The sequence below is a fragment of the Sinocyclocheilus grahami genome, unplaced genomic scaffold (genome assembly GCF_001515645.1).
Source record: "Sinocyclocheilus grahami isolate Dianchi unplaced genomic scaffold, SAMN03320097.WGS_v1.1 scaffold183.1, whole genome shotgun sequence".
Taxonomy (NCBI): domain Eukaryota; kingdom Metazoa; phylum Chordata; class Actinopteri; order Cypriniformes; family Cyprinidae; genus Sinocyclocheilus; species Sinocyclocheilus grahami.
Window position 1 is genome coordinate 272,612 of NW_015505362.1, and position 63,052 is coordinate 335,663.

Sequence of the window (63,052 nt, forward strand, 5' to 3'; positions counted from 1 at the left end):
GGGGGCTTGAGAACAGCGCGGCCGGCGGATTCGACGAAGGAGCATCCGGAGAGCTTGCGGCAAACCCCATGTGACGACCCCGGGCTGGACTCCGCTTCGTCCACGGTGAAAGACGATCCGGCAATCGACAGCGCGAAGTTGATGTATTTCCTCAGCGACCAGCACGGGTCAGCTCCAGGCATGAGGAAGCGATATCGTCCTCTTTTGGAAGGCCAAACAAAGTAGTTTCGCTTTCACAACGAGAAACAGCGTCACACACGGTGGGCTAGAGTGAGCAGAGGCCGGAGGCCTAGAGTAAGAGGCGGGTGGGCTTGAGAACAGCGCGGCCGGCGGATTCGACGAAGGAGCATCCGGAGAGCTTGCGGCAAACCCCATGTGACGACCCCGGGCTGGACTCCGCTTCGTCCACGGTGAAAGACGATCCGGCAATCGACAGCGCGAAGTTGATGTATTTCCTCAGCGACCAGCACGGGTCAGCTCCAGGCATGAGGAAGCGATATCGTCCTCTTTTGGAAGGCCAAACAAAGTAGTTTCGCTTTCACAACGAAACACACAGCGTCTTTACGACATGGCGGAGGAAACAACAATACTACAGCGAGAATAAAAGTTACGCCTTCTTTCTTTGCGTGAACATTTGGGCGGTGTTATGCAAATCTTCCCACATCGTGACATAGACATGTGGGGGCGTGTTAGAATGAGCCGTTTTAGATAGGCGTGGCTGACTCTTAACTTTTATAAAGAATATCTCTTTGGATTTGAGACTTTAGTCTTTGCAACTTTACAGATCTTCTTTATAAACTAAGAGCTTGTATCACTCCAAAGAGAAAGGACAAATTGAAATCGCATCATATGACCCCTTTAAATCAGCATAAAACAGTACAAAACCTGCCATGTAGTATTTAATACTACACAATAATAATAATAATAAATAGCATTAAGGTAATAACAATATTTTTTTTTAAATTAATTAATAAATGAAAGGTTTCATTTTTTGCATAATGGTAATAAATTGAGGGATTTTTCTGCATTATGGTAATGAGAGCATAAAACAGTACAAAACCTGCCATGTAGTATTTAATACTACACAATAATAATAATAATAAATAGCATTAAGGTAATAACAATAATTTTTTTTAATTAATTAATAAATGAAAGGTTTCATTTTTTGCATAATGGTAATAAATTGAGGGATTTTTCTGCATTATGGTAATGAGAAATTCATTTTTTAGCATTATGGTAATGAGGATTTAGGGTAAAAAATAACTAAAATGTCATGAAAAGGAGAAGCACATATGCATACAATGTTAATATTCAGAGATAATGTAGTCAAGCAATCATTATGGCAAAAAGTGATCAGAATTATTTTGATGTAACTGGTTGACCGTATATTATCAAGCCTGTTACATGACTACTTATCAGACAAAAAAATAAATAAATAAAGGGAATTCATTATTTGATGGTGTTTGCATGAATTATTTAACCATTTTGTGACATAATTAGTGTGCGTTTGTGTACTTATATATACATATATAATACATAAATATGTGTGTGAGTGTGTGTGCATGTGTGTGTATACACATACAGACAGATCATGCATGTTTGTTAACTTATACAAATATGGATATTAGCATGAATAAATAATGAGTATGTGTGTCTCAGGCTGGTACTGTAAATTACAGCTCTAAGAGATGAACAGACAGAAAAGACACTGCTTGTGTACAGCACATCTCCATGGTAACAGAGATGGGCAGCAATTCCTTGTGCGCTTCCATAGTTACATGCCACATATGAAGAAAAACGACTTTCTCTCTGTAACACACACACACACACACACACACACACACACACAACAGCACTGGCTTCAGTCAGCTTAAAAGACTCACTTTAACCGTTGAGTTATAAATCAATTTTCTTTATTTAAATCAGTGGTCTGGCAGTACAAAACAAAAACCAAAAAGCAGAAAACAAACAAACAAACAAAATGACCACAATACCCAAACTTGGCACTGGAAGAATGCGTGAGTGAATATATACAGTTTGTTCCATGTGTGAGTGTGTGCAAACACAGAAACATCACTGATCCAGCTACCAAACGGCTGTCACGAGTACAAACACTACAATTATTAGCATCATTAACAATACCATCATTATTATGTCATTCATATTACAAACAGGCAGTAAACCGTTACATCACGGGTGCCTACAGTCTGGGAATGAAGCGCATGACCCAGAAACACCCGTCGGGCGTCAGCGAGGCCCTTTGTTCCCAGACTGTTAGATGCAACTCGACTAGGACATGAAACCAACAGCAAAGAAAAAACATGAATGTAAAGCCATAAAAAAAGTAGCAAAGAGAACAATCGTGAGACTCAAGCGCCATTGCGACTCACTGGAACACTAAATGAATGAGCTGATGAAAAGGATGCAGGGTCATTGCAATGGAATGAGCGACGCGCTAAGTGAAGTGATGGATGATGCACATGTATGAGCAACGACTAAACACACTGCTGATGTTTTAAGGCCGATTCTCCGTGTGTGAATCTCAACCAATCACACCAAAATCAAAAAGAAAAGCAATCAGAATTACATTTGATCCTCCTCTTTTAGTATCATAAAGCTTTTTGCATTGCGACATTACTTTCGTAACAAATTAAACAGTCATCTTCAATATTCTCATTACCACAACACAACCCTGGACATTTGACTTCCTCTTATCCTACAGGATGGTGAATCTAATTATATTCTCATTACTGTCGTTTTTAGAGTATTACAATACAAATACTCAATGATTTACTTTTAAATTTAAATCTGCATAAAAGAACAAAACCGAACCAATTTTAAAAAGCATTATATTAATGACAATACATTAGTTATTCGATGATGAAAAGGTTTCTTTTTTGCATTATGGAAATAAAAATGAGGGATTTTTCTGCATTATGGTAATGTAAATGATTTTTTTAGCATTGCGGTAATGAGAATTTAGAAACAATAGTGCTGAAATGTCATGAAAATAATGTTACAATACAAAAAAAAAAAGGTAGCGTTTCTTTAAAAGAAAACGGCTTGTTACTTTCTTTTGATTTTGCAGTGTAAACGTGACCCACACACATTTCAGCTAGATGCGGAAACTAGGTTTCCTCGATTCTACGTGAAACATGCAGCAGAACGTTATCACTTCCCTTTCAAATGCAGTCTGATATACATAGTTTTTTTTTTTACGAAGGTCCCTTAAACTGATCCTGGAACTGCAGGCGGAATGACATGAACAGAGAGTCGATCCGTAAAGACTTACAAATACCAATTTTCACGACTAAAATGAGACTCTGCTCATCACGAGTGCATTCAAAGCATCCTCAGCGACATTATTTGACAAAAACACGCTCTTCAGATGTTCTGTTAAATGCTATTTGGAGAAGTTGGTCCCGGTCGCTACTGCATTTGTTCTCTCTCTATTTTCAGGGCATCCAATAATGGAGTGCGCAGATGCTGAGATTAAAGCCAGAGAAAGACATCACGGGAAGTTAAAGAAAGAAAGTAGACGTTTCAGCAAAAGCAATCTGCCTTTAAAAGTACATCTTTGTGTTTGATACTATTGGCCACGATTATATTCTTCTTCTTTTTTTATTAGCAAATTGGCTGCAGCGATTTTTATTCTTACTACAAAAACAATTTTATTACCAAAGAAGGTTTTTTTTTCTTAAAAATACATTTTTTTTTTTGTTTTGTCTCTCTACTTACACAACATCCTCCTGTTTCTTACTCTTTTTTTTAGGGTCAATGTGAAGTCATAAGACGGACAGGTCATGATATGGTGATACAAGGGATCGTTTGAGGATTAATTTTGGCCGCATAAACGATTTCATTCAATTTTTGTCTCGTGCTGTGCAGCGGTGATATGAATCTTTACATTTGGAATGTCGTACAAACATTAAGCACTCTTTTTACTGACAATATTATAGTAATCATTTATTATCAACATGTCTAATATTTCAAAGATTTAAACATTTAAGTTATTTTCTATATTTTAAAAAAAATATTACATGATGCTTTGTAAAACACAGTCTGAGACAAACAATAGACAAAAATAAGATAATATTTGGCACGATATATCTAACAGATAAAGAAATATGTAATGCATAATATTTTAAATTACAGTTATATATACACACAAACACATACACAAATATATATATTAACAGATAAAGATACAAATATAAAGATAATAATAATGATATTAAGGTCAAACTATAATGACAATATATAATAAATATATGTCATAAGTAATATTTACAATTTTTATAATATATAAATATAATATATTGTAAGAGATAAAGATATAAAAATAAAGATAATAATTATAATATTATTATTAAAAGTTTTAGCATTATTAAAATATTATAACATTTATAATTATACAACTATAATGTACAATAATTATATATATATATATATATATATATTGTTTAGTATTTTAAACAATTTAAAATGTTTTTTTAAATCTATTTTTTAAAAGATATTACACAATTTGTATGCAAAAAAGGAGACAAAAACTGATAAAATAGTATTAAATCATTTGACAATATATAACAGATAAAGGTATAATGTGTAAAGTATACATTTAATTTTTATTTTACATTATAGAACATATGTGGCCCTCTCTGTGAAATACAGGTTAAAGTCTCAAAATCTAATTATGAGATAAGCATCAAAGTTTGATTTCAACCATTCATTTCACTATGATTTCAATCTTTGACAAGGTCTTACTCAGTCAAATATTAAAGATATCAGTGTTACATTTTCACAGAATGTTCTTTACCTTAATGACGGATGATTTTATGTAGAAAACAGTAAATCACCAAAAAAAATGACTTTAGCTGCGCTTTCACAGCCAGGGTCACATATAAACATTATATATCATAACAGATAAAGATAGAAATATAAATGTATAATAATATGCATTATATAATACAACATACTCTTCTATATTAATATTGGATGTGCAATAGGAACAGAATCTTTTCATTCTTTTTTTTTTATTCTGAATAGAATTCATTTGTAAGTCGCTTTGGATAAAAGCATCTGCTAAATGACTATGTAAATAGGAATATTTAAACTGACCTGGTATCGATGTCAGCGGCATGGATGGTGTTGAAGAGCAGTTCAGCCACACCCACTCCCTCCACGTTAATGAGGTGAGGCTGGAACAGAGCCTCCGGAGCCTCGAACCGCTCGCCGCCCACTTTAATCACCCGACCATCCGGCAGCTACAAACCCAGTGAGAAAGAGTGTGAACACACCACTGACGCTCTCAAAGAGTTACATTTACACAACACTCTGCTGCCCTCTGGTGGCAAGAACAAGGCTGCTGTCTGGAGGCTCATTGGGGGATCCAGTCTAGCTTTTAAAGGTGGTATGATAGCTTTAAATGCTGACTAGTTTTGGGAACAGAGCTTATGGGTTAATGAAGCTCCATCGGGCTGAACTCACCGTGTAGGACTCCACCAGCACGGTGGTCTCCAGCGCAAGCTTCTGCTCCTGCTCGATGTTATAGCCCACGTAACACAGGTTCTCCTTCATCATCCTCACTGTCTCGAAGTCCGCTGAGTGATTGAAGGCATAACCTCTCAACAACAACAGCTGGAGAGAGACGAAGAGCGTTAAGATTCAGTCTGGACATTTGTCCGTGGAAACTACATCAAAAACAATTATTTTCTATTTCTAATTGAAATAAAGTTCAAATATTACATAAACTTAAATCTAAATGATAATTAGAAGTGTTGCATTGACAACTAACTGAAATAAGCTCATAAAACTCAACTTAAAATAGAAATAAACTAATAGAAATAATAAAAGCATATAACAAAATTGTTCAAATGAAATTTTTTTTTACTTAAGATTAAAATGAAAGCAGAAAATGAAAAAGCTAATCTCACACACACAAACATATATGATATGATAAAAAGAACTATAATGGTATATAAATGATACTAAAATAACAATGGTTGACTCTGCATAAATACTTTTTCTGATAGAAGTGTTACACTTTAACACTGAAAAACAAAACATACTTCACCTTTAAGTAAAATGAGAAATGTGCAAAAAAAAGTTTATATTTGATCTATGCTAGAAAGACAACCTTGCTGATTGGCATGTTGAGCCGTTTGCTTTCTCAGTCAGGACTGAAAATCGATTCAAATATGTGACGATTCAAATCGGTTGAGATGCTAAACAAATCGCGATTCATTTAGGGGCAGGAGTTTATATGAATGTATGTCTGAGGGGAACTTACTGTCTTTAGAAAAGTTTAGATGGTATTTTTTTTCTTTTCATCTTGCCTCTGTATAATGCATATTAAAGTTCATAAGCGCAGCGCTGCTTTGTTTACAGCGGAAACCAGGAAATGCTTTAAGCGCCACCTGCTGGCAGAGAGTGAATCTGCATCTCATTCAGCTCATCTGCTGTTTCGGTTTCATGCAGATATTTTTAAGTATAGTTTCACAAAACTGAAGTCAAACCATTCTGTTTTCGCTTCAAATTTAGAACATTATACAATCTAATGTAGCTTAAAACTGCTCATGTTGCATGTATGCAGCATCTGTGTATGGATCATGATTAAAATGCAGTGGTTGCCTCTAATTTCAAAAGGAAAGAGCACAGACAAAGCCTTAGTTTGTTTATATGAAGAGATTTCTTTTATTTGTGTTACTTGTTTATTTGATTTGGGGCTTGTTTTAAAATTTCAATTTAGTTTTGTTATTTACATTATATTTAAATGTTGTCATTTAGCAGACGCTTTTACCCAAAGCGACTTACAAATGAGGACAATAGAAGCAATCAAAACTAACAAAAGAGCAATAATATGCAAGTGCTATATTAGTATATTATTATAGTGTTATATTTCAATTTGACAAAGAAATGTGCAGCATTTTGTCCAAGCAATAATAAAAGGACACATTTAATTTATAATTTGTCTTAAACCTCATTTTGTTAAAAAGAAATCGTGAGTTGAGTGAATCGTTACATCCCTACTGATATTGTAATATTTACACTAGATGCATTAGCATTGCATTAGAAATGCTCAGTTGGACTGAAGCGATTCAGATTCAGACAAAAATGTGCATGTAAACGGTCAACAGCTGAGACAGAGCATCTACAGGACTGTACCTTGATGAGGTAGCGTGTAATGTCGCGTCCGGCGATGTCCAGACGCCGCGTGAGATGAGGAAGAGAAAAACCTTCATACACTGGACAGATATGAGTGACACCGTCTCCAGAGTCCACCACCACACCCGTCAGCAGACCTGCACACAAACATCAGCTCGTCACGTCTAGCACCGAGTTCTTGTTTGTTTTTATTATATAATATTGTATATCATTATATATTTATTATTGTTAATTTAATTTTATATTTATTATTTTATTATATATATATATATATTCTTTTTAAATGTATATATTTTCTCATCAATAAAGGTTTCCTTACCTTGAGCGTACAGAGTGAGCACGGCCTGGATGGCGATATAAACGCCTGAGAACTGATAGGTCTCAAACATCACCTACAGGGAGACAATAGGGTCAAAAATCACAAACACAAACCTCACTGAGGATTTCTCACAGATGTTATTCAACAAACTGGCGCTCAAACCTCGATGATCTTCTCTCGGTTCTTGGTGGGGTTCATGGGCGGCTCTGTGAGCAGGATCTTGCAGTTCTGGGAGTCGATGTTGAGCTTCTCGGGGCCGAAAGTATAGTCCCACAGGTGCTTCATATCGTCCCAGTTCCTCACGATCCCGTTCTCCATCGGGTAGTTCACCTCCAGCATGGAGCGCAGCTCGCTCGCCTCGTCGCCCACCATCAGGTCCTACAGGTCACACAGGAGAGGTCAAAGGTCAGGACGCTCAATGGTAACTCATTTCGAGCTGAACGGAAGCTGTCCAGGTTGAGAGAAATTAAATGTGTTGAATGGAGCTGGAGACAACTGGGAGAAAAAAACTGCACCAGATTTTCTAAATAAAAGTCAATGTTTTTTATGAAGCACACTGATGAGTTTACTCATGAATCTGACAGCAAAGACATTAAAAGCACTGCAATACAGTCATTAAAAGTGAGTAAACGGGTCACACCGGCTGTAACTACAGAGAAAGCTGTTGAATGAAAACACAACCAGGGTTCCCATCAGTGTTGTAAATGTAAACTAAAATTGTAAATTGAAATAAAGCTGAAATAAAACAAAAAGATAGATAATAGAAGAAAAATGTAAGAAACTTACATGAAAATCACAAATCTTGCATCGGCAACTGAAATTTCCGTACTAAAATTACTTAAAATGTAATAAAATAAAAGATGATATTACAAAAGCAAACTAATAGAAAAAAAAAACAGAACAGAAATTACAAAAGCACATAAAGTTACTCAAATGTCATCTAAAATTAAAATAAAAACCGAAAGCATAAAAATAAAATTGAATTCAAAATATTAATAATACTATAAATTAAAAAAAAAAAAAATACTAAAACAAGACTGGCTCCCATATTTAAAAAAAAAATCATAATTAAATATTATTATAGAAATTTTCAGGTGTTAAAAACACACTTCTAATCTGACATTTCCTGGCTTTCTAGGACCATGAACCCTGTATATCCTATTTGGACACAGCACACGCATTCTGGGTAATGTCAAACACTGACACATACAAGCAAGATCATTTCATCAGGGTTAGTGAGAGAACGAGATTTATAATTAGTTTGAACATTAATACAATAATCATCTCCTCTGCATCTCCTGAGAGGGTTTGGAGAGAGAATCGCTACAGGTTAGACTCACAACCCACACACACACACACACACACACACACACTTACCATTCTCCTATAATCCTACAGTAACTCAATACAGTAACAGAGGAGAGAAAGACAAATACAGAGGGAACAGGCGATGAGCAATGAGAGCAAATGTTAGCGCACTGATTCTTGAAGTAAAGGACCAAACTTGTCCTACATACAAAAGTACTATTTACGAAAAAAAAAAAATCATTAAAATAAAAATGCTTAATGTAAATCTAAAGGAAATCAGTATATGTGGGGAATTATTCTTTTTTTTAAATAATTGTATTAAAATGATTTTAAATGCATCAATTAAATTAGTTAACATTAATTCTCTTAATTTGTTGTCTTGTCAATCAGTTGTTTGAAAAAATATTTCTTAGTACTTGATCTGTTGTAACCACTGTAACACACCAGTAGGTTTTTGTTCATTTTTAAGAAAGTATTTTATTCTGTGCTCAATTTATTGATATATTAATAAATATCAGCTGGACTACATGCTATGATGTCTCATTTGCCTAAGAACAGAAATTCTTTTCAGAAAACAAAGTGTACTGTTTACACAACATTTAGTAAATGTCCATTTTTATAAAAACCTGTTCACCTGCACAGTCTTTTGACAATAATAAATACATATCTCAATATTTCGTTTTTTCTTCTGAAGTGACAACAAAGATGAATATTTCAGTCAGAGGAACCTGTAAACCCTCTCATAGCAGCTCCACCCCCAGTTAAAACCACTCTGCAGGAAGTTCAAGTCAAGCAGGAAGTTACTCAAGTTGCTGTTTATGTCCCGTTACCAAATATGACCATCATAGTGTTTCTTTGAAATCCTTAGAATGACAATTTACAACCTCTGATACAAAATCTACTGAACGACCTACATAGGTAGCATTTCAAAGCATCATTATAATGCAGGTTCATCTAATTAAAAATGAACTGTTTAGTTACTTGTTGTGAGGGTTGCATTTCAACACAGATGCAGCTGTAGGGTGTATAAAGTAAGGCAGCTCACTGGGTGATTGGGACAGAGCCCAAGTCATGGTGTCATTGTAGGGAAAGATTTAGGGTGCAGTTCAGCGAGGAACCTTTACCTTGATCTCGATGTTTCCCACTTTGGCTGTGGAGCGGATGATCGGTCTCCCCACCAGAGCCGGGAATATGTGCTCTGGGAAATTAGAGCCAGCATATCCACACTTCACAAACTGAATGACAGACAGACAGAGAATTATGAAAAAAATTCAATGTTGCTTTGGCTACTAACAGAAATAAATATGTTGAAGTACTAAAATGACCAAAACTGAAATACAAATAAATAAAAAAACTAAACAATAAAATTACAAAAGCACATAAACTTCGCAAAACTAAAAGAAAAAGAAAAAAATGAAAATATTAAAATAAAAGCTCAAATATTAAAGGGGTCATATGATGCGATTTCAAGTTTTCCCGTTACATTTCCGGCGAGTGCTTGCGGTATTCGGCCAATCACAATGCACTGGGTCAGCTGGCCAATCAGAGCAGACTGCGCTTGTCGGAAGGAGGGACTTTGTAGAAAGCGAAGTGTTTGAGAGAGGCGAGGCACAGAGGACCTACAATAATGTACAGTATTTGAAAAATAATGTGTTTTTTGAACATTAAAAGCATGTCAACATATTCTGTTACACCAAATAATGATCTTTAAAAAAGCCCTATGACCCCTTTAAGATAGAAAGTTAGAACACTAGTTATTAAAAACATGTACTAAAGTTACTAAAACGGAAAAAATGAAAGAAATAAAGACAGAAAGTTAGATCACTAGCTATTAAATGTAAAAAAAGAAAAAAAGGATTTAGATGCTTTTGGAAATTGAACAGGAAGGGCCCGAGATTAGTGTGCACTTCATAACAAACAACGCGCTTAACCGGCTGTCATGCATAAATATAAAACGACACAGCAGAATAAATGCACTGATATATCTCAATACATCTACACTAATGTTCAGTTTAAAATAAACACATTATTTTCTGTGTGTTTTGGAAGGGTAATTGTAATAATATAAATAAGTAGGCAATTTTGTGTACATTTAATACGGAATGTAAGCACATATTATGACAATGCCATGCATTTTTGATCAGTTCCCACAGAGTTCTGGACATTTATCACAGCGACATGGTGTTTTCTGAACATGTATTATGCTAATACCATGGTACCACGGGATATGTACCACAACATGAAGTTTGAAGTTCCTTGCTGTACCATTTCATTAGCCTTTATCCCCAGAGAGAGAGAGAATGATGAAGGAATGTGTGTCTATGGTTTGTCACTTCCTCTCTCGGCCAGATGTGAGACTACAAACTCGGAAGTGAGTTTGAGATCATCATAACCTTTCCTTTTACTGACAGAAAAACACATGCATCGTTGATATAAATGTGCATAAACATCTAATTTCATAAATAATGCGTGCTCATTCTGCGACCTCGTTAAAATATCAATATGTGTGAATGTCCATTGTGTCAATACATATACAAAGCTTCCACAAAACACCCCCATGCAAACCCATTTATAATCAGTCCCGATCTATGATTTCCGTGCATGCGAGCAGAGTTTTTCCACATCACGGGTCGTGTGTAAATCACAAATAATCAGTGTAAAATAAGGTGCTATCAGATCACTTCCTGTTCCGCTGCATCTTTCTCCTGCAAGCCGTCATTAAATCACACACAGCCGCGAAATAAAGCATCAGGCGGGCCGGAGCGAGCCGTATGAGCTCCGCAGTCACACTCACCCCGGTCCCGTTGTCACACACCACCACTTTCCTGCCTTGACTGTCCATGTTTCTCCAGACTCGGTGAATCCGCCCTGATCTCAGCTCCTGCTGTCTTCGGCCAGGCGGAAGTCAGCGCCCTGCCCTTCACACCTCTTCAAAATAAAAGTCCGCGACTAAACCCTATAGACAGGTACAAAATAAGAGCTTTTTACTCCATTTGTGACCCTGGACCACAAAACCAGTCATAAGCGTAATTTTTTTTTAAAATTGAGATTTATGCATTATCTGAAAGCTAAATAAATAAGCTTTCCATTGATGTAGGGTTTGTTAGGATAGGACGATATTTGGCTGAGATACAACTATTTGGACAAATCGGTGCGAAAAAAAATTTTTTATTGAGAAAACCGCGTTTAGTAATGCATATAACTAATCAAAAATAAGTTGATATATTTATGGTATGAAATTTACAAAATATCTTCATGGAACGTGATCTTTCTTTACTTAATATCCTAATGATATTTGGCAAAATCAATCATTTTGACCCATACACTGTATTGTTGGCTATTGCTACAAATATACCCGTGCTACCTATGACTGGTTTTGTGCTCCAGGGTCACATATATCTCACTAATTTCATCATATTTGTTCTATTTTTGACACACTTTTGTTAAAAAACAAACAAACTCAAAAGCAAATATGACAGTAGCGTTCCTGCTCAATGGTACCAAGATGCACTCAAATATCAGGTCAAAAACTGTTGTTTTAAAAATACTTAGTTATTTTAATGTCATATACTCAGTGAGGACAATTGCGGCATTATAACCAATTTACTTCTCTCTTACATTTACTTGATCATTTCCATCTTCCAATTCCGAAAAAAGAAAACAATAAACAAAAGTCCACATGATCTCTTGTCCACTGGTCCCATGTCCAGGAAAGAGTCCAAAGACAAAAGATACACAATGAAAAATCTACAATTATTCAAAAAACGATTGTTCAAACAGTGACAGCAGTTCAGCTTCATCCGGTGCATCTTCAGAACGATGATCAAAAATACAAGTTGTAAAAATAAAATTAACATCTTAAATAAGATTGAACAGTAACAGCTAATTTTGTTGACCTGAACAAGCAAAAGCAAATCAGACATCAAATATTCAGACAGCTTCCAGCATCAGACTAAATGCCGCACAACTTCTGGAGCTCGAGGAGGTACTACGGCTGTGATTCCCTGTAAAAAATACAATTAAATAAGAGAAAGCTGTAAACTGGTGACAAATGAAGCACAATGATTTAAAACAAAACTACACCCAGTTCAAGCACACAAGCTGAGAGATTTTCAATTTACACAACTTAGAAACCCAGCCATATCATACAGCAACAAGGAGGTTTACTCATTGTCATAACAACCCACAATCCCTCCAGCTCTGTTATAGAGCAGACTCAGAAAACAAACAAATTTAGAGCACCCTGTACCTTCTTAAAGACAGAGACACAACAGCAGGATCATGTGTTCAGTGTATGAGACAAAATGTTAGTGTGTATGCGTTATATACATGTTAAAGGAATACTTCAACCAAAAATGAAAATTTGCTCAGCAATGGATCCTCTGCAGTGAATGGGTGCCGTCAGAATGAGAGTCCAAACAGCTGATAAAAACATCACAATAATCCACACCACTCCAGTCCATCAATTAACATTCTGTGAAATGAAAAGCTGCATGACGAGGCAAATTTGTCACTGGAGGAAGCTAAAAAATGATGGATTATGGGCTCATATCTTGGCCAGAAGCAACAGTCTAAAGTTAAAATACCTTAGTAATGGATTTGTTTCTTACAAACACACAGCTTTTTACTTCACAAGATGTTAACTGATGGACTGGAGTGGTGTAGATTATCAGTTTTTATCAGCTGTTTGGACTCTCATTCTGACGGCACCCATTCACTGCAGAGGATCCATTGCTGAGCAAGTGATGCTAAATTTCTCCAAATCTGTTCAAATGAAGTTAAAGCTAAATTTTCCTTTTTGGGTGAGCTATTCCTTTGATGTGGCTAAATCAGCAGAATAAAATGCAATGATAGAAAATGCTTCGCATCCATTCATGAACAAATGTCACATCGATGGAGAAGTTTACCAAAGTAGTGCAGATGTCACCCCAAAATTATATTATGCATTAAGAAAGCTAACCTTATTTTTAGAATTATTAAATTTTTCACATTGATAATTAAGCATATTTCCTCTCAAAATTCTCATTAATGTAATGCAAAAACATGCTCATACTGTAATGCAACAATCAAAAGCAACAATTTTTAAATTACAAATGAGATCAATTAAAGGCAGTGCAAAAACACATTACAATTCAAATAATATAGCTTTTTTACATTACGGCATGGAGAACAAAAGGTTTTTGGCATTATGTTAATGATAAATTGGAGGAAAATGTGCTTAACTGTCATGAAAATAACATCACAACAAAGTTCTAAAAATATGCAATGTTTTCTTTATGCAAAACATAATTTCTTAGTTTTCCTTTGGTTTTGGGGTGAAACATGACTCGCAAAGGTTTTCTTGAGAATCTCAGTGCCAGGTTTGCTTTATATTCTGCAGTGCACAGACGTGAGGAACAGCAGTTTTATGAAGTTGGGTGCAGCATCACTGGTGTCGGGTCTGTGTTACATGCGATACGCTCCTTACAGGAGCACAAACTCATCTGTGCTTCCTCTCTTATTGTTCCTGCTCATTCTGTTGCATGAGAAAATGTTTGCAGGACTGTCCATGGACCCCCCGCTCTGCCCCTCCAGTCCATAGTTCTGTCCCCTGCCCTCTACAAATGTAAAGATGGGATACTTCTCTTTAGAGGATGACAAAGCCTGAAAAAGAACAAAAAATAATATCCATATTTGAAAAAATATATAATAGTACTTATTTCAGCTTCTTGATATTTATGCATTCATTCCGAAATGGCTTCACAAAAGTATCAAAAATTAAAATTGCGCCATTAATTCGCTAATTGTATATATTCAGTGAACAAAGACAAATTTCAAATGTTTTATTCCAAGAAACATATATCTTATTGATTCAAACAAGACACTCACTTCACTGACCGCTGAGCACAAAGACTCAAAGTCTCTCTTAGTCTGCGCGTAGAATCCGATGGTGCAGCTGGGATCCATACGACTAAAGTTCATCTTCCTAGGCGAGTTACAGTGAAAAGACTACGAGAGAAAAGACCGATGCAGCTTCAGTTCCTCACACATGGTCAAAACTTCAAAATGAAAATGTCTTCTGATGCAAATGTAATGTTGCTTTCCATCTCACCTCCAGAGAGAAGCTGCCTTGGGTGACGTCCACCACTGGCTGACAGTAGTGTGGGTCTAGATACAATAGCTGCTCGTCTGGAAGACAGAGAGCTGCCAATCAGACAGCAGACAGGAACGCAGTAACATATCAAAACATAGTTCTTAATTAGTGCTGTCAAACCATTAATCGCATCCAAAAATAAAAGTTTTGTTTACATAATATATGTGTGTGTGCCGTGCATATTTATTATGTATATATAAAAACACACACATGCATGTATATATTTAAGAAAAATCTGTTATGTTTCATCACTTACGATATTTATATATGTGACCCTGGAGCACAAAACCAGTCTTAAGTCACTGGGGTATATTTGTAGCAATAGCCAAAAATACATTGTATGGGTCAAAATTATTGATTTTTCTTTTATGCCAAAAATCATTAGTATATTAAGTAAAGATCATGTTCCATGAAGATATTTTGTAAATTTCCTACTGTATTTTATTTGTAATATGCATGGCTAAGGACTTCATTTGGACAACTGTAAAGGCGATTTTCTCAATATTTAGATTTTTTTGCACCCTCAGATTCCAGGTTTTCAAATAGTTGTATCTCGGCCAAATATTGTCATATCCTAACAAACCATACATCAATGGAAAGCTTATTATTCAGCTTTCAGATGATGTATACATCTCAATTTCGAAAAATGGACCCTTATGACTGGTTTTGTGGTCCAGGGTCACACATAATATCAATTATATTAATATAAATATATACATGGAAATATTTTCAATATATATACTGTGTATCTATATATATATAATAAATATACACAGTATACACACATATATTATGCAAACAAAAACTTTTATTTTGGATGCGATTAATCGTTTGACAGCACTATTCTTAATAGACACGTACCTTGAAAGCCAATAAAAAACAGGGAATGCTTGGGTTTTCCTCCAATAATTCCTATACAGCATTTTAACTTGAGAATGTTCTAGGAAAAGAGAGGTTAGTATAAATAAAATATAAATGTAATATATTATATGTACTTAATATGTCTGTGTGTCTCATCATGAATTTTGTGATGATTGTCACAAAAATAATTGTGATTCACAATTTTTTTTACGTTTTGATCATGCCAATTGCAATGTAAAGCCGAATACATTACTTTTATATTTCTTTTACTTGGAATCATATAGTAAAATAGGGCCATATGATTTACTTTAATGCTGTGAAAATTAATAATTTATATCATTATTATAATATAATGTAATATATAAATGTTGTTTCTTTTTTACATAAATATACAGTGGGTACGGAAAGTATTCAGACCCCCTTAAATTTTTCACTCTTTGCTGAATGATGATGAAACATTTTCCAACATATTTTGACATTTTAGGTTCACAAAAGTTTTTGAACCATTAAAGTAGACACTTGTATATAATATGCTTTTTATGTATATAAAATCACTTTAGTAAATTTATTTTGATGCAGACACCAAAATGGGTGTCCAATATATAACAATGACATTATTACAATATTAATAAAAATATAATATAATATCTGTTTTGGCCAGTTTGCAAAGTGATCTATATATTTAAATTAAGTTTTTCCCCCCACACGGGTGTTAGTGTATTTGTACCTTAACACACTCAATGTAGGAGGGGTTTAGCGATTCTCCTCCCAGCCGTACCGGCACTAGAATGATGACTGACTTCCAGCTCTCGGACAGCTCCTGTGTTAGCGGCGACTCACACAACTTCATGACATCTCCTTTATACACTGCAGCACACACAGAAGCAGAAGCATGAGCTAAACATCACTTACAGACATGTACAGGAAACAATTTCAGTTTCACTAACTGATTTGATTTAAAACGATCGCATGACGCACAACCCACAAGACTGAACATGAAGCCTCACCCGTGCAGTCCTGTGCCACGTATACAGCCAGGTTGTGAAACTCCGTGGTTTTAGCCACTGCTTTTCTGGTGGAAAAAAAGACATTAAATCACAAAAGGTCAAAAGTTCAGTTATTCAAAAGAAGCTTTTAAATCTAAATATGATAAGATTCATTTTCTCTCCTCTAACCTCAGCATATGTGCCACTACGGACGGGCCGTACCAGTCCCCCGCTCTCTTTCCCGACTCCTTTCCTAGCTCTACCAGCTGGTGGACGCCAAAAGGAGCTGAGGGATGGTCACCAAACCAAGACACCACCTTTCGGTGCAAAGCCTCCAGCTGAGGCTCATGGCTGGCTGCAGGACATCGGGCCGGGGTCTGCCTGTGACCCTCACTGCTGCCAGAGCTCGGGTCTCTCTGGGAAATGGGGCTGGTCCAGGAAGAACTGAAGGACGGAAGAGACATGCCAGCCGGACGGGAGGGCGAGCGAGGCTTTAGCACCTCAAAATCAACGTCTGTCAGCGGATGACAATCCACCCACCTCCAGTCTGAGATACAGAGAGCAGAAGACAGCATGAGTCTACAGAAGTGAATCACACTACTGTGTAAAACTTTGGGGTCAGTGAATTTTTTTTAAAGATTAATAAATAATTATATTCAGCAAGCATACATTAAACGGATTAAAAGTGACAGTAAAGGCATTTATAATGTTTCATCAATATCAAACGAATGCTGTTCTTTTGAACTGTCGAATCCTCAAAGAATCACTGATAATAATCAGCAGTTTCTTGAGCAGCAAAACAACATATTAGAGTGATTTCTGAAGGATCATGTGACACTGAAGACTGAAGTAATGATGCTGAAAATTCAGCTTTTTGATCACAGCAATAAATTACATTATATAACACATTAAAAACAGTTTTTTAATATTATTATATTTAACAATATTACGGTTTTGACTGTATTTTTGAACAAATAAATGCAACATAGGAGAGCAAAATAGACTTCTTTCAAAAACATAAAAAAATCTTACAGACTCCAAACGTTTGAACAATAGTATATATATATTAAAGCGCTAATGGATTATATTACTTAACTAAGGGTTTCTGCAAGTTTTATAAAGTTGGATTTAAGACTTTTTAAAGGCCTTCTTAAGACCAAGTAAAGACAATTTAAGGAATAAAGTGAAGGAAACACGTCAATATGTTCACTAAATGTAAATGTCTAGGGAGAAAGATGATGAGTTGTATTAGCAACACTTAAAAGTTTCCAAATGCAACTTCCTCCCAATCTCCATTAAGTCATTGATTATTAAATCAAGATAAATTTACCTGAGACGCAAAATGATAAAAGTCTTGTTTTCTAAAGAAAAAGATAAAAATAAAGTGAGTTTATGATAAAGCCAGAACAAATATCTGCCAATGGGCTCAGAAAAATCAACTTAGGTCAAAGCTTAATTCAAAACCCATTGACCTATATTTGTTATCTATAGTATAAAATCAAAAGTGTAAAGTCTTAATTTCTCAGTAAACAAGACTTCATATCTTTATTTTGCTACTTCAGTAAATGTTTCCTGATTTAAGGATGTTTAGGTATTTGTACTGGAAAACGAGACAAAAATACTGAAGAAGAAGTGCATGCAATATTTATATGCCACGACTTTATGAATTTAAGGCTTTTTGCTCTGATTTAAGACATTTTTAAGGCCCTAATTTGTGGAAGGGTGAATTAAGACTTTTTAAGACCCACAGAAAGCCTTTTAACTACCATTGTTTATTGTGACTATTTATATTTAATAAAAGTAATTGGTTTTTCAGTAAGGATTTAGGTACAAATAAAGAAATGGGACAGTAGATCAGACCTGGAGGCATGAGGTGCTGCAGTAACCCCTGCGCCAGCAGCATCTGTCCGCTGCGCAGCATGCAGCCCCAACCGCAGTCTGTGGTCAGGCTGGATCCCTCCAGCTGAGGAAACTCCCTCCTGTAGGTGAGCCACACGCACGACACGAACGCCTGCCGGAAACGATCCACCTCATCTGGGAATGAGGCGCGAAAGAAGACAACCTTCAACATTTGTCTATGATTTATTCTCTAGTTTAAAATGCAGAGACTAAAAGTGAGGCATTCAAAGATTAAAGGGATAGTTCACCCAAAAATGAAAATTCTGTCATTAATTACTCACCCTCATATCGTTCCAAACCCGCAAGACCTTTGTTCATCTTCAGAACACAAATTAAGATATTTTTGTGATGCATTCCGAGAGCTCTCTGAGCCTCCATAGACAGCAAGGATTCTTACACGATCAAGGCTCAGAAACGTAGCAAGGACATCGTTAAAATAATCCATGTGACATCAGTGGTTCAACCGTAATAGTATAAAGCTACGAGAATACTTTGTGTGCAAAGAAAACAAAAATAACGACTTTATTCAACAATTCGTCTTTTCCACTTCACCTCATAGCGCCATTTTGGAGAGTATCACATATGCGGATACACTGTTTACATTCAGATTAAAGCATAAACAATGTAAACAATTGTTTACGTATGTGATACTCTCCAAAATGGCACTATAGCTGTCTATGGAGGGTCAGAGAGCTCTCGGAATTCATCAAAAATATCTTAATTTGTGTTCCGAAGATGAACGAAGGTCTTACAGGTTTAGAACGACATGAGGGTGAGTAATTAATGACAGAATTTTCACTTTGGATGAACTATCCCTTTAAGTTGACTCAACCAATGGCGGCTAACAGGCAGATCACATGACTCACCTTCACTATTGAACAGATAGGACTGACCCAGGAGGATCAGAGGGGAGGTCTTGTTGAAGGTAGTTTTAGATTTAACGGTCCAGCCTGGGAAAATGAAGAGAGGAACAGTCAGTGATATTTGTTGTGGTCATTTTTGAACATGTGCTTCTACATCTGACTTCAAAAATAGCCCGGGAAAAAAGGAACTAACTGTTTGTGTCATTATTTGTGTCAGTCATACAAACCAGTTTGCAAACCATAACAAATGCATGAAAACGAACCATATTTGACGTTGTTCCATGCGGACATGAACTTGGCTTTCAGGCGATCCACTTCATCGGGCTCTCCAGAGCCTTCTCGGAGCCCATCAGGCGCTGAGCCGTGGCCGTTGTGGCGTCTGGACTGCGCTGAGGGCCTGTCCTCATGAGCACCGCCGCCCACTATGTACTGAACGGCACTGGGAGACACCGAGTTCATGGTTCAGGCTGAATACCGCAGCATTACAGAAGAACTTCAGCCTGAAACAGAGAGACAGAAAGAGAGCTTCCTTCATTTCTTGGTAAAACAGCTGTGCTATGACAACACGCTGTGATTCTCAGAACTCAAACCCTTCCTCAGTCCAAAAAAAGCACACGAAGCTGCAAAAATGTCTCATTCTGAATATGAAATCAGATTTCTGATATCAGGAAGACTGAAGCGTTAACATGTGAAGTTATATTGAGAAAACAGGTTAGATACTAGAGATGCTTAAAATTCTGCTACCATATTAGTTATTATTGGAGGTTTTTAAATTTATTGATATCAGTCGACAATGGATATTTATTTGTGCATGCTCATTTCTTCATTTAGATGACCTTTGTCATCATCTAACACTCACTTAAAGGTAATATTTAAAAACATTAATTTAATAACACAACAACAACAATAAAAATTGAATTAATATACATTTTATTTATTTGGACATTTTAAAGTATTGAAGCCTAAATTAACTTGTAGCTTAATTTTTAAAAAAAATTTTTTATTGTATCATGGCAATACAATGGTATTCTCTGATGTATAATTGAGTGCAATGTACAGGATCCCCACACCTTTTGATCAACAATTTTTCTAGGACTAGTAATTTCCAGTCATTCAAATTACTGGATAAGGATTTTTATGATCATTGTAGAGACTGATTCAAACAAAGCAATTTATAAATTATTTAAGAGCTTATCACAATCGAATAGATAAAGGTTTGGGGTGGGTTGTGGTTTTTGCTCACAAAAATACTGTAAAAACAGTGATATTGTAAAGTATTATCACAATTTCAAACGACTCTTGTCTATTTGAATATTTTTTTAAATGTAATTTATTTCTGTAATGGCAAAGCTGAATTTGGTGCTCAAGAAACATTTCTAAATGTCATCAATTTGATATTTTGTCGAAACAGAATTTTTTTTTCAGGATTCTTTGATGAAGAGAAGATTCAAAAGAACAGCGTTTATATGAAATTGAAATATTTTGTAACATTGTAAATGTCTTTACAGTCACTTTAGATCAATTTAATTTGTTCTTGCTGAATAAAAGTATCAATTTCTTAAAGGGGTCATATGATGCTGCTAAAAAGAACATTATTTTGTGTATTTGGTGTAATGAAATGTGTTTATGCAGTTTAAGGTTCAAAAAACATTATTTTCCACATACTGTACATTATTGTTTCTCCTCTATGCCCCGCCTTTCTGAAACGCGTCGATTTTTACAAAGCTCATCGGTCTGAAAAGCGAGGTGTGCTGTGATTGGCCAGCTATCCAGTGCGTTGTGATTGGCCGAATACCTCAAGCGTGTGATGGAAATGTTACGCCCCTCACATACTGTTGAATTGAAATTGCATCATATGACCCCTTTAAAAAAAAAAAAAATAAAATAAATAAATAAATAAAAATATATATATATTAATTTACACGAACAAACATTACCAACATGAATATTCAAATCAATACCATAACAGAGTTACGGTACTTTCTGTAGAAACATCACAGAAGTCACACAACTTTAATTACTCACTGTAATGTGACTTTATAATACACACCTTTCAATCTCGAAAACATTCCACCTGTGTGTTACGCGAACAAACAAGCTGTGTGTGAGAAACCAGCCTGTCACATGAGCCCTGACTGAGGGGACAGGTGTGGCGGCTGAGGGCCACAAGAGTTCAAGCACACATTACAGTGGAAATATTCAGACTTCCCATTTCCTTATTCTCTCAAGGAAGTTTGAGCTTACAGTCTAACGAAGGGAAATGAGACCAGTTTACGATGAGGCGACATCATTTCCCAATAATGCAAAAGCTGAAAAATGTTCACTTCATTCTTGCACACCAGACTGCTCGGGGACAGTGGACACAAGTTAATTTTAGACCATGTGACCACTGAGAGCTCAGCAGAACACCCAGGTCATCACAATGGCTTCATTCAGAATAGCGTACTACAATACTACATTTATACCAGATTAATGGCATGATAATGGCATGAATTTTCTGTTTGCACAAAATACTCATTTCATGTGTCAAAATGTGTTTCCCACAATGCAGTGCGTTCCTGTCACGTCCTACTATGAACAACAATCGACTTTGACTGCCAAAATGTAAGAAATTTTACACAAAATCGGAGGGGGAAAACAGTACTTTAGCACCTTTTATTTACAAAATAATAACTAGACTGCACTCACTCAATTCAACATGCCATTGTAGAAGAGACTATTAAGTAGGCTATATACTGTACATATTGCCAATAATGCAATACGAAGTACACTAGTATGTCATTTTGAACACAGCCTAGGAGGAAACCCCGTTTTTGTGGTTAAATGTGAAATAATGTCATTGTAAATAAGTCATTCATGTCTGAACGGAGCAATCGCCTACTTTTAGTCATGATACAGCTTTTAATGCCCTAAAAAAATACACAATTCCCTGCGAATCGTTATAAGGCAGCCTGATTCTGTGGGTTGTGTGAAATATTTTAGTATGTAGTGTGAAGACAGATATCATGTTTCCAGACACTGACTCTAGTGCACTTCAAAAGTCATTTTAACCAGCTAGAGGCGTTACCTTCATGTTAGACCCGGCATGTTTAATGTTCCGGATATTTTCCTACTTCTCCTATAAATAGCGATGTCCAGTGTCGAGCTGCTCTGGATGTCTGGCAAGGACGACCGCTGTGTGAAACCGAGCTCAGGCCTCTTCAGGCGCCGTTATCGTGGCGAGGATCGATTACAAATGTAGTCATGAGTTTCTGCGTCTTTACAATCTTGCGCGGCTCTCAAACTGTCCGCTGAGACGAATAGTGTATAAAACAGCGAAAGATTAAACCGTATGCAACCACTTCCTGTTGTCATTGCGGATACACACCCTCGACCCGCCCACCGAGCGACGTGATTGGTCAGGTTTGACCGTTGCCGTTTGATGATTGGACGATCTACACGCACGAGAAACTGTAGTCAATTAATTATTACTTATTTTATTTATTTATTTAATTTGTCAAATATGTACATACAAGACGAATATAAATTAAAACAATAGTCTGGGGCATCAAAAGGAAAGAAAATATTTTGGTATTTATTTGGTTAGTCAGATTTTACATTGATGAGGGGGGAAAAAAATGTCCACACGTTGCAGTTTTTAAAGGAACACTCCACTATTTTTGAAAATAGGCTCATTTTCCAACTCCCCTAGAGTTAAACAGTTGAGTTTTACCGTTTTCGAATCCATTCAGCCGATCTCCGGGTCTGGCGGTAGCACTTTTAGCTGTAGCTTAGCATAGATCATTGAATCTGATTAGACCGTTAGCATCTCGCTCAAAAATGACCACAAAGAGTTTCTATATTTTTCCTATTTAAAACGTGACTCTTCTGTAGTTACATTGTGTACTAAGACCGACGGAAAATGAAAAGTTGCGATTTTGTAGGCCGATATGGCTAGGAACTATACTCTCATTCCGGCGTAATAATCAAGGAACTTTGCTGCCGTACCATGGGTGCAGCAGGCGCAATAATATTATGCAGCGCCTGAAAATAGGCTTATTGGAAGTTACCTAGCTGGGGACTATTTACAGGCGCTGCGTGATATCATTGAATCAGAAAATCGCAACTTTTCATTTTCCGTCGGTCTTAGTACACGATGTAACTACAGAAGAGGCAAGTTTTAAATAGGAAAAATATCGAAACTCTTTGGTCATTTTTGAGCGAGATGCTAACGGTCTAATCAGATTCAATGATCTATGCTAAGCTACAGCTAAAAGTGCTACCGCCAGACCCGGAGATCGGCTGAATGGATTCGAAAACGGTAAAACTCAACTGTTTTAACTCTAGGGGATTGGAAAATTAGCCTATTTTCAAAAATAGTGGAGTGTTTCTTTTTAAGTTGGTAGAAAAAGTTGTGTCAGACATTCACAATTACTTGTAGAAACCAGTAAAAAGTCATGGTAGTGTTATGCTTTGTTTGCAATTGAGTAAATTCTGCTTGCAGAGCACTAAAAGCATCATTATTGTGATCATGATTACAGTATTCAGCTAGTTTTTGTATTTACAAAAGGTAAGTTTGAGTACTGTTAACTAATAATCCATAAATGTGATAAGAGAGGTCAAAAGCTGTGACCAAAAGTCTATAACAATGCTGACTTGACCAAGAATCTAGCAATACTTTAGCAAACAGACGAAAAATAAAAACCCTAGCAACTCAAACGGACGAAGTTCAACATTCACAGTTTGTCTTGATAGACTTTCCAGTTCGAGTTATTAAGCAAATAAAAGCAGCATGTAATTTTAAACAATATCTCTTTATTAATTGACTACACACACTGCACCTCAGTTAATGGATCGATTGACATTTGCTGTAAATAAAAGTGATGTACAGAGCCAAATAAATAGAATAAATGAACAAATTCATGTCCAAACTGCCACATAACAGGTGATACAAGACTGAGATACTCTTCATTTCTCCTATATGTAGGATGTTCACATTAGAACAGAATATCTTTATGTCTTTATTTACCTCTATGCACAGTATTGTACAGAATTTTGGACAGTTTGATAAAACAACAAAGAACGTATAAAAAAATTACATGAAATAAAGTGCATTCTCAAAAAATCACATTTTATAGGAAATTACATTAAAAAACAGAAATATTCGCAAATATGGCCACATAAACACAAACACATAAGAATATATTCGGATACATACGAGTGGACAGCATATTTTTAATATGTGTGGATTCTTGTTTTTCAGTTCACACTGCAGTGTAAATCAAACCATTCAGAATCGAATAAGACAAAGGGCTTTACAGTACAGATTAAGTGAACATTATAAAACATTAGTCTCGTATTCGATCAGCTATAACAGTCACATGATATAAAGTGGAAACATTCAGGCCAGTGAAGTGTTAGTTGCCTTTAACCACAACTGAGAGTTCATGCACGGGAAAGGGCCGAATATGACGAGAATGGTGTGTTACAAACATAGCATCAGATACATTAACACATTCACCCAAAATCTTTACATTATTTTGTGCATATGTTGTCGTCACTTCTCCATTTCACTGATACATCCAAATAACTCTCTGATATATTGGTTCTGTATACTACAATAAATAAATGTTTTTAATAGATATAAAAAAATCTCACTAACACTGGAGCCAGATATGAAACAGCAAAAGATATTTCAGATGACAGAGCTGCTTGAGAGATAAACAGCGTCAGAATACATTTACGGAAGGAATAATAGATATCTAAATGACTATCCAAAGGCATCATCATGCTACAGTAAATCAATACCTCTGTACGGTACTATGAAATACAAATAAATAAAGCACTCTTGGTCTTGTCACTGATTGCAATATAGGGTGTAAAATAGTGACAGTGTTCCTGTTAGCCATCAGACGGCAGCATAACTCCATCTATTCCTGCCACGCTTCAAATCAGTCATCATGATGTATATTTGTATTATATTTAGCGATATGCTCATATGCATATTTATGCAATATGCTTATACACAGAATTAATAAATAAATAAATTTAAATGAAACAAAAAATGTTCACAAAATAATGTGTCAAAATCTGACAAATGACTGAAAATGTCTAAGATGTGCAGTTTTGTGAGTCTTTTGAAAGCACAAACCTTTGCAGTCCGTTTTTTTAATTTGCTTACATAATTATGAAATTGATAATACTGAGACAAATACAATTTATACTACTTAGTTTATTACTGTTTTATACCATTTCTTTACTATGTTTTACTACTAATACCATAGATAAACTATGGTTACTGTAGTAAACCACTGTTCATCTTCACAACCGTTTCCTAGTGATGTTTCACTGGAAATGGCAAAAGAACAAACGCTGCAAAAAAGCATCAGTCGCATCCCTACAAACATTTGTTTTGCATATGCTTAAGTGAAAACAGAGTTACTTTAGAACAAATGTTAGTGACATTTTCATTGCATGTTAGTGAACAACATTCAGATCACACAGAGAAACGCCAACAGACGGCAGGCTACACCAGCTCCAAGTTGCCATGACAACAGTGACATTAACTGATGCTTGAGTAACTATAGTATATATTTACCATACAATCCTCCTTCACTTTCCAACAATCATCTTAAATGTGCTGATCCAACAATCTCTGTAATCAAGACCTGTGTTACGACGATGCTCATGAAGGATGCCATCTAAAATTGTTGATATGCATTTAGCACTTAAATCCATAAGGTTTTTAGTTTATGATCTCACATTTTAATAGTCACTTCTCCACTGCAAAGATGCAAAGATGTTCAAAACCTTAACCACTTCTCTCATATTACTGATTTTCAAAATGCATTAGCATTCATTTCAATACACGGATACTTTTAAATAGCTGTCAATGCTCGCTTTGCAGCCAGATGGTGTAGTTATGACATCTACCAGCAGGGGATAACCGGGGCATGCTAACCAGTCAAACCTTGACCCCTTACTATTGCAAACCCCCATGGTTGAAGAACTATTATTCAGGTAGCGAACATGAGACTTGAGCGCTAGAGTCACAGTGAGGTCAACGATCACTTTTAAAGAGAATTCAGTAGCACAGAAGAGAGTAAAGATGCACCAGCCCGTGTCAAGAGCTGTGGATAGCACTGACCTACTTGTGAGTATGATTCAAATTTGCCTGTAAACTTATTTACAGAGACACTGTAAGGCTAGAAACATACTCTTGGCAATTATGCAAACATAGAGGCGCCTGCTTGCCAATGCATACTAAGGAACTGTCTTCTTCTATGGTAAGACCAACGGTTGTCTTGGAGGAACAACATTGTCTTTTTAGTTTAGTTAGTTTGATTTGAGAATTAATAGCAAAGTTGATTGTATTGATTTAACAAGTTTTAGACTTTCCCCATTCAAAAGTGGATACCGAATGCACCAGTTTGCCATAAAGGGCCTAAGATATTTACCCCAGAAGGCAGCGATCAACAAAATCGACAAAATGTCAACAGTTTCGACAGTCTTAATTCAGTATGATGAGAGATTTGGTTAAGAGGGAATTTGAATGAATCTATGGTTTAGCCAGCATCCTCCTCATGGCTTTATTTTTGGCATTTTTATGCCTTTTATTTCGATAGGACAGGAAGTGGGAGAGAGAGGGGGGGGGGGTTGGGAAAGGTCCGCGAGCTGGGATTCAAACGCAGGACCCCCGAAGCGCAATGGCTATACATGTCAGCGTGCTGCCCACAAGGCTATTTGTGCCGACATTCTCCTTATGGCTAAGGCAGTATGTACTATCTATTAATGGATATGCTAAACCTGATTAGAAACTCCTGAATCATGTAATAAGCCAAAACAAATACAGCAATTGAAGCAATGTGTCCTTGATTACATTCTGTCTCTGCCAAAAACTTGATAAGCTGTTACCTTGAGCAAATTCTTTTCAGGTTTTGTGTTTAAGGAAATTATGTGGTTGGTCACCTTAGAAAATGTAGGAACATTGTTTTGGTGTTCACAGTATTCAGCATTGTTTGATCTGTTAAAGCACTTTGCACTTGTCGATTTTTCACCTTGTTGAACAAGCACCACGAAACATGCACCCATTCACCTCCTCGCACACACAAACACCCAACACGCATTCTAATATAATACATCTATACTCTTTTTCTGATGCAGCTCTGCGTGTACAATAGATAACAGCCTGTAAAATAACCTTGGAGTTGTTGTCCTTTGTTCAGTGTAATATGATTTAGTCTTTTTTTTTTCACTGGCTGGAATGTCCCTAAATTTCTAAGTGCTCAAAAACATTGAATTCCGCTAAACCCTCAATAAAGGCAATTATTTTTTCAACTAGCACACGATCAAGAGCCATTCTTAGGAGTAATGACAGTCTTCACCTGCGGGGAGGTGCTAGTAGGACTCTGACCATCTGCTTTGGAAATTGGTCTACTCTCAGAAGCAGGATCAGGTCTTCCTTGAGCACATGCCTGGGTGACCTCTAACGATTTGGTGATATCTTTGGCCTTGGGCCCCTCCTGAGTTCCACCTTTAACAGGCCCTATAGATTTCCCTGTGCTTGTCAACTGTGCAGCCGAACCAGATTTCTCACCAGGAGATTGAAGTTGAGTTTTGGGCAGATCAGGAGGCACTCCAGTTGGAGAAGGAGTGGAGGATGGAGAGTGTTCCTCAACAACCTCCAAGAGACATTTGTCCTCCCAACCCAATGTTCCCCGGTAGCAGCTGACCGGAGCTAAGCCCTTATCCTGCCTAAGTTTTCCCAAAGCAGAGCACTGCGCCTGGGGTGGGTGAGATGGGACAATCCCTTTGGATGGAGCAGTCCTCGCCCTGACATCTAAAGTTCTGGTATGGGAATCTAAGACGCTCTTTTTGAGACCCTCTCCGTCACCTGGTCCCTTACTTGCTTTGGTTACCTCTGTGCTTGTTGTCTTCCCAGGAGCACTGCATGGCATACTTGGCATGACTGAAGCTGAAGTCTTCCCAAAATCTAGTTTTACCTCTTTCTTCCCAGTATCCTTTCCCCTTTCCTTCTCCGACAAGTCTTTGCTGATAACACCTGATACACTTGCAGAGCATGAAGGTTTACTGGTTCCTATTGCCTGGCTTTGGGCAACTTTTGTAAGACTTCCTTGGTCATCCTTTCCCGCTTCCTTGACGAAACTTGGATCTGTTGTTTTGGCAGATGGGGAAGATGCTGTAGTCAGGGGTGATGGAATGGAGGTGCCTACACAAGGCGTGGACTCTGATGCTACCGGAGAAGACTTGGTCAATGGAGGCTGCCAAGTCTGAGGCTTGGCTAGGCAACTTTCCTGTAGAGTGGAAGGAGGCCGCTGAGATGCTTCAACACTTGGAGATTTCTTACTTCCAGGTGGAATAATGCCACCAGGAGGGAGTGTTTCTTTGACCACCCCTGGTTTAGGCTCACTAGGATGACTTGGTTCACCAATCCTCTCCTTGTCTCGATCCCTTTCTCTTCCAGCAAGCAAAGCATCTCTACTCAAAGGTGACTCCTGCCTGCCTAGCTTCCTTACTGGCTTCAGAACAGGCAGTGATGGGGTCGGTTGAGTGGGTGAAGGAGAAGTTGTTGGGGCAGATGCCAGATTCTCACCCTCAATTTCCACCAAGCTCTGGAGGCCAAGCTCACAGTGGAAACCATCCTTACGATAATCCGAATGTATGACCTCCAAACTGTGTTTCCTCATCACCCCGATCCCACCTTTCTTCTCGGATGAAGATGAAAGCGGTGACCCGAGTTTCTCTGCTGACTGCACTCTTTTGAGTAGTGGTGATCTGGGTGGCTCGGCACTCTTGGGTCTAGGCCTTATGATTGGTGGAGATGAATGTAGTTTGGCAGGAAAGGTTTGGGTGGTGTTGGAGCTTCCGACTGTGTGCCCAGGCAAAGGAGGTGGCGAGGACTGAGTTGGGGATGGTGTATGAGCCAATGGAGACAAAGGAATGTTGCCCGCTGACTTGCAGCGGGCTGAACGGTATTGGCGGTGTAGTTTGGGGGAAAGTCCGTGCAGGGAGCTGGGTCTCATATGCTGGGTTGTTGCGGGGGAATTTGGGGTACTGGAGGCAGGAGAACTGCTCTGGGAGGAGGCACCTGGGTCAAGAATATCAATAAATGTGTCCATTAAACTTTTTAATTGTTGGTTTTACCTTTTATATCACAAAATATGCTTTGATCTACTCACCAAGGTAGGATGACTCAGGGGTTGAGCGGTAGCTCTGGGTAGGGGAGTGACCGGACAGGCTGTGTGTCGGAGAGCCAGGAAGACTATCGCTGGATGACAGGGATCGGTTCAGAGATGACAGCAGGTTGGATTGCTTAGTTATTTTGCTTAGTTATTTTGCGGAACAAAGACCCACGCCTCTTACTGTGAATGATCATGGAAGAAAAAGAGAGAAACAGATGGGGTAAGAAAAAATATATTCTTTATAAGAACAGTCTTCACAACTGGAGGCACATTGTACCTTTCCTGTCCCTCTTTGACCGTCCTCTTACTGCGTCTAGCCATCTTGGCCTTGTAACTGGACTTGCGTGCTGGTCCCACTTTTATGGACGTGTTCTCAAAAGGTGTTGTGGTCACAGTCACCTTGTTTCCACTCTGAACAAAGAAAAAGCAAAGAAACACATAGGACTGTTTGAAGATTTATCATCTCAGATCATGTGGATTCCTGAGGAGAGGTGTGTTATTTCTTCTCTATGCGGTAAATCTTACAGTACAATTTTTGCCTTGCTGAATAGAACATCTTACGTCTCACCTTAAGTATAAGCTCTACCACCTCGGTATGGACCAATCCATGCACAGATTCACCATTGACGTGAGTGATGAGGTCACCAGCACATAGTCCCGCCTCCTGAGCAGGGCCTCCATCCTCCACATGCTGTGATTGGTTAAGGACAGAAATACTAATTAATCCAACAAAGTTTCAATAAAACTATTGCTGCATATCTGTTCCATACTCAATCAACTTTTTCTCATGCTGTGTTGCTGTCTCACCCAGACTATGTGGTGCACACTGAAGACGTCAGTGTCTCCCATGTAGACCCGAATGGCACGGAGAGTGAACCCATATTTTTTGCCAGAGCGATGGATGGTAATTGGTGAACGAAGAACTGTTACTGCAGGGCAGTAATCACGGCTGGGAGACGAGTCTCGCGATGAGGGGTTGGACGAGAGAGAGCGTGGGGACATTGGACTGGCCAGTGGAGAGCTACCGTGCTGCTCAACTAGATATTGATAAGTCAATAATCAATATATTTTCTTTTTTTCTGCAATTGGCATTATTTGTATAACAATTAAGCAAATTAAAAGATTAGTTCACTTCCAGAATATATTTTTTAATCATTTACTCACCCCCATTTCATCCAAGATGTTAATGTCTTTCTTTCTTCAGTAGAAAAGAAATTAAGGTTTTAAGGAAAACATTCCAGGATTGTTCTCCATATAGTGGACAGGGAATTTTGGTTGAAAATTATGTAATTTTTTTTTTTTGGTAGAAAATAAACGATCGATTTGGCTAGATAAGATATACCTCGGCTGGGATCGTGTGTAGAGCCCTTTGAAGCTGCATTGAAACTGCAATTTGGACCTTCAACCCATTGGCCACAATTGAAGTCCAACTATATGAAGAAAAATCCTGGAATGTTTTCCTCAAAAACCTTAATTACTTTTCGACTGAAGAAAGAAGACATCCATGATCTTGGATGAAATGGGGGTGAGTAACTTATCAGGAAATTTTTATTCTAGAAGTGAACTAATCCTTTAATGAGGTTTTTTTTGCATTTCAGTAATGAGAATTGGAGGGAAAATGTTCCTTTTCATGAAGGCTGAACTGTACCTCCAGGTATGATGACAGACAATGCGGTGGCAGATGCAGATTTGATGACCTTGTTGCCGGGACGTGAGCTGCGTTTCTCCCCATCGCTTGACAGCTGCTGATGACGTGCTTGCCGAAGCACCAGATCCTTGGTCGCTCGCTGTCCGACAGTGTCACCCATGACCACGTCCCTACCGATCACTGCTATGGCTCCTGTAGATGGTATGGCCTGTGGTGCTGATATCTCACCTGGTCTCAATGGCTTGTCTGCCATATTTACATACACAGAAAAAAATCTCTAATTAGAAACTCAGTCTAATTAGTCTATACAAATACAGTCTATACATTTTTTTCAATTTTTGTTTTCAACACACCTGGGGCTTTACTAGCTGACATCACTTCCTTTGCACCGTTCCTCTGTTCATTAGCACTGGGCAATGGTGGAGCAATGGCTCCCTCTAATGATGATCCCGGGGCTTTAACGGCACCCTGTTTTTCGGAGAGCTCTCCATCGCCCTCTTGAGGAGCGGCAAACCGGTGCGTGTCCATCAGGGCTGAAAAACGGCGCCGGGCGCCCATCGGAGGACTGCAGTCTCCCTCCATATACAGAGACTCAGAGCATGATAGACGCTTCCTGTGTAAATAAAAAACAAAATGAGAGGGAATGTTTAAATATGATAATTTTGAGAAAGTACCTTCATATGCAGTGATGTACGAATATATTCAAACGTACATCTCAGGTGAGCCCGTCCTCCAGCTCTTGTCCCTCATAGTGAAGCTTCCCAGACTCTCCCGCTTGGCCATCTTGTCATCGCGGCGACCTTTGTGCTCTCGACGGGTGACTACAGGGGTCTTCTGCTCCAGCTGGGACAGGTGCTCCATGCTGCTATACACCTGAAAGACAAAGAGCAATGCCAAAGGATGCTTCATTTACACCTTGCATGTGGTGTAAAGATTTGTAAGTCTGATTATTTTGAACAATAATCTTCAAAATAAGCATTCTGAAGCCATACAATAGCCTTGTCTTTGAATTTTGCGCACAAATCATTAGAACTACTTGCGCTATGGTTCAAGTTGACAGTGGCAGTAAAGACATTCATAATGTTACAAAATATGCCCATTTCAAATAAATGCTGTTCTTTTTAATTTTGTATAAATGAAAAATAAAAAAATCCGGAAAAATTGTATCAGGTTATTCACTAAAATATTAAGCAGCACAACTGTTTTCAACATTGATAATCATAAGAATTGCTTCTTGAGCAGCAAATTAGCATATTAGAATGATTTCTGAAGGATCATGTGACACTAAAGACTGGAGGAAAGATGCTAACATTCAGCTTTGCATCACGGGAATAAATTACATTTGAAATTATATATTTAAATTATTAAATTATTTTTACTTGTTGTAATAATATTTCATAAAATCACTGTTTTTACTGTATCTGTCAAAAACATTTTAAAAAATTGACACAAATGTTTGAACGATAATGTATATGATGCTTTATGGTGTTTCTTTTATTTTAGTGCTTGAAATCAGTTGAAAGGTTGTTTTTCATCCAGTCATTTTGCTGTTTGCATAATTGCATTTGTCTTCTTGTTTATATAATCCAAGGTCTTTGTTCAGCAAGTGGTCCTGAAGAGGGTCGCATGTCTTAAGAAGAACCCTCAGCACATTCACACCGAAGAAGATCAGAGAAAGTTTATTATGTAAGCGTGCAATTGTGTGCGCTTATCTGAAGGCCACTGCTTCACGCAAGTGTTTTTTTAATGAATCACCTACGTTCAAAACAAGCACATTGAGTTTCCTGCCATTTCCAGGAAAATAATGTTTATACGGAGTACATGAACTGGAAGAAGAGATAAGAAAGAGACAAAACTGTTTGTTTAACCGGTACAGTCTTTTCAATGGATATGTGTAAGACAGACTGGGGCTAGTTGTCACATACTGTACATGTCAGCAACTATAAGATTTTACATTACTAATTAAAAATTAAGTTTTGATATATTTACGGTAGGAAATTTACAAAATATCTTCATGGAACATGATCTTTACTTAATATCCTAATGATTTTTGCCATTAAAAAATAGATAATTTTGACCCATACAATGTATTGTTGGCTATTGCTACAAATATATCCGTGCTACTTATGACTGGTTTTGTGCTCCAGGGTCACAAATGCACTAATGTTTGTGTCTATACAAAAACAGTTTTTAAAAATAAACACAATCATTGGAGTAAAAACTGTGAAAACTAGGCATGGTCTCCTTTAAAAGGAATGAGAGGATGCAATGTGACCTTGATGGACCATGAAAAATTAAATAAAAGAAAGACAGATAAAAATGATGAGTGTTAATGTGTCTACACATTCGAGAGTGTTTCTAAAAAAGAAAGCATGAAATATGGATGCAGCCATGTGTCAGACTGACCTTGCTGAAGCGCGGCGAGCAAGAGGAGAACTGTCTTATCTCTACTGGCTCATCGTCGTTGGTGTCGTCCTCGTCATAGGAGTTGATGTGCCGATAACGCTCTGACCGCGCTGAAACAGAGGGAGCGCGAGATGATGGTGAGAGATAGAGAGATGGAGATCAAGGGCAGACTAAGAAGCAAGTGTGAGTGTCCTCACTGTCGAAATAGCTGGTGTCCTCCTCAGACTCTAGATGAGGGATGAACTCGGCCTTCTGTCGGAGTAAACCATTCCAGTCCAATCCCGAGAAAAACGAGTGCTGCTTCACTTCAAATGCTCCACCTGTTTACAAGAGTAAACAGAAGTACATTTATAGACAAACAGATAAACACGCAATCCTGGTAAGACAAGGTGTTGTGGCCATGCATTGTGTTGCAAAAACTGGTTAACCCGCCCGCCTGCTTTCTTTTTTCCAGAACTATCCTAATATGACAGAATGTTCAAGCAACGGTTTTTCATACAGTTAAAAAATAAACACAGGGACTGGGGTTGTAAATAGTTAATAGTTGTCCAAGTGATTTTAGTCTTCTAATGTCATACAAAGTTTTGCATGGATTCAAATATGGTGGCATGGTAAGTCTGAATATACTGTATACAAACTAGTGCTAGTCATGTCAAATAAAAGTTTTTTTTTTGCATAATATATGTGTGTGTTCTGTGTATATTTATTATGACAGCGCTAATACAAACACAAATTAGACTTAAGAACTATTGTGAAGGGAAACATTTTCAGCAGTTACATTACATTTAAAAAAAAAAATTAAATGGTTGTTTTTGGAGCTTGACAACTTCCATTTCCATTTATTTTAATTGTATAGAAAACACCAAATTTTGTGACAGAAACCCTCATATGGAACAACATGAGCCTGAGTAAATGATGACAGAAATTTTATTTTTGACTAAACAAAAATATACACTACTAGGTTTTTTTAGGGAAAATGTAAAAATATAATACTTTTATTTAGGATACATTAAACTGATCAAAAGTGACACTAAAACATTTATAATGTTACAAAACGTTTCTATTTCAAATAAATGTGGTTCTTTGTATTCATTATAGTATTCTGAAAAAATGTCACAGTTTCCACAAAAATATTAAGTGTTTGCAACCTTAGAAGTAAGAAACGTTTCTTGAGCAGCAAATCAGCATATTAGAGTGATTTCTGAAGGATCATGTGACACTGAAGACTGGAGTAATGATGCTGAAAATTCAGCTTTGCATCACAGGAATAAATTACATTTTAAATACATACAAACAGAAAACAGTTGTAATCATATTCGCGACCCTGGACCACAAAACCAGTCATAAGTAGCACGGGTATATTTGTAGCAATAGCTAAAAATACATTGTATGGGTCAAAATTATCGATTTTTCTTTTATGCCAAAAATCATTAGGATATTAAGTAAAGATCATGTTCCATGAAGATATTTTGTAAATTTCCTACTGTAAATATATCAAAACGTCATTTTTGATTAGTAATATGCATTGCTAAGAACTTCATTCGGACAACTTTTCTCAATATTTAGATTTTTTTGCACCCTCAGATTCCAGATTTTCAAATAGTTGCATCTCAGCCAAATATTGTCCTATCCTAACAAACCATACATCAATGAAAAGTTGATTTATTCAGCTTTCAGATGATGTATAAATCTCAATTTCAAAAAATTGACACTTAAGACTGGTTTTGTGGTCCAGGGTCACATTTCATAATCTTACTGTTCTTACTGCATTTTTAATCAAATAAACGCAGCCTTGACATTAAAAAAATCTTACTGACCCAACTCTTTTGAACAGTAATGCTAAAAACAAGAAAGAAACACATGAAATTCTATAAAAAAAGAAAAGACATGAAAAGAAATGCACAGATGAATTGTTCACAATAAGAATATGTATTCATGTCAAAACGTCCAATCTGAATTTATGTTGTCTTGACTTATGGCATAAGTGTGTGAAAGTGTGTTAAACTGGCGGATGTGTACCTGTGCCCAGTCGCACTAGTGGGTTGGTTTGCAGCAGGGCGGAAATCAGGCTCTGAGCTTCACTAGGCAGCGCCTCATCTCCCACAGGCCACTCAATATCATCTACACAAACACACACACAGAAATCTGTTGGCAGCACTGAAGCTCTTCATCACATTTCAGTGTATAGAATTACAAAGCTTTGCGAGAAAAATGGAGCACTTTGGAAGAGGTATCTGGAAGAGAAGAATGTGTTTGCTTTTGCACTCATCAACGCCGCTGCTGCTAATATTAGCTCAGGAGTTGCTTTGAAGCTCCGATGTGCTGAGACATGAAGTGCGATCAGGATTCACCTCAAGATTCAGACTCACCTGTGATCACCTGACCAAAGAGCTCTTCAGTCGTGTCTCCGAAGAACGGCACACAGCCCACTAGGAATTCGTAGAGGATGATGCCCATGGCCCACCAGTCCACTGGTTTCCCATAGCCCTGCCTGAGAATGACCTCCGGGGCGATATACTCCGGCGTGCCACACACCTGAGACAGAGAGACAATCCTGTCCTGTTTACACCTGCTATGTGAACCGATCACAAAATGACAGGCCTGTTTCCTTACCTGTTTGTCCAGGAACTCCCTGGCATCCTTCTCGATGTGTCCCTCGTACAGGTTAGTGGTGAGATTCATGAGCCCCATCTTTGACAAGCCAAAATCCGTCAGCTTAATGTGGCCCATCGACGTGATCAACAGACTGTGAAGAAGAACCACGAGTCGTGAGCGTCTGCTTCGAAAATAGACGTCAAGATGAGATCATCTGTTTTACACCTAGTAATACAGTCGGTTTTACACCTAGCAACAGTCGGTTTCCCCGAAGTAAAAATCCCATTATTTATTTTAACAATAACTTATAAACCATTAAAGACAGACCTATTGTGAATTCTGAATTAGTTAATAGATGAAAAATGCTTTTGTTGAAGCCATTAGCCTGCATTATTTCAACCTATTTTTAAAATAGTCATAATCAACAGCAGAATTTCTGGTGAAAACCTACATTCTCTAGTGAAAAGTAAATATACTAAAATGCATTTGAAATACATTTATTTCATGCTAAGTATGCTACAAACCATTTATGTGCTTAATAAAAATACCCTGCAATTGTACTTTTAGTATACTAAACTGTTATACTAGAACAACTGATTTTGTACTTAATGCACTTTAATTGTGTGGAAGTAGTGCTGAAGTCCAACTAAAGAGATACTGAAGTATATCTGATTGTGCTAAAGTGGAACTATTGCAAGTACACTTCAGCTACACTTTATCTGGCATTTAACGACTGGTATTATTCAAAGATCATGCAATCCTCATCGATAGTGACATTAAAATACATTTTAGGATTAATATTAAGAAATGTGCATTGTGCACAAGTAGTACTCCAAATAAAGTTATTATAATTTTTATATCAGCAAGTCTTGAGCGATATCTCAGTAAATATGTTAATAGATTTGAACTATACTTAATATGAAATAAATGTATTTTAAATATATCACTTTTTTTTACTAGGGTTACCCATGATTCTGCAGAGAAATATCCACCAATTAGAGAATTGCAACAAGCAAATTGTGCCAAAAGAACGCTTTAGCACTGCCATTCTCCATATAAACAGTTAAAGACAGACCTACCATAAGCTACAAATTTGTTAATCGATGGTACATGCTATAGTTGAACCCATTAGTCCACATTGTTTCAACTTTTCTTCTTTAAATAATCATGTTTAACAACAGAATTTCTAGTGAAGAACTACATTAACCATGATTCTGCAGAGAAATCTCCACCAATCAGAAGACTGAGACAAACAAATCACGCCAAAAGAATCATTCAATCCCATTAAGGGCACTATAAATGACCTGAGTCAGCTTTCTTATGCTCTCAAACTAATTAAATATTTGTATATATATATATATATATCTATATGTTGTTTTCAAATGTACTTTATAAATACTTTATTATAAATGTTGTTATACTGACTCTTCTTTCACTATTCTACTCGACAGATGACCTCCAGTCCAGCAGGGGGCGCTGACTTACTTGTCTGGTTTCAGGTCTCGGTGTACGATGCCATAATTATGAATGTACTCCAGTGCTAAAACTGTTTCAGCAAAGTACATCCGGGCCATTTCCACAGGAAGGGCTCCGATATTTTTCAGCAGGGTTGCACAGTCACCACCTAAACAAAAAATAACGTGATTGAATTATAAAAATAATTGGCTGTAAAATGACTCAAATCTGGGTTGTGTGTACAAATTAGGATTGAATCGTTGAGTGTGTCTCATGCCTTACCCTCCACGTACTCCATAACCATGCACAGGTGACGGCGTGTCTCAAAAGAGCAGAACATGCTGACCACAAAGGGGTTCTCGGCGAAGGTCAGGATGTCCCGCTCCACGAACGCCTGCTGGATCTGGTTCCGCAGGATCAGGTTTTGTTTGTTGATCTTCTTCATAGCAAAGCGCTGCCGCGTCTCTCTGTGTCTGACTAAATACACAGCTCTGCGATCAAAACGAGAGGGAGAGATCTGGTTTATCCAAGTTTACACATTGCTTTTAAGTTATTTCATGGTAACTGGAGAGTGAATAGCGATATTCTCACCCATACGCTCCGTTGCTGATGAGTTTGATAGTCTGGAAGTCTGATTCACAGGGCGGTTTGATGGCTTTGAGCTTCCCCTGAGAGAAAGCCAGATAAACGATTCAGTGCAGGGGAAATATATCGACTGGAGTATAATTTCCCTCCCTATGCCGTTTCAATTCTACCACTTTTATCCTGAATCCCTGCCGCTGCAGTTGTGCTGCGAGAGTTTGTTTGGTCCTTCATTAAAAATAAGTTTCCATGTTAAAGAGTGAGAAAATTGCAGGCTTATATAACACATCTTGTTCTGTTTTTTTCGCCCATTTTTTCCTCTTAAAGAGGTCCTATTATGCTTTTTTACAAAGTCTTGATTTTGTTTTGGGGGTGTACTAGAACAGGCTCTCATACTAGGTTGTTCGAAATTTTCATATTTTTCACATATTTTACATTATTACAACACCTCTCTCCCCAGTCTGGCATGAACGACTCGAATAGTTCCTGTATCAAATGAAGGCCCGCCTTCTGAAATACGAAATGGGCTGTGATTGGTTAGCTGCACTCGTGTATGCTTTGATTGGTTAGCTGGACCAGTGTGTGCTGTGATTGGCAGCACTCGGCGCCTGGTCGGGAAATGTCACGCCCCTTCCCATAGCCGCCTGCCAGCTTCAGTGTAAATATGCTCAAAATCAAATCAATCTGAGCGCGGTTTAAACCCGGATGATTGTAACCACTCTAAGTACGTCTGCCTTGGGAAAGCTAGCGTGTCTCCGACATAGTGATAACCCTCGTTGCCTTCTCTAGTGCAGCTCAACCAGGGCTCGTCCCATTTGTCAATCTTTGTGATATCACAAATCCCGGAAAATATGCATTGTAGTCCAAACGAGTCGTTCGTTGTAGTTTTTGAAAAGTGATTTCTGTTCAATAAAATATCTCCTTTTGAATTGGACTTTGAGCTTTGTAACTTTGCAGATCTTTTTTATGCTCAAACAGCAACATTACAGACTAACTAAAGTTGAAAAAGTGAAAAAGCATAATAGGACCCCTTTAAATAACTAGTAGGTAAAAGTTGCAATCTTTGCAATTTTTTGGTTATTACAAAATTTACACTTGATTAAACTAATACACTCACTTCAGCAGAGTCGTCCGTCTCCGGCGTGTGGGGTCCCTCGCTGTCATAACTTTCCAAATTCACCATTTCTGCAAGCAAGGATCATGTTTGGTTAATACATTTTACTATGCAATAATCATGCACTGGCGTTGAAGAAAAAATTACATAAATGTGTTGTTTGAGATGTTCGACAAGTTTCTAGTTCAATTAATAGACTGAAGTTTCGAGTCAAATAAAACAAAACCAATTATGCATATACGTGCATGTAATGCATATATTAATAATAATAAAATATACCACTGTTCAAAAATTTGTGGTCAGCAAGATCCACATTTTTATCATAGAAGTCTCTTATTCTTAAGGCTGCATTTATTTGATTAAAAATACAATAAAAACAGTAAAATTATGAAATAATATTATAATTTAAAATAACTATTTTCTATTTGAATATATTTTAAAATGTAATTTATTTCTGTGATGCAAAGCTGATTTATTCCCCAGTCTTCAGTGTCACACGATCTTTCAGAAATCAGTCTAATATGCTAATATGAAACATTTCTGATTATCAATGTATTTAAAAAAATGCATGTAAACCGTGATACATTTTATGAGGATTCTTTGATCAATAAAAAGTTCAAAAGAACAGCATTTATTTGAAACAGATTTCTTTTGTAACATTATAAACATCTTTACTTACACTTTTGATCAATGCATCCTTGTTGAATAAATGTATTAATTTCTTTCGAAAAAAGAATCTTATCTATCATTCATAAATAATTAGCCATCTGCCTGTCTATGAGCAATCAAGAGCATGCTGCCTAATCGAGTCTAAAAACAACACCTCCAGTCGCCACAGCAACCATCCATTCAAGAGAGAAAAATTAAGCATCACTGATCTAAATAAAGACTGATATAAATAAACAACACTGAAATAAACACAAACAAGCTCGAAAGCAGCAATTAAAACAGCACTTTCTTTGTCAGACTCTAGCTGAGTTCAATAAACCGCAATATAGATAATAATTTTAAACTTCATTTCATCTTGTGCAGCCAGAAAATGAAGTGAGAGGACTGAAACGAGTCTTTGCAATTTCACAGACCCAAGTGAAATCTGTTTTCCCAGGGATGCAGTTTCACAGCATCCAACTAAAGCTGGATGACATGCAGAGCAGTGCAGGATTTAAAACTGCACCCAGATAAATGACGTCTGAATCTGACAGATCTGTGAAATCTCATTAGGACATAATCATATTCAATAAAAACAACAATGAAAATGATGCATACAGTCCCAAATGAAAAGGATTAGCTATGCATTGTTCACTCATTGAATGCAATGAAATTAAGTTAACTAAATTAGGTTGAATGTTCAATTAAAGTTCATTGTTTACATTTTAAATTAAATTGTGTAATATCTGTGCTATTAGTGTCACTAAACTGAATTGCAATACAATTAACGGCCTTCGAGGAATAAAATTACATAAACGTGCTGTTTGAGAAACTAGTTGACATTTTCATTTTTTAAGTTTTTAGTACAATTATCAGCCACAAATTTCAAATCAAATTAAATATATAATAGTAATAACATACGCTACTGTTCAAACGTTTGGGGGTCATTAAGGTTTTTTAATGTGTTTGAAAATAGTCTCTTCTGCCCGTCAAGGCTGCATTCATTTAATCAAAAATACAGTAAAAACAGTAAAATTATGAAATATTATTACGATTTAAAATAACTATTTTCTATTCGAATATATTATAGCATGAAATTTATTGCTGTGATCAAAGCTGAATTTCCAGCATCATTACTTCAGTCTTCAGTGTCACATGATCCTTCAGAAATCATTCTAATATGCTGATTTGATGCACTAAACTGAATTGCAAAAATAATGATTGTTTTTCAAACGCTACCCCAGTCTGCCATTGGTCAGTCAATAGCCTAAACTCAACGCTATTGGTTGAGCCAATGCTACTAATTAGAGCTGGTGAGATGCTGAAACAAACAAAACAAAGAGCATTGAGTCACATTGTTTATATGGTGGAAATGAACATAGAAACCTCTTACATATATCTGTAAATTAAGCTGGGATAGAAAAGAAAACACACTCCTTCAGCTTTAACTAAATAGACCGAGCAGCATTCAAAGATATTCAGAGTGCATTTTCTGCCTGAAAAGTGTTGTGTTGTGTTTAGTTGTGCAATGAGAGAGAGAGAGTAAGTGTGTGTTTTTATAAAAAGCCCCATTACTCAGAGCGGGCTGCTGTTTGCCAGGTTCACAGCGGTGCTTACACATTTCCCTGCTTTCTTGGCTGGAATACAAACTTCTCACCGCCTGTGCACCCCACCTTAACCTGCTCCATAATCTCAACAATGTCTCTTAGCATGACCTACATTTCCCTGCCTCTCTCCGGCTTCTTCTACGCTCTTTCCCTCCAGAGACAAACGTGCTCGCTGTGTGAGGATGTTCAGTGGTGTTAGTCTCTCACCTTCCAGAGGGTCTCTGGTCAGGCCGAGCTGGCTGATGATGTATCGCGGGATGTCTGCTTTCATTAGCTGGCCCTCTTTAGCGTGGTCTTCTGCTGCCTCCAGTAGGTGGTAGAACTCTTCAGGGTTAAACTCCTGAAACAACACGCAAATAATGTTGTTTTATGGTCAGTTGCTGCATTCTGCAGTCAAATACATGCCTTGGGTTTGTAGAATTCTTAATATTTTTGAAAGAAGTCTCTTATACTCACCAAGGCTGCATTTATTTGATAAAAAATACAGTAATATTGTGAAATATTATTAGAATTTAAAGTAAGGTTTTTTTATTTGAATATATTTTAAAATGTAATTTATTCCTGTGAATCAAAGCTGAATTTTCAGCAGCATTACTCCAGTCTTCAGCGTCACATGTTCCTTCAGGAATCGTGAAAACATGCTGATTTGCTGCTTAAGGAATGTTTCTGATTATTATAAATGTTGAAAACAGCTGCTGCTTCATATTTTTGTGGAAACTGTAATACACCATTTAGGTATTCAGATAAAATAATGGTAACACTTTACAATAAGGTTCCATCTGTTAACATTAATTTACATGAACTAACAATGAAAAATACTGAAATAATCATTCATAAATAATTTATGAATCTTAGATTTCACCATTTACTAATACATTATTCAAATAAAAATTATATCTCAATATTTAATGGACCTGAGTTAACATGAACTGAAATGAACCGTTAATATACTACTATTAATAATATACTATTGCTCATTGTTAGTTAATGCATTAACCAATGTTCACTAGGGATGGTAAGATTCACCGATTCGCATCGATGCATCAACATAAAAGTTAACGATACGATGCATCAATTTAAAAGAAGTGTGCATTGGATACAAGTTGGCATTTGTATCACGATGCATCGTTTCTAACATATTTGCATCGTAAGAACCGATTAATTTATATATAATTATTAGTAGATGCACTATACTTTTATTATTTAGAAAGTGACCAATATTTTATATGTCGATTGATTTCTTCTTTCTAAACTGTTTCTCAGGTGCGTTCTAGCTTTTATCACCACTGCTGCTACGTGAATATGACGTATCGCAACACTACGAAGACCGAGGAGTTAGAAGTCAGTTTATTTATGATTTGCTGTCTATCTGAACCAAAGAAATAAAACAAACTATCTGTACCATATTGAATTGCATAGCATAATTTTTTCCATTACATCGAATTGCATGGAATCGCATTGTGTTGAATCGAAATCGGATCGCATTGCATCGTAATAGGGATGAATCGTATCGTATTACATTGGTAGCTGCTTCATATGTATCTTTAATGTATCGCATCGTTGGCTCAGCATCGAGATGCGTATCGCATCAGCCTCAGTTATGGAGATGTACATCCCTAATGCTCACTGATGGGACCTTATTGTAAAGTGTTACCAAAATAATTCTCAACTCAGTATTGCATTTCCACATATGTCTTTATCTGGTGATCCATATTATTTATTTATCCACTGATCCGTATTTCCAGTGATTGCACTGCTGGACACATTTTCAGGGGTCCTTTGTGTTTGATAATACCAGTCGAAGGGTTTGTTACACTCAAGCCTTTCAGCACATTGTACTTTCTTCTCCTGACCCCTGGTGACCCCATCAGCCAGTTGCCATGGCAACTGCACAACGTAAGCTGAAGAAGCAACCAAGCCTAGCGACCGGCAGATCAAGTCAAGTGTGTGTGTGTGTGTGTGTGTGTGTGTGTGTGCATGTGTGTGTGTGTGCGTGTGTGTGTGTGTGTACGCGCATGTGTGTGTGTGTGCGGAGACTCTCACCAGACATTCAAGCAGTCGGGCAGGGCGGGAGATGATGATGAAGAGTTTCTTCACCAGCTCTATGATGAAGGTCAGCTCCGAGCTCTCTGATCGCTCATAAGCCTGACAGATAACACAAGATCATTAAATAAAAACAAAAAAAACAAAGGATTAATATTTGAGTAATTCTTCATTCTTTAAGAGCCACTTTTGACTACTGAAATCTGAAATGACTTCTGTAGACAAATATAAATCTGTTTTCAAAATCTGAAGCTCAAAGAAATGATCATGGCTGTTGAGTATAGAGGGCCAAATAACTCCAAATTAAATAATGAAATAAATATTTAAAATATTTAAATCAATCTTTAAATACATAATTAAATACTTAGTAATAACTTAAAATCTTTAAAATCATTATTCAAATACTAAACAAATTAATAAATGTCTATTGTATTTAGCATTAAAAAGCATTATTTTTTCTATCATCACCTTTGGATTGATTTTTCATGTAAGTACAAGCATGTGACATTTACTTTTTTCATTTGCAGGGTTACAGCTGTCAACTCATCATTTAAAAAAATGTATTTATTAAAATATTTAATGTTTTACTATTTAATGTTTATTTATTAAAATAAGTATTAAAATATTTAATTAATTTACATAAATAATTAAAAAAATTGGTCCTCCGTAGTATTGAAACTTCAAGTGAATTTTGCTATGTCTGATGACGTGGAAATAAAAAAAATTATATATTTTAAAATGTATATATGTGTATATAATAAGATTGAGGGTGTGTTTATGCAAGGTAATCTTAAAGCTGCCTGGAAAGGAATTAAGAGTATGGCTGAAGTAAGTACATGGGTATCAAATCAACAAACGCCAATGGAGAATTATGATGCTAATTTTCTTCTATCTAATAACTATAATGAATTTTATTCTCGTTTTGATACATCTGTTATAGGTGATGAGATGGCACTTTTTATAGATAATATTAGCAAGATGGTACTTTTTAAAGATAATACTAGTTCTTCTAATAATTTTTAATTGAATCAATTTGATCTATTGAAACAGTTGAAGGCTACGATGCTTAATAAGGAAAACTATTTCTGGTATTTTAACAAACACACACACAACAAAAAAAAAAGTAATCAGAGATGCAATAAAAAATCTATTACAAATGATCCTTTAACTGGATATTAACTAGGTAATTTCTTTAAACAAACAAACATTAAGCTAATGAAATATTATGTAACTAATAAAACAATTTAATAATCCAGTCAAGTAAAGTGAGATATGAATTCATATTAGCTGAAACACACATACTCATATCCAGCCCACACATATGCTCACTTCATGCAGCAGCTTCTCCAGGTTTTCCTGCAGCTCATAGAAGTAGACGGTGGTGATGAGGCCTTCTCGAGATTTGGTCAGGCAGTTTCGGGACAGCTCTGCGATCTGGTGGTGGATGAAGCTGAGGACCCCATCAGCCAGCGGCAGCACGTTCTCAGGTGAGTACGACTCGATGAACTCAGCCAAGCGCTCCTCCATCTGAGCCGTGGCCTGAAGATAACAGATAGACAGCTTTTAAATAACGTCTTCATTAACAGGGGATACATATGAGCTTAGTTAGAGAGACAAACTAGAGTTCAAAATTAACACTCGTCAATATTTCCAGAAAATAATGCAACAATGCAATCACAATGATACTATATGGGATGCAATCTAATTTTAGTCTGAAGTGTTTGTTTGTGTTTCGCTAACCTTAGGGAACCGCTCCTTATAAACATGGTTCATCATAACAATCTCATTATCGTAACAGGAAGGTGATCGCCCTGGACTGCAGAGAGAAACAGAGAGGGGACGATAAAAGTGACATTTTGCATAAATTGGTTGAGATGTGCTTTGTGTGTGCCTGTGCACCTCAGACTCCGCGAGCGCGGCCGCACATGCGGTGATCTCCGGCCGTCGTCGTCAGTGATGCTCTCAGTGCTGCCAAAGTGTTTGGACAGGAAGTGCAGCTCGTCCAGTGTGGGCTGGAACGGCAACTGATGCAGCCGCTCCTGAGACGAGCTGGAAGACTAAAGAAACAACACAACCCAGTGAGAAATCACATTATAAAGGATACACATGGGACCAAAAAATGTCTCACAATGTCACCATTTGGTTTGAAAATAACAATATTTGCACAAATAAATCAGGGTTGCCATTGATTTAAGACACCAAAAACCTGCCTATCTTGGTACATCGTACTCATTTATATTTCTGTTTAAGTTAGAAATTTGAATAAGTATATTTGAAAGAAATATTGCTACCATTGTAAATTACACTACAAACATACACCTTTGTTTATGTTTGTCTGTTGCTTGGCAACCACTTTTTTGCAACCACAATTGATTCTGAGGAACTACATGGTTTGGTGGAAGAATACTGTTTTTATTAATATCATTACACTTTATTTGCTCTGTTTTATTTTGTGAAATCTTACTACGTATATGGAATAACCGTTTTATAAAAGCAATAAGCCCCGTGAAGCCGTGGTTTACAGTGAATTTATAACAGCTAAAGGGGTTTTAGGCAATGCCCCTTAGCTGTTATAAATTATATTATAATTATAATTTATGTTATAAATGTCCGCTGCTTTTGACACAGTTAACCACCAGATCCTCCTGTCAACCCTATTGGCAAAGGGCATCTCAGGAACCGCACTCCAGTGGTTTGAGTCTTACGTCTCAGATAGGTCCTTCAAGGTATCTTGGAGAGGTGAGGTGTCCAAGTCGCAACATCTAGCTACTGGGGTGCCTCAGGGCTCAGTTCTTGGACCACTTTTCTTCTCTGTCTACATGGCATCACTAGGTTCTGTCATTTAGAAACATGGCTTTTCATACCACTGCTATGCTGATGACACTCAACTCTACCTCTCATTCCATCCTGATGATCCGACGATGGCTGCTTGCATCTCAGCTTGTCTAACGGACATTTCTTGCTGGACGAAGGACCATCACCTTCAACTCAATCTTGCCAAGACAGAACTGCTTGTGGTTCCATCAAACCCATTGTTTCATCACAATTTCACCATCCAGTTAGGCACATCAACCATAACTCCTTCAAAAACAGCCAGAAACCTTGGAGTTATGATTGATGATCAGCTGACTTTCTCAGACCACATTGCTAAAACTGTCCGGTCCTGCAGATTTGCTTTAATCAACATCAAGAAGATCAGGCCCTTTCTTTCAGAACATGCTTCACAACTCCTTGTTCAAGCTCTTGTTCTGTCCAGGCTGGACTATTGCAATGCTCTCTTGGCAGGTCTTCCAGCCAGTTCTATCAAACCTTTACAATTAATCCAGAACGCGGCAGCAAGATTAATTTTTAATCAGCCCAAAAGAATGCAAGTCACTCTCTGTTTATCAATTTGCACTGGCTATCAATAGCTGCTCGCATAAAATGCAAGGCATTGATGTTTGCCTACAAAACCACCACTGGCTCTGCACACCTTTACCTAAATTCATTACTTTTCAATTCAATTATGTGCCTCTAGAAGCTTGCATTCTGCAAGTGAACATCGCTTTATTGTGCCATCCCAAAGAACAAAATCAATTTTAGGAACTTTTAAATTAAATGTTCCCTCCTGGTGGAATGACCTGCCCAACTCAATCCGAGCAGCTGAGTCCTTAGCCATCTTCAAGAATCGGCTAAAAACACATCTCTTCCATCTTTATTTGACCCTCTAACTCTAGCACTCTCTATTCTAATTCTATTCTTAAAAATAAAAAAACTCTAGCTTTCTAATCTTTTTGTATTCTATCTGTTTTCTTTTCATTTATTATACAATTAACAAAAGCACAAAAGACCTCTAACACTAGCTTGCTCTATTCTTTTTCTATTCTATCGGTTTTCTTTTTATTTATTATATTATTTTAAAAACTCTTGCTACGTGTACTGCGTTAAGCTAACTGAGACTTGTTATAGCACTTGTATATTATTGCTCTTTTGTTGATTTTGATTGCTTCTATTGTCCTCATTTGTAAGTCGCTTTGGATAAAAGCATCTGTTAACTGACTAAATGTAAATGTAATGTAAATTCACTGTAAACCATGGCTTCTTGGGGCTTATTGCTTTACTCGACTCAACTCAGTATTGCATGTCCACATATGTCTTTATCTGGTGATCCATATTATTTATTTATCCACTGATCCATATTTCCAGTGATTGCACTGCTGGACACATTTTCAGGGGTCTTTTGTGTTTGATACCACAACAAACTGACACCAAAAACCTGCCTATCTTGGTACATCGTACTCATTCAAATTTCTAACTTAAACAGAAATATAAATAAGTATATCTTAAAGAAATATTGCTACTATGTCTACTAAAAATATATACTTTTATTAAGGATTCACAGCTGGGTTTTTATATTTATGAAAACATTTAGAAAATCAGATAATAACAAATCAGGCTTTATCCTGAAGGATGTCAATCAATCAATCTGACAGTGTGGATTAGTGCTATTTTAGTATAATTGGTCAAAACTATTCTAGTTTTTGTTAATATTTTGAATGAGACTTTATTTTCATTTTCATGTTAGTTAGTTTTAGTAATTTTGTTGTATTTTTTCTTTTTTTTATTAGGATTTTATAAATATGTCTATATAGTTATAGAATTTTCTTCATGTAGTTTTACTTCTTGTAGTACTTTAGGAGTAATTAGGACTAATTAGGAAAATTAGAAATGTTGCCTTGGTGAATAGCTGAAATAAAATAAGTGTAATTGTTTATATTTATGATTTGTATATTTCTTATATATAAATAATAAATTAATTATATATATATTATTAATTATACAAAATGTATTATCAACATAACATATTAAGCATTTTAATGCATAATTTAATATTTTGCTTTTTATAAACATTTTTGTATTTTATTTCACGTACGTTTTTATTTTCAGATGTTATTAGTTTTAGCTAATGATAATAATCCTGGTGTTGACACATAAAATGATGAGGAAAAAACACATTTTGTAAGAAAATGCTAATATATTTTACACGATTTTATAAAGTTATGTTAAATTTTCGACTTTTTGTATTCTATATAGCATATTTTGTCGCATGTCTCCAGAATCATGGCTTTTGTCATTTCATTGAATATACAGCATGCTTGAATATACAGAGCCAAAGCCATTTTACGAGGTTTATAATGCGCTTGAGCTGTCTAACTTCATTTATTTGTGTATGCTCCACATGTCTTGTGCAGTAAATCCAGGATAGACTTATAAAAGAAGATTACCGACCCAAATGAGTGGAGTGAGTTGTAAATGAAACACACAGGCCTGCAGTAATGATTTTCACTCCTACTCGACGTTACCCCGTGTTAATGAGTGAATGATTTTGGCTTTAATCACAAATATATGTCACTCTAGAGTCAATTAAAGGCCAAAAGCAACTTGAGTTTATGAGAAAAAAACAGATGAACCCAAGAACACTTCCCAAGAACCACCAGTTAAACCATTATTTCAACCATGAAGAGCATTTGATCACCAAACACTCCACAGACTGACAGCCATTGACATTATCACAACCAACAACTGAGCAGCTCAAGCATTCGTCAAATGGTTGGATGAACACCAACTTGTTTTCTGCATTGGCACGAATAGAACAAGAAATAAAAGATAATCTGTGACCCTGGACCACAAAACCAGTCATAAGGGTCAATTTTTCGTAATTGAGATTTATACATCATCTGAAAGCTGAATAAATAAGTTTTGCTAGGACAGAACAATATTTGGCCGAGATACAACTATTTGAAAATCTGGAATCTGAGGGTGCAAAAAAATCTAAATGTTGAGAAAATCGCCTTTAAAGCTGTCCAAATGAAGTTCTTAGCCATGCATATTACTAATCAAAAATTAAGTTTTAATATATTTACAGTAGGAAATTTACAAAATATCTTCATGGAACATGATCTTTACTTAATATCCTAATGATTTTTGGCATAAAAGAAAAATCAATAATTTTGACCCATACAATGTATTTTTGGCTATTGCTACAAATATACCCCAGCAACTTAACTTTGTGCTCCAGGGTTACATATGTGTAAGGCTACTGATGCTGTTTGCTGTCTGTTTTTTCTTGGCTTTATTCTATCGAATGTGGCCTGTTCAACTTGACATTGTGTTTGTGTGACATATGCTGCTATACAGGCAATCAGCTGCTTATGAGCATGTGAGATATATAAGAAAAGAAAAAACAAAAGTGTGTTTGTTTTTTGCATTTTATATTATATATACAGTATATCTATATCTATATACATTACATATATATATATTACAGAATTGGTCCAAAGTCAGAGTTGGAAACATCTTAAAAAAGAAAAGATGGTCTTTTTCCAGAAAATGTGTATGTATGCAAATTGTATAATATCCAAGGTACACATTTCTAGTAATTGTGCAGTTAATTCTCATATTGTATTTTCAGAGATTTGTCCTCTCCCCAAACTTGTCACTACCGAAACACAGTAATAATAATTTAATTAGAAAGGTTATATTGACCTATTAAGATTTTGCTTACATCTAGATTGCGAATATATTTTTTTGCTATTTTATTGATTTCTCAGAGGTAATTTATTAGATTTGTTGTATTTTGAATCCAATTGTTCTTTGTAAAAGGCAAAAAGTTGATCACACAAAGGATTCACTAGTTTGAATATACATTGAAGCAAAATGTTTCGGTGGTGACTGCACATTTTCGGTTGTGCCAGTAATGCTTTGGTAGCAACCACATCACATTACAGAATTTTAACTCACATACTAAAACACTACTAAAAACTGCAAAACTGTACTAAAATTTAGTTTATTTCCTCCAAATATGAGGGTTATGTATTCCTTTTTGTCACTACCGAAACAATGATGACATGCTTCGGTAGTGACAATTCTATGGGATAACACCCCCAAAAAACACAAAGATGTCACTACCGAAACCCCACCAAATGTTTCGGTAGTGACAATTTTAGATACTTTTGAACCTAGCTCAAAGATGCTAAACAGCACATGGTTAGCTAGCACAGTTCTGAACAGTGGTATACACTTCAAAACTAAATGTTATGGATTAACTCCCAAAAAAGTTGTTCGGTAGTGATGTTCCTTAAAGTTACACAGATTTTTCAGACTTTTGAACACATTTGCCTCAAAATGATAAGACCTATCTACTCACACCTTGTAGCTATGAGATAGAAGGACACTGGAATATTTTCTGATTTATAAATTTATGGGTGTGTTTAAAGTCTCGACCAATGGACTAAACATACACGTTTCGGTAGTGACATTAAAAATGCGGGACACATTTTTTTACATAAAGTTTCATATTTTACAAAGAAAATATAAAATAAATATTTTTTTTGAACTTCAATTTTTAAAAGAATCAAAAATATACTTCTAAAACAACAATGGAAAAAATAAAAAAATTATTTCAATATTTTCATTAGTTTAAATTTAGGGGTTAGTGTTCGGGACAGCCACCTCACAATTGAAAGTACCCAATAAATGATGGTTTTATATATATTAAGCTTACTAATATTTTAAATATTATTGTGGGTTTCAATAGATAATAGAAATATCTTAATAAACATCTAAGATTTAATTACTTAAATGCTTTTTAAATGTGTTTTTTGGTTGTGGGACAGCAGTTTGCACCAATTCTGTAGAATGGCCCATATATATATATATATATATATATATACATACACAAAATCTAAATATATGTATTATATATAATGCAGAACACAAGCATTTTCAGCAGTAGCTTCACACTTCTGAGCACACTATACAGTACATGGTAATGTAACTTCATTCAGATATCCATATTCAGGAGTGAAATGCGCAGTTGAGCTCATTATTTTCAGGAGTTTGAGAGAATATAAAAATGTAAGAATATAAAAACAGAATTTTTATGCAACACACATTTGATCTCAAAGACGTCAAGTTGCTTTAATGAAACCCATATTCCAAATATAATTAATATTATATAATTACCAGACATTAATTTAAATTACAGACTATATCTATGAAAATTTTTACCTTTTTATAAATTATAACAATTCCGAATTCTTGCACTGGATCTAGACAATGCACTATTATCTTTTTTTAAATAATGATGAATAAAAGGGCAGAATGGACCATTTCTCCATTGTTTTTCCACCCATTATGATTCTTTGTAAATTCATCATTCTCACCCATTATGATTCATCCCTATTTCATATATCCATGTGTGTTTTATGGTGGAGGAGTATATCAGTGTCTGCAGTACTTTGGCAAAATGGCTAACAGCACCTTTAAGTGGCTATTTAGTCAAAGGTATAAATGCAGCAGCACTCTATGGGTGAGTTTGTCCTGTACCGTTGAGCTGGGTGTGTTGGTCCCATATCCAGAGGAGGGAAGAGAGGCCAGAGACCAGCGTCTGCCATCAGCCCTACGCAGGGACACACAGTTTCATGATCCATAAATGCACCAGATTTTGCACATTATTACCATAGTTTATCAGAGTTTATCTTAAGTGAAAAATAAAATTGAAATAAATATTGTTCATTTCAACAAAATGTTTAAAAGCTAAAGTTCAGCTAAATGTTTCATTGTCCCTCCCACATTAAAATTAAAAGGATAAAGCAAAATTAAAACGTAGGCATGTTCAGTATGTGAAATTAATACTAAATATTTTAATGCAAAGATGAAAGTAAAGACATTTAAAATGGCAGGAAAGATTTCTATTTTAAATTAATTCTGTTTTTTCACTTTCTATTCATCAAAAAAGTGTCACATTTTACACAAATATATTAAGGAGTACAACTGTTTTCAACATTGATAATAATCAGAAATGTTTCTTGAGCAGTAAATCAGCATATTAGAATGATTTCTGAGGGATCATGTGACACTGAAGACTAGAGTAATAATGCTGAAAATTCAGCTTTGATCACAGAAATAAATTACATTTCAAAACATATTCAAATAGAAAACAGTTATTTTAAATTAACAATTTTACAGCTTTTACTGCATTTTTTTATTAAATAAATGCAGCTTTGATGAGCATAACAGACTTAAAAAAATATATATATAAAAAAAGTAATTTCTTTCTGTTGATAAAGTGTGTCATTTCAGTGCCACTAGCAGCAGCAAACAGAAACATCAGCTCAACCAATGGTGTGCATTGGGGGCGTGGCTTCCCGTCTGGCTGTTTGAAACTCGTATGTTTGATGTTTCTTGTGTAAAACATTAAATGTGAGCGAGTAAAGTGCAGTTTTCACAGTTCTTTGTGGGCAGAGTTTATAAGTTCCGTTTCATGCATTCTTGTGTGGTTACTAGGCAACCGTCGCATAGAAGTATGCACAGCTTCAGCATTAAAATGAAAACTGATGTTCTTGAGTCTAATTCTCACAAAATACCACAATTAAATGTTCAGTATCCACTTCAAAAGGAGAATATCTTAAGAAAATAGGACAAAACATGAGGGGAAGAGGTGGAACTAAAAATACACATCTGAAAATTGCAGCAGTTGTCAGACCGAATGCGATTCTCTCCTCGGCTTCTTTCTTATCATGAAGAGCCTAACGCGCGGTGACAAGAAATCACATTGTAGCAGGACAGATAGAGCGTGTGCATTGTGAAATATTTAACAGAAGTGCATTAGCATCAGACTGCAGGATGTTGTGTAAGTAATGTGTGAGAGAGACAGCAGCCCAGCGGAGATAAAACAGCTAATTGTCCTCCACCTTCCTTCTTGTCGTCGCTCTGCATCTCGGAATATCAGAGATCACAAAAACATGACAGTTTGAGAAGATTCATAAAAATCTTCTCATGATCTTCTGCCTGCAGCCACAAGTTTTATTTATAAGCCTCTCACCTCTCTCTGTCTCTCACTCTACCCCATCTCTCGCTTTCAAATGGAGAGTTAGACTATGTGATGCTTTCACATTTATTATTTTATTGATTTTTATTCGGTTTTCTTAAATGGAATTTTAATGAATAGGTCATTGTTCAGTTATAAGGTTACCGTTTCGTCCCAAATGAATAAATGCATTCAAAAAATAAAATATAAATACTTCCATCTCTTTGTAATTAAAATTAGTTATTTAAAAAACAAATGTGTTTGAGATTGCTTTCGGTTTTCTTCTGTTTTATTACTGTTTTGCCCCAATTAAATGAAAGCATGTGAAAATTAAAAAACAAAATACTTCCATCTCTTTGCCTCTTCATAATTAGAATTAGTTATTTAAAAAATGTGTTTGTGATTGCTTTCAGTTATTTTATTGCGTTTTCTTCTTTATTACCGTTTTGCCCCAGTTGTGAATAAATGAAAGCATGTGAAAATTCAAAAACAAAATTCTTTCCATCTCTTTGCCTCTTTGTAATTAGAATTAGTTCTTCATTTTTAAATGTTTTTAATGAATAGTTAGTTACATTTTTAGACTAGATTTTTCTTTCCTAAATTAAATTTTTATTATTTGACGTTATAAGATGTTTTTTTAGTTTTTTTTTTACAAATTGTATAAATAAAGGAGTGTGAAAAATCATAAAAATATCTGTATATCTCTTATAAAGCTCTTTTAAACAGAGTTAAATTGCTTTCACTTATTTATTATTTTTACACTTTTTTTTAATTTTCTTATTTTTAATTAAGTCATGTTATAGAGTGATTTTCCCCCCATAATGTACATAAATAAAGAGTGCATAAAATTTCCAAATTCTCTCTTGTTCTCAATTTCTGTCTCTTTCTTAGCCTGTCTTTCACCGTTTTTGTCCATATCTCTATTGCTTTTGTCTCTCTCTTTCTGTGATTCTTAATGAGGTTGTTAATTATGTCTGGTTGAGAAATGGCTTTTCTAATCACTTGCTCCCTTAACAAGAGAAATGAACCTCCAGGACCATTCGGTTCAATGTCTTTCGTCAAATACCGTGTCATGTGCAGTGAATTTCACTTCTTATCATTTACTGAAATATGAGAAAGGCCTTCCTGCTGTTCTCTGCACATTAATGCCAATGAAAACATTCAGGAAACGTCTGTTTATACACTGATCAGTGGAAGTGAGATCATCTAGAATATTCAACAAGCAAAGTAGTCATATCTTTATTAATATCGTAATGATTTGTATGTTTTTGTTTTCATTTGTTTTTGTTATAAGCTTATGTTGTTTTTTAATATTTCTGTTGAGCTTTCATTTATTTTGATTTCAGTAACTTTAGTACTTTAAGAAACGTCTGTCTATACGCTGACCAGTAGGAGTGAGAGAAAATTCAACAAGCAAATGAGTTCTATTTTTAATAATATTTGTTTTGTTTTAGATTTTATTTGACATTTCTGTAATTTTGTTATGTTCTTATGTAAGCTGTATTAAAAGTTCTGCTTTTGAATATTTATGTTTAGCTTTAATTTATTTTTATTTCACTTTTAGTAGTTTTAGTACCTCAAGAAATGTTTATCAATACGCTGACCAGTAAGAGTGGGATCATCTAGAATTTATTATTATTATAAATATTTTTTTTACATAAATATTTTAATCTTTTTTTTTTTGTTTAGTTTTTTTGTTTGTAATTTTGTTGTTTGCTTATGTCATTTGCATTAGTTTTCTTGTTTTTAAAATATTTATGTTTGGCTTTTTTTTCTTTCAGTTTCAGTCTTTTATTTTTGATCATTTTTAAGTTTTCATTTGAATTTAATTTTAGCTTAAGTTCTAGGAATTTGGTTATGTGCTTTTGTAATTTTTATTTTTTGTTTTTCCATTTAGCTTTCTTTTTTATTTTAATGCATTTTTATTTTAGTACCTAACTTATTTGCCTTTTAACTTGACTTTTTCATCTAATATTTATAGAATTTTTTTAATTGATATCAGTTATATTTCAATTACTCAAAACAGTTTTAATAGTTTACATTTTTGAGATAAATACAGCACTGATCTGAACTCAGAAAAACAATCACTGGTGGATGAATAACACAAAGTAAACATTCGACTGTAAAGAAGAGAGGGCTGGATGTCTGGATGGATATGATGCAGATCTCTTTCATATAGCTGGAGACAGGAAGTGTCTTATAGACAGGATGCATTCATATCTCTGAAACACAAAGCATGACTGACAGGCGGATCTTATATCCCCAGTTTCTGAGCTTTTTTGCATGTAACAAAATAGTCGGGAGAAGAAATGTGTGCGTCTGGGTGCATATGCTTGATCTGTGCTGGATCTTACTTCCAGCCGAAGAGGGCAATAAATCACAAACACCTCTGACAGCAGGCAGCACACACACACACGGCCACCCGTGGAGAAAACACCGGCGCCTGATGCTCTTCTGATGCTGCCAATCACGACTGCATTATACAGCGCCAAAAATAAAACACACACAGCCACAATAACACTGACATTCAGCAGCACTGACCCATTTAGCAAACTTGCTTTCATTAACTCCCCTCAGTGTTTCTCTGTAAAAAAACAGAGGTTTTTTCAGTGTTTGCAAAGCACTTCAACAGCAGAGAAATGTCTGATTTATCGTTTACAGCCTCTGCCAGGCCATCAGGAGGAGTCATTGTTGGGTTTTAATGCTCAATTCATCAGGAAGAGTAGATGAAAGAAGGATGAAAGCACGCAGTTTATGGTTTCAAGGGGAACTACAGCCGTATAATGCTGCATATCAAAGAATATGACTACAGTACGCTCTGAACATGAAATATGAATAAATCTGGAAATGTAAGTCTGCAATTGTATTCAGTTTGAATACAAAAGAGATCAACAAGCTGCAAAAATCAACAATGACTAATCATAATATGCATATATAAACCCATGAATGACTATTTTAGATATAGGATTTTTGTTAAAATATGCCATGAGCAGGTTTATTATAATAAAACTAAAACCATATAAACACATTTTCATAAATTGAAATAAAAAAATAAAATAAAGTAAAAATAAATAAAAGCCCTCACACTTATATCATTTCAGCTTGCCAAGGCAACATTCCTCATTTTCATTTAGTTTAACTTTATATACTGAAATAGCTTAAACTAAAATACTTTGTTTTTTGAAATAATAAATAAAAACTACACAGTAATGAAAAAACTAATGCAACTGACCAAAAAAAAAAACACAGCAAAAGTACAAAAACGTTACAATTTAAAATGAAAACAAAATATAAAAATAAAAAGGCATTTAAAATATTAATAAATTAGATAGATACTCACTGGTCATGAGTTTATTTAATTTTTTACCCCGAAACAGTAAAAAAAAAACTGTTCAAACATTGAAATAATAAAAACTACACAGTAATAAAAAAACTAGTAAAAGTGACAAAAAACATACAACAAAAGTACAAAAACTTTACAGTTGAAATGAAAACAAAATATAAAAATAAAAACATAAAAACAATTCAAAATATTAATAAATCTATAATAATATATATCAGTGATACTCACTGGCCAGGAGTTGATTTGATTTGTTACTCCAAAACAGTAAAGACTTTTCAAATATTTGTCTACATTCTAATTAATACTCATGAGATCACCGTTCAGCATTCCAGATGTCACAAATTACATATTCATTACATAAAACCTGCAACAAATCACAAGCCAAGCTATGTTTGTACTTCTGAGAGATGCAATCCTCCAGATTAGCTAGCACATTTTTGGGGGATGCAAGCAAATTTGCATGTGTTTTTACATGCACAAAACAGTAAGATACTGCCGGAGTTATGTTTGTATGCCTGCCTGGTCTGTTCTGTTCTCGTGCTCCATTTAGGCACGCTGCATTCTGATTCGTTCGGATAGCATTCGAGGTCGGGGGTGCGGAAAATCGTGCTATAAAGCGATTTAGAAATCGCGCAAGCTCAAATCGCGATTTTATGACGATTTTGATTAATCGCACAGCTCTAATAAGAGGCTGTATATTCAGAAGCTTTAACACTTATCTAGATAAAAAAGTTTGTCTAGACAAACTTTAAGTTGGCTTGAGAAAGCCGGACCAGAAAGTTTGAAACGTTTTAAAAGATGAAGAAGTTTAAAGTAGTTTTAAAAGGTTAAAGTTTGAATGTTTTTAAGGCAATACAGTCTGTCATAGATAGATAGATAGATAGGGTCTTGGTGTGGTTGCTAAGGTAGCTGGGTCGGTTGCTAGGGTGTTGCTATGCGGTTGCTAGGGTACTATGGGTAGTTGATAAGGTGTTGCTATGTGGTTGCTAAGGTACCAAGTTCGGTTGCTATGGTATTTTTTACATGTAATGAATTTAGAATATATGAAAGTTTGACTTTTTGTAATAAGTTACAAAAAAAAAGAACTTTTTCATGATATTCACATTTTTTGAGATGCACCTGTATATATATATATATATATATATATATATATATATATAACAGCTTCACTGTTTGTATCACTTGCTTGTGGTATTTCTCACAGCGAGTATTATGGCGGACGCCCAAATCCACTATATATTTTTTAAATAATACGGTTTTGTGTCACAAAATGTAGTTTTAAGAGTTTTTTTTAGGCGAGAATGTACTTGTTTAGACTTCAAATATGCATTTTGTTAATATAGATAACGTCTATTTGAAAATTTGCTTCAACGTTTTCGGGGTTGTGAGCTCCAGATGGTCAGCGGCGATGTATAGTACGGCAACACACACTAGTTCTGTGCTCATGAAGCCGCCCGAGAGCAGCCTCACCTCGGCCAGATCTTCTGGAATTTACCGCTGGCTCTGAAGTCTCTATAGTGGTTAAACATGAGAGATCATTTGTTTTGAGTAAATCTCGCGGGTCTTTGGTCTCATTATCTATTATTTGTTCCAGAGCAAATAGTTTTGGTTGAGGGCAAAATCTCACCACATTATATTTGTAACTTCAATGCTGTATATAAGAGCGCTGCCTTTGTACTTTTGACTGAATTGCCTAACAACTTTTATAATGGCTGTTGTTGTTGTTGTTTATTAAATATTATTATTCAATAAATAATATATAAATAATAGTAGCATTTAATAATAGTGTTTAGTATTGCGAAATGGCGACAAGAGACTGTTTCCATGAGTTAGTCAGCAGTAAAGACTTTTATATTGAAAGAGACTGAAATGCTGTTGTAAACAAGGAAATTATTTTTACTTTCAACAACAGCTTGTAAGACGCAGCCAACAAAAAACAAAACAAAAAAAACAACAACAACGAGCAGCATTGTCTTCAGAAATCACCCTTCACAAATATTCAAACTAATGTTTTATTGTGAATATGAGATTGAGTTGAAGAATGAATGCTGAATCAGATGCAGGTAATTTAATAACACTCGCTCAGTCCATCTCTCTCTCATAAAAGTCTACTATACATAATACACCGCTTTTACTACAGTAATACATTAAGCTTTTAATGAAGCAATTGAACTTTCCTTTGTTACTAGTTCTAAAGTGACATTTTGGAATTAGTAATGGATTCTTGGGCTCAGCTGTTAAACGGTCAAACTTTAGATTTGAATCCATGGCGGGAGGAAGTAGTTCTGCACAAAAGAGGGCTTTTAAAGACACTCCGTTGTTGTTTCTTATGTTTTTACACACTTGTGTCGTCGAACTGTTGTATAAATGCAATATGACACTCGTAGATGTGAGATATGGCTGTATTTCAGCACGCTGTGATTACCTACGGCCGAATCACAGTCCTGTTGATAGATATACATACATATATAAAAATAATCTAAATTTATTATATAAAACTTATAATTATATAAATATAATTACTTGTATACAAAATATATGAATTTCCTTTGGTTTTGATGTAAATGTAAATTCTGGTGATTCTTTTGTGTCGGATTTAAAGGATTGTGAGTGCACTGACACAGAGATCTGACCAAGACACAGTGACGTCTGTTCCTCTACTTATATATTCAGGGATTAAGAGAGAAAAACATCACCCAAAAACTTTCATCTACTAAAAGAAAAAGAATAGAGGATGGAAGAATGAACACAAAAATATGTGCGATTCGAGACACCTTTAAAAGGCACAAACAAACAAAAGAAAGTGCTAATTTTCCAGTCGGAAATCTGTCATCACTAGGTCAGAGGTTAAATCAATGGTTGCCATGGAGATTGACCCAGACAGCCTCCCAATTAACAGCTGCTCAGACTCTCAAAGGACACACTCATATAAAGACTATTAATCTTACATTAGATTACAACACAACTAATACACTAAACCTGTTTACCGACAAACAGCAGGGAGATTGACTTATTGAACGCAACACACACAACGCTTGCTTGCTCTACAGAAGAGCAGTCAATTTACTAATGCTGAGAGAGCAGCTCCGCGGCGGGACGCTTCATCATCCTTACTGCACACCTGTTACATTTCTCATTTTCATATGCCTCTAGAGCGCCGTCTCTGATGCTTCATCTGTTGCTCCTGCTGTAGAGAGCAACACGACTAGTCACTAGCATATGTTGTGTTTGGATACAGATGTGCGGCGTCCCACTGAGCCCTGTGTCACCAAACAGTGAGTCACTAAAATAAGATCTAACCTTCAAAAAAAACGGCTCAAGTGGAAGGTATGTAATGAGAAAAGCAGGTCTGCATGAGATAAGAAATTTATCTCATCAACTTTAAATTAAATTTCCCCAACAAAACAAAACAAAAATTAATAAATAACTAAAGTAAAATGAAATGAAATGAAAGCAAATGAAACCTGTTACACTCACCAATTTTAAATAAAATATTATTAAAATAAAATAAAATAAAATAAAAAAATAATAAAATTTAATTAAATAAAAAATTAAATAAAAATAAAATAAAATAAAATAAAAAATTAAATTAAATTAAATTAAATATAAAAAATTAAATTAAATTAAATTAAATTAAATAAAATGCCTGGTTTCAGCTGTTAGACTCACCAACTTTAAATTAAATATCCCCAACAAAATAATAAATAAAATATAATATATGGCCTGACTCACGGACTTTAAAATAAATATCCCCAATAATAAAATAAAATACAAAACATATATACCTATATACACACACACACACACACACATGCATCCCAACATTTGATGTAAATGGAGTAGAAATTCAATTCATAATGCAAAGGGTGTGGTGATGTAAGGTCACCTGACTTCTGGTTGCTAGGCAATAGGATGTGGGTACTACAGCAGATACTTGCACACAGTTTGAAGAAAGAGAAGAAAAGGCAGAAGGTGAAGAGAATAGACGAGTGTGCAGGTGAAAGGGTGAAAGAGAGTCTCAGAGGAGGTGAATGAGATAAATATAGACTCTGCTGGCAGTGTGAGAGAGCAAAGAGCACAGAGGACCTTCACTTCTGTCTCTGCTCATGATAGGTGGAGGGAAAGAAGGACAAAAAGGACTAATAAACAGGGTGACCGAATGTCCTGCTTTCACAAGGTGTGTGTCTCAGTGTCCCGACACATTTCACTAAAATCTAAATATGGTTTCAGCTGTTAGACTTACTGATCCCCAATGTCCTCTAGCAACAATATCTGGTGTCCTTGCAATACAGAAAAGATGTCCCTGCATTCAAATTAGAGATGTGCATTTTCTAGGAAGTCCTGTAAAATGAGTCTATAAAAAATAAATACAATTAAATAAAATATTAAAATAAAATAAAAGTAAAATAGAACAGAATAAATACATTAAAAATGTAAAATAGAATAGAATAAAATACTTTAAAAGAAAATACATTTAAAAAAATATAAATAGAAAAAATGCAATATTTTTAATAAAATAAAACAAAGCATCATAAGAAAATACAATGAAATAAAGTCAAACTGAATAGAATAATACACATTTGAAGAAACTAAATTAAAAATAAAGATATAAATACAATATATAAACACCTAAAATCTAGAATTTGAATAGAAAATAAATTGCAATATTTAAAAAAAATAAAAAAATAGAATAGAATAAAATACATACAAATAAAATATATAAATAGAATATAAATAGAAAAGGAAATGCAATGTTTAATAAAATACAATAAAACAAAGTAAAATTGAATAGAATAAACTACATTAGAAAAAATTTAAATAAATATATAAATACAATATCTAAAATCTAGAATTACATAGAAAAGAAATCGCAATATTTAAAAAATAACAAAATAATAAAACATAAGATAAATAACTGCTAACATAAAATAAATAACCATTGGTTGTTATTCTAAAGATTAGTGGAAGGGTCAAAGTTTAAATTCTGAGCACCATCTCACAACTGTACCTGATGCCTCTCTCATGCTACCAATGCTTTGGCCAATGCTACAGCCAGTCATATGAAATGGTTTGATGACCTGCCTGTAATGTGCAAGTGAAGCTGAACTTTGATTAGCTGGTCAAGTGTTTGATCTAAATTTTGCAGGAAATCTCCAGGAGAGGCTTTGCTTTCATCTAAAACGCTGTGATCTTCTACAGGCTAAAGCAGGCAATCTTTAAACCTCAGCCAACTTAGCAGTAACGCCGGCTTCACATCAAACTTTCATTCTAAAACAGCACTGGCACAGTTTCACTGGGATTCGGGTGATATATCTACAGTTAATTCAGCATGCAAGCCGCATTTATTACCTAACATCTATTGGCTACATTAAGTTTATGGACGGACTTTAAAAGTCAACTCAATTCCAGATATTTCTCAGTTTGAACTGAAAAATATTGTCGCTCCTAATGCTACGACCACAAAAACACCCCCAACAGCAGAGCTGATGATCTGAAATCATCTGAAATAAAAACTAATGCTGATAAACTCTTGATTGTGATCATTTGATTGAATACATAGTTATAATATCAATTTGAATTCTTGAAATAAAATAAAAATAGAAATTAAATGAAATTTCATTGAAAAGTCTACCAAATGAAATCAAAAGTCCACCAAAATGGCAATAAATAAAATAATTTAGTGTTAATAATTATTATTACTGCCAAGTATTTCAATGACATACTATATAAATATATATTATATATTAATATTCCAACATGCAAAAAAAATTAAATAAAAATAGAAATTAAATGAAATTTCATTGAAAAGTCTACCAAATGAAATCAAAAGTCCACCAAAATGGCAATAAATAAAATAATTTAGTGTTAATAATTATTATTACTGCCAAGTATTTCAATGACATACTATATAAATATATATTATATATTAATATTCCAACATGCAAAAAAAATAATTTAACAGACAGACAGACAGACAGACAGACAGACAGACAGACAGACAGACAGACAGACAGACAGACAGACAGACAGACAGACAGACAGACAGA

At 35.7% G+C, this 63,052-nt stretch overlaps 3 protein-coding genes across 6 annotated transcripts; all 3 read right to left on the bottom strand.

Moving 5' to 3' along the window:
• Nucleotides 1-5,108: 5,108 nt before the first annotated feature.
• On the bottom strand, nt 5,109-13,186 carry LOC107594413 (actin-related protein 2-B-like). 2 transcript variants are annotated; one of them, XM_016284445.1, is made up of 8 exons: nt 12,688-13,186; nt 11,586-11,747; nt 9,916-10,026; nt 7,646-7,861; nt 7,484-7,556; nt 7,165-7,301; nt 5,488-5,637; nt 5,109-5,264 (listed from the first exon to the last, which is right to left on the bottom strand). In XM_016284445.1, the coding sequence occupies exons 2-8, from the start codon at nt 11,631-11,633 to the stop codon at nt 5,109-5,111; spliced, it is 891 nt and encodes a 296-aa protein (XP_016139931.1). In that variant the 5' UTR covers nt 11,634-11,747; nt 12,688-13,186. The 2 variants fall into 2 exon arrangements, with proteins under 2 accessions (XP_016139931.1, XP_016139930.1); XM_016284444.1 differs by having other exon boundaries at nt 12,410-13,186.
• A 562-nt stretch (nt 13,187-13,748) lies between these two features.
• On the bottom strand, nt 13,749-22,892 carry LOC107594461 (cysteine protease ATG4D-like). Of its 3 annotated transcripts, none has more exons than XM_016284518.1 (11): nt 22,601-22,892; nt 19,797-20,033; nt 19,537-19,620; nt 18,632-18,805; nt 16,961-17,318; nt 16,793-16,857; nt 16,564-16,652; nt 15,786-15,864; nt 14,883-14,959; nt 14,660-14,779; nt 13,749-14,434 (listed from the first exon to the last, which is right to left on the bottom strand). In XM_016284518.1, the coding sequence occupies exons 2-11, from the start codon at nt 19,990-19,992 to the stop codon at nt 14,255-14,257; spliced, it is 1,422 nt and encodes a 473-aa protein (XP_016140004.1). In that variant the 5' UTR covers nt 19,993-20,033; nt 22,601-22,892; the 3' UTR covers nt 13,749-14,254. The 3 variants fall into 3 exon arrangements, with proteins under 3 accessions (XP_016140004.1, XP_016140002.1, XP_016140003.1); XM_016284516.1 differs by having other exon boundaries at nt 16,513-16,652; XM_016284517.1 differs by lacking the exon at nt 22,601-22,892 and adding an exon at nt 21,584-21,633 and having other exon boundaries at nt 16,513-16,652.
• A 1,781-nt stretch (nt 22,893-24,673) lies between these two features.
• On the bottom strand, nt 24,674-56,351 carry LOC107594441 (microtubule-associated serine/threonine-protein kinase 1-like). Its single transcript, XM_016284497.1, is given in 25 exon segments — nt 24,674-29,620; nt 29,712-29,848; nt 29,850-29,894; nt 29,992-30,125; nt 30,283-30,405; nt 30,522-30,751; nt 31,363-31,608; nt 31,716-31,975; nt 32,075-32,235; nt 33,769-33,878; nt 33,966-34,088; nt 35,788-35,889; nt 36,138-36,303; nt 36,382-36,514; nt 37,849-37,987; nt 38,101-38,309; nt 38,410-38,486; nt 39,518-39,585; nt 41,977-42,109; nt 43,813-43,914; nt 45,142-45,351; nt 45,553-45,628; nt 45,712-45,869; nt 52,180-52,252; nt 56,287-56,351. Coding segments are annotated over 25 exon segments (5,040 nt in total). The 3' UTR covers nt 24,674-27,860.
• Nucleotides 56,352-63,052: the final 6,701 nt, after the last annotated feature.

Coding starts and splice junctions, on each gene's coding strand:
- LOC107594413 (XM_016284445.1), bottom strand. CDS start 11,633: ATGGACAGTCAAGGCAGGAAAGTGGTGGTGTGTGACAACGGGACCGGG. Junction 7,302..7,483: donor GCTCACTCTGTACGCTCAAG/GTAAGGAAACCT, acceptor GTTTGTGTGCAG/GTCTGCTGACGGGTGTGGTG. Junction 5,265..5,487: donor TGCTGGTGGAGTCCTACACG/GTGAGTTCAGCC, acceptor CTGGGTTTGTAG/CTGCCGGATGGTCGGGTGAT.
- LOC107594461 (XM_016284516.1), bottom strand. CDS start 19,992: ATGAACTCGGTGTCTCCCAGTGCCGTTCAGTACATAGTGGGCGGCGGT. Junction 17,319..18,631: donor GCAGCACCTCATGCCTCCAG/GTCTGATCTACT, acceptor TCTGTATCTCAG/ACTGGAGGTGGGTGGATTGT. Junction 14,435..14,659: donor TGTGCTCAGCGGTCAGTGAA/GTGAGTGTCTTG, acceptor GTTCTTTTTCAG/GCTTTGTCATCCTCTAAAGA.